The sequence below is a fragment of the Dama dama genome, chromosome 9 (assembly GCF_033118175.1).
Source record: "Dama dama isolate Ldn47 chromosome 9, ASM3311817v1, whole genome shotgun sequence".
NCBI classification, from domain to species: Eukaryota; Metazoa; Chordata; class Mammalia; order Artiodactyla; family Cervidae; genus Dama; species Dama dama.
Genome location: NC_083689.1, coordinates 45,783,693 through 45,851,823, shown reverse-complemented (window position 1 = coordinate 45,851,823; position 68,131 = coordinate 45,783,693). Strand labels below are relative to the sequence as shown.

The window sequence follows — 68,131 nt, the reverse complement described above, 5'->3', positions numbered from 1 at the left end:
GATGATCCAGGATAATCTCCCCACCTCAAAACAGCTGATTAGAAGTCTCCTTCCATCTGCCCCTCCCCCACCTCCACCCCTTGGTGGAGCAACGTGACATATTCACAGGCTCTGGGGATTCCGACAGAGACATTTTGGAGGCTGTGATTCTGCTGGCCACAGAACATTTCCTTGCTCCTAAGGGGGGGGGGGGGGGTTGTGTGTGTGGCAGGAAAGTGGTCCCTTTCTGCCTGTGGCCACTGCAGCTTTATGATGAGATGTCTGGAGCAGCTGCAGCCCTGCTGACCATCTGAGGAGGAATAAATGTGAAAGGAGGCAGAGTCAAGGAAAAAGCAGAGCCAGGAGGCTCTGAGGAGGAGTCCTGCTGGGAGGAGTGCAGGAGCCTCTTTTTGGAGGAGAGAGCTTCCAAGCCTCATTGCTTCAGCTCACCTTGGTGTGCCAGTTGTGGCCATGTGACTAAGTTCCAATACTGAGATGTGTGTGGAGGGCAGGGAGGGGAGTAGAAAAGAGGGAGGAGATGGAGAGGGCTCAAGGGGGTCCTGTGAGCTGGGTGTAGTCTGCTGTGAAAGTTCTTTGTGCTCCACACTTAGGAGAGATGATCTTCAATCCTTCTAAAAAGTAGAAAAGTACCAAGGGGGCGGGGCATAGACACAGCTCGAGCTGGGCATGGACTGCTCGTTCCCAGATGTCTGTGGGAAGAAGCAGGCTGCTATTTTAATAACCCAGCACCTTCTGGGTCTTGGCTGCTCCTGGGAACCAGACTCCACATGCTGTCTGCTGAGGCCTGACTTTCTCTCTGCTCACACCAGTGCCCTTTCCAGTCGGGCAGAAAGCATGCATGTCACCCATTACCAGCGGGTGTGCAGGGGGCCTGCTGTGATCTCTCCACCACACTCCCACCAGGGTTTTTCACTGTGGGAAGAAGTCAGACGCTCCTTCTCAGGGCCAAGAAGTCAAGCCAAGAGCAGCGTCCTTTTCAGGAAGGACTAAGTTTCTTGAGCACGAGTGGAGGATGTTTGCTATTTGAGGCACGAGCACATAGCAGGATCCTGCCATGTGGACACCCCTCACTGGACCTCACTGTCATCAGTCATTTCCTCTTGGGGACGGTCCTGCCTCAGGCGATGCAGGGTCATGTTTGGGGACATCTATGGTTGTCACAACTGGGAGCTTCTGGCATTGGAGGAGGTGGGGCCAGGGATATGTTCAAGAACCACAGAGCCAGGACAGCCCCACAGAGGGTGACCCAATGTCCACAGTGCCCAGGAGACCTTGCTATGCACAAATGAAACACACAGCAGATGCAAGGCCCCACACCACCTCCTCAGGCTTTTCTCAGATATTGGTCACCATCTGCCCCCCCCGCCCCCCCCCCCCCCCCAGCCTCACAGACGATGACTGCAGCCATGAAATTAAAAGACGCTTGCTCCTCGGAAGAAAAGCTATGACAAACCTAGACAGCGTATAAAAAGTAGAGACATTACTTTGTTGACAAGGGTCCATATAGTCAAAGCTATGGTTTTTCCAGTAGTCATGTATGGTTGTGAGATTTGGACCATAAAGAAGACTAAATGCTGAAGAATTGATGCTTTTGAACTGTGGTGCTGGAGAAAACTCTTGAGAGTCCCTTGTACAGCAAGGAGATCAAACCAGTCCATCCTAAAGGAAATCAACCCTGAATATTCATTGGAAGGACTGATGCTGAAGCTGAAGCTCCAATACTTTGGCCACCTGATGAGAAGAGCTGACTCATTGGAAAAGATCCTGATGCTGGGAAAGATTGAAGGCAGGAGGAGAAGGGGACGACAGAAGATGAGATGGTTGTATGGCATCACCCACTCAATGAACACGAGATTGAGCAAACTCTGGGAGATAGTGAAGGACAGGGAAGCCGGCTGTGCTGCAGTCCATGGGGTCGCAGAGTCGGACATGACTAAGCAACTGAACAATAACAACAGACCCCTAGCCTTACCGGGTCCCCGCCCCCATCATCTTCCCCACACAAGTGCAGGTAGGTGGACTGGACTGCCTTTCCCAGGACCCCCAGGGTGGACTCTCACTAGACTTGTTGACCCTCTAACTCAGGAGAAACTAATTTAGTCTTGGTGGTAGGGGGTGGAGTTCAGGGAGCTTTGCTGGTCATAGGTTTCCTTTCCTGCATCTCTGTAGGAACCGGACTGCACTTTGAAATCCTGACATGGAGGGCTTGGGACCCTGAAACCTCAGTTCTGCCTCCTCTGGGACACCCCTTTCCTGAGAAGATGGACACTGCACAGTCCAGCCCCCCAGAGGCAGGAAGGGCAGTGGGTCCCTTGGCTTCTGTCACTAAACTGCGCGAGGCAAGCCATCTGCCTCCCTGGGGTGCTGCTGCCTTCAGAACAGACACCCGCAACTCAGTGACCATTGACTGGCCTGGCCTGGCTGGCTGCCTGCCTGCCCATGGTCCACGTCTCATCCTCCAGACACGTTTCCATGGCGATGGCGAAGGAAACACACTGCCCCTTCCACCTGACCCTGTCAGAGCTCATCCAGAGGGGAGAGCTGTATTTTGCTTTAGGGAGAGAGCCCCAGGGTCCCATGACAGAGGGGATGGGTGCAGAGGAGGGTGAGCACTGGGCCTTTGTGCAGGCCATGTTCTGCGGGCATAAAGCTTTGTAAAAAATGCTGCGGGGCAGGACAAATTTAATTATTACAGCAAAATGCAATCGTGCCACAGGCAAAAACGTTGAGGATTTTTATTGTAGCTCAGATTTTCCCTCAAGGTCTCCGTCTCCCTTTCTCCTTGCTTTAGACAGCATCACTCCTGTGGTTGCAGCTCCTGGGAGTGGCCGGCCAAGGTCCTAGGTCCCATCAGGTGGCCTCTGTTCCCACCCTTCCAACACCACCCCTGGTGGTCCTATCTCCTGGATGCAGCTAAACTCTGCGTCTTCTCCTCACCTCATTTTGTTTCTCAGATCTGTGGGAACAGGTCCCCCTGCAGTCTCCTGGGGGAAGCTGTGCCGCCATACTTTGTCTTTAGCTCAGTGAGACCCAGTTGGACTTCTGACCCCAGACCTGTAAAAACAATGAACGTGTCTGCTTTGAAGCCACTACATTTGGGGCGATTTCTTACAGCAACTGCAGGAGATGCATGCAATGTCACCAGGTGCCGGGTTCCATGGTGACCCGTCACCCTTTCTTGCAGTACAGAACTGCCCCAGGGATGCCCGCAGTCTGGGAGTGATGTGGCCACAGAGCAGGAGGAGCCTTGGGAGGGAGCACACAGTCTTTGAATTCTGAATCCCTGTTTTGGCTGCATTCACCTGTATTCTCACGGCCTGATGCATTGCCTTTGAATTCTGACTTCCTGTCATGATTTTGGCCGTGTCCACTTGTGTACCTATGGCCTGTTATACGTCCTCCAATCTTTCACCTAAATAAATATGTGCAAAAAGAAGTGTATTGTCTACATAAATGGAAAACCAGTACCACTTGCCATAAAGAAATAGAAGATATTTTTAAAGAGGAGAAGAAAAGAAGGTGTCAAAACTAGTGGATGAAACTTGATGAGGGGAAACAGAGTGCCTGCTATTAAAGTGGCTCTGTAAGGATGGTATTAATTTTAAGGGGAAGCACTTACTTGACTGTGGAGGAGCCCGGGATGACCACCTAACTCAGAGGATGTTGGACTTCTAATTCAGTTAGAGGTCTAACTCAGTTAGACCACCTAACTCAGACCACCTAACTCAGTCATCCCTCCAGCGAGGGGACCTGGTGTTCTGGACACCACCTTCCCAGGAGGGCACACCACCTCTCACTGATCACGAGATGACAGGAAAGAAGCCCGGGTAGAAGGATCTCCTCTAAAATAAATGATCAGGGAGCCTTCCCTGGTGGTCCAGTGGCTAAGACTCCACTCTTCAAATGCAGGGGGCCCAGGTTCAATCCCTGGTCAGAGAACTAGATACCATAGGTTACAGCTAAAGATGCTGCATGCTGCAAGGAGACAGAAACATCCTGTCACACCAGGCCTGGCTCTAGGGCCAGGACAAAAAAAAGAAATAGCTATAAAGGATGTTACTGGGACAACCTGTAAAATCCGAACAAGAACATATGAGTGCTACTTTCTTCTGATTTTGGTCATCATGCTGAGGTGACAGCAGTCACCACCTGCAGTGATTTTGGAGTCCAAGAAAATTAAGTCTGTCACTATTTCCATTATTTCCCCATCTATTTGCCATGAAGTGATGGGACCTGATGCCATTATCTTAGTTTTTTGAATGTTGAGTTTTAAGTCAGCTTTTTCACTCTCCTCTTTCACCTTTATCAAGAGGCTCTTTAGTTCCTCTTTGCTTTCTGCCATAAAGGTGGTTTCATCTGCATATCTGAGGTTATTGATATTTCTCCTGGCAATCTTGATTTTAGCTTTTGCTTCCTCCATCCCAGCATTTCCCATGATGTACTCTGCATATAAGTTAAATAAGCAGGGTAACAATATACAGCCTTGATGTACTCCTTTCCCAATTTTGAACCAGTCCATTGTTACATGTCCGGTTCTAACTGTTGCTTCTTGACCTACATACAGGTTTCACAGGAGGCAGATAAGGTGGTCTGGTATTCCCATCTGTTGAAGAAGGAGGGGGACTCTATCCCACTCAGTGGCACTTTGAAGACACCAAGCCCCCTGTCCTTGCTTCGGGAAACATTCTTGTAGAAGGTGGGAGCCAGGGCAGGTTGCTGGGTGAGGGAAGAGTGTGGCTGGTCTCCAGGGAGATTAATTTAGCCTCAGAAAGGCCCATGCATCTTTGATCTTTGGTCAAGGGCATGCCGCATCACCGCTGAAGTTTGCAAATGCGGCCCCAGCTGGAGGCACCACCGGAAGTAGCTTAGCTCTGAATGCTGGGGGTTCAAGTCCCTCAGCCGTCTTAGGTAATGACTTTGCCTCTCTGATCCTGTTTCCCCCTGGGTGAAAGCGAAATGGGGATGATGACGATAAAGCGTACCTTGCAAGGACTGTGTGCATGTGTGTATGGGAGGCGGTGGGGGAGGCGGGGCATGGCTGGTGGGCCTTCAAGTAGATGCTACTGGGAAGCCGGTGAAGTTGGTTGTTAACGCCCGGGTGGAGGGACCAACGTGCCCTTGAGAGCAGCGACATCTTGTGTCCGTCACATGATACTGCAGCCTCTTCCCTGCGCTCGCGGAGCCCTGTTTCTCCTGTGGGGAGTCCAGGCACCACCTGGCTCCAGTGGAAGCTCCATCCTAATGGGCTAACAAGACGACAGTTGTGTTTAAAATGCAATATGTGAGGTCATGATAAATGCCGTTCAACAACAGCAACAAAATCCCTGTAGATTTAGGTAGGAAAACAAGGAAGCTGTACTTCAGATGGTGATCAGGGAAGGCTTGGAGGAGGTGATATCTAAGGTGCCTATTGGGGAAAACATTCACATGAAAACCAAGGGAAGGGTGAGTGCACAGATTGGTGGAATAGGGGAGAAACTTCATATTCTACTACAAGCTAATCACTACAGATGTTGCCTCTAAACTTAAATTACACACAGTGGTCCATCGTGGGAGCCCAGCATCCCAGGTAATGAGAATTAAGCCAAAATACCTTCGTTTAGCTCACAGAAAACTGCCTGACCGGGCCCAGCTATGAACAGCTGCAAGAGGAAGAAGTCCGGAGGCTGCCAGGAACCAGGAAATACTTGATGTTACTCCCTCCCCTTTAGTGGAAAAGAAGCTTGGATCCTAACTCAGGTAAGATGGTTCTTGGGGCACAGTCCACTGCCTTCTCTGTCTGCTGGCTTTCCAAATACTGTCGCTACTCCTTGCTGCAACCCTTTGGATTTTCCTGTTGTGCTGCAAGTAGTAGGAGCTTGGCCTTGGGCTGCAAGAAGTTGGATGAGGGGCAGGGAGGGGGCCCCTGCAGGGTGATGGGGGCAGGGTGGTGGGTGGCAGGGACCCCGCAGACCTTCCTGCGCCACTTTGGCAAATTCCCTCAGGACCCAGGACTGGATGGGGAGGGTGGGCTTCAGTGATGCTTTGTTGGGTGCAGACAGCCCCAAGTTGCCACCTGAAATCACAGTCTGTTACTTCCTGTGTGTCTGGCCCCTGGGCCGGTCTCAGTGGGACCGCTGTCTGTCTGGACACACCATATCTGCTGGGGCTGCAGTGTTGGGTGTGGCTTTTCCCCTCACTGTTGGGCTCCGAGCTGGGAGGAGGGAGTCTCACTGGGCACCGATCCAGACCTTCCGGATCCAGACCTCAGGGTGCTGCTTGGGCTTCCCCCCAGCGTGCTGGATGCAGGGCAGTCAGCCTTCCTCCCTGGTGACCCTTGCAGTGGGCAGAGGCAGGAGTCAGGCCCAGGGCCTCACTTCGGCTCCATCCTGCTGGTCAAAGCACCCCCACTCGGATTGGGAGTGGGGGCGGGGAGCTGCCAGATGGCCACGTGTCGGGCAGCATCCCTTGGTTCTGGCTCATATTCTGCCTCTGGTCCATATTCTGCCTCCCAACGCCTGGCTTCCCTGTTTTGAAATGAGTGATATATTCAGTGCTCCCCAAATCAGGGGTGCCTTTCTCTATGTGTGCTGTGCCAAATCACTTCAGTTGTGTCGGACTCTTTGTGACCCTATGGGCCCCTATGGACCCCTATGGACCCTATGGGACCCGGAGGAGCCCATGCCAGGCTCCTCTGTCCGTGGGATTCTCTGGGGAAAGAGTACTTAAACGGGTTGCCATGCCATTCTCCAGGGGCCCTTTTTCTGTGGTTCTTGCTTAATGTGGAGTGGTTTTAAAATAAACTGGGTGGAGGGAATTTGAGAGACAGGAGAGTGGTCACCCACTGCTTGCCTCTCTCCTCTTCTCTCCTTCTCCCTCCCCTTATGTGACCCTCAGTTGTTTTCTGTTTTTTTTTTTTTTTATTGAGAGGGATTTCAAGCAATTGCTGGTTTTTAAAATGTTATTTTATTAAAGTATAGTTGATTTATAATGTTGTGTTAATTTCTGCTGTACAACAAAGTGACTCAGCTATTCATGTATATTCTTTCACATTCTTTTCCGTTACACTTTTTCACAGAATATGGAATATAGTTCCCTGTGCTATATAGTAAGGCCTTGTTGTCTATCCATCACGTGTATAACAGTTTGCATCTTCTAATCCCAAACTCCCAATCCATCCCTCCCCCACCCCTGCTTGGCAACCACATGTCTGTGAGTCCGTTTCTGTTTCATAGACAAGTTCATTTGTGTACATGTGACCCTCTCTTATCTGTTCACCCATCCATCCCACCACCCGCTCATTCATACTGTAAAGAACACCCACGAATGAGAACATCACCAGTAATGTCCCAGTCTACAATCCCCACCCTGAATCCTTCACACCATCACTGTCCTCTCCCTCTTTTTTTTCTTATAATGAAAAGAATTTTTATGTTTTTTAAGAAATGTACTTCCAAGGAGGAATACAAGCTCTTAAAAAAAATTGTTACTGTGCAGGGTCTTCATTGCTGCATTTTCTCTAGTTGTGGCGAGCGGGGGTTCCTCTTGGTTTCAGTGCTTGGGCTTCTCATTGCAGTGACTTCTCTTGTTGTGTCCTGTGGGCTCTAGGGTGTGCTGGCTTTGGTAGTTGAGGCATGTGGGCTCAGTAGTTGCAGCTCCTGGGCTCTAGAGCATAGGCCCTATAATTATGGCACACGGGCTTAGTTGCTCTGTGGCACGTGGGATCCTCCCTGACCAGGAATCAACTCCCCTGTCTCCTGAGAAGGCAGGCAGATTTCCAACCACTGGACCGCCAAGAAAGTCCCCCCAAGTTCCCAAGAGGAACTTGGAAATTGTGTCAAGTAACGGGAAGCCCAGACAGAGGGCTCCAGGGTTGCCAGGTTTGAAGGTGCAACAACAACCTTTCAGGCTCAAATCCTGCTGGTCTCAGGGTCACAGTGTGACAGGGAAGAACAAATCTCACTCCACATTACATGTGCTCCTTTGTTTAACCCCGTGCTCTGTGGCCTGTGCTTACCCCTGCTGGCTCTGCACCTCTCCTAACTAAAAGGATGCTGCTGGCAGCCTGTTCTCAGGGCTCTGACCTCCAAGAGCCCACTCATATGAAGATGAAAAGTTGCAGAGCAGAGAATAACATGTGTCTTCTTAGAGGTTTACAGGAGCGTGGTGACCTGACCTACATGGACGGCTGCAGGAACAGAGAATTCCCGTACCAGCAAGTCTGCAACAACACCCCTCCCTCACCTGGCCTTAAAAAGGTTTTACTGAATCCCTCTGGGGAGTTCAGGGCGTTGGGGTGGAAGCCACCCGTCTCCTTGTATGGCCTGTGATAAACATTTCTCTGCTTCAGACTCTAATGTTATGGTTTGTTTGGCCTCACCGTGCATCGGGCACATGGACTTGTGACCGGGAACAAGACGGCTGCCTGAGCTCCAGACATCACACATAGTCCCAGAAACAACCAAGAAGAGAGTCTCTTCCTCCTGTCCCCTTTCAAGACAGAGGATGCCATCCCTCAAAGCCCCTGCAGACACCCTCTCTGGTCCCCTTTCTGAGCCTGTCCCAGGGAGGGTGTGGGACCCCTGATGAACTGTCACCACCAGCGGCAACTCCCCCATCTGAGCACAAATGACTAAGAGGACGTGTAGGGTGTGCTGGGTGTGTTCCAGCAGGAGCCCTTCCCCGAGAGTCACCGCCAGGCCCCAGTGAATGGGGTGCTCTCAGCCCCTGGCCTGGGAAGGCAACTTTCTACGAGGCAGACATAGACACTGAAGAAGAAAGGAATAAGTGAGCAGCATCATCTCAGGCCATGCCAAACACACAGAAAAGTCATGCCAGGTGCCGAGATGCAGAGAGACCTGGGGATTGGTCTGCCTTCCGAGGAGGCGCCCCCCAGGATGAGTGTGGGCAGAGGACTGGCAGGTGCAAAGGTCTGGAGATGGGCACATGTTTAGGTGACAGGACGGCAGAGCAGCAAGGAGGGACCAGCAGGTGAGGCTGGAGGGGTGGGTGGCCCCGGGAGCCTTGGTGCTGTCTGGGTGGGGGGGCACCTGCAGACAGACGTGCTGGGGGTGGAATGTGGGCTGAGAATGTGGGCAGGCCATTCTCTGGTTGCTGGGTGACCACAGACACATTTGGGTGTTGCGGGAGCAAGGCTGGGGAGGGCCTGGCACATGGGGGACCACCAGCAAAACTCGTTCTATAACCACCACACGTCGGAGGCCGAGGACCAGCCAGAGAGGGGGCAGGATGATGTCTTGCTGGGCCTCCAGGGCACGGTATATGAGAATGTAGAGTCTAAGGACCCCAAGTTCCAGGATCTGGATGATGGGGACCTGAAACTGGAAGACCAAGAAGAGGAGATTCCTCCCGAGGAGGTGGCTGAGGAAGAATCTGTAGATGCCCAGAACCCAGAAGAGGCCCTCTTGGAGCTCGAGAGGGTTCTGGAGAAAGACTTGGAGGAGGGCGTGCCTGAGATGAGGTGGGCTGGGGAGCGGGTGCCCAGGCTGGGGTGTGGCAGGAGTGGCCCTGGGGGTTGCTGCACTGGCCTGGGGGCTCTGGGCCCTTGCCCTCACTCTTAAGGGTGAAGGGGTCAGCTCCCTGCTGCCCCGAGGTGGATGTCAGCAAACCGCCCCTGTCTACGTGGCAGGAGACTTGGAGTGGGCAGAGGTCAGATGGCAGAGTTGAGAGGTTGTGAGCAGCCATCCACAGACAGAAAAAGAAGCTCTAAAGCTGAAACCCTTCCAAGTACCACAAATCACCAGAAATGTTTTTGGGTGAGAGGAGGACACCGGGAAATGAGCGGGTGCTCCCTCCTACCTATGGGACCCTGTGCCCTGGGATATGTCTGGGTCCCTTGGCCCCTACTCCTGGGTCAGCGCGCGTCCCCTTGGACACAGACAGGGGCCTTTGCCCTCTGGGGACATTGATTTCCAGCTCCCACGGAGCTGGCGTGACAAGTACACAGATGGTGTGTGATGTGGCTGGCCAGGCAGGGGAACGGGGGCATGGGTGGGGCTTGGGGAGGATGTCTGAGCCAGGAGGGGAGATGGGATGTCTGGGGCTCTCAGGGGCTTCCTGGGGGCACTCGCCCTGGCTCAGCGTCCCCTCTGGGGCCCGGCAGGGGGGAATTGAGGGACTGGCTGGTGAAGAGCTATGATTTCAGACCAGGTCTTGGTGGTGCTGGGTTCACCTCTAGAGGATGGGGCGGGAGCAGAAGGGTGGGGCCGCCTGCTGGGTGAGCAAGGGCTCGACCTCACCATCCACCTCCCCCCAGGCGGCTCTCCATTTCCCAGAGGACCCCTCGCACCTCCGTGAGCCCAGAGAGGACGAAGAGGAGGCGGCTGTTTGAGCTGGCGAAGCCCAAGACCAACTGGCAAGTCTTGAAAGACAGGTGAGGCAGCGGGCGGGCGGGCGGCTGGCCTGGTGGGTGTGGTGGTGGTGGGGGGCGGTCTGAGAGGGGATGCGCAGCAGCCCCAGACCGACCTGGTCCAGGGGGGCCCAGTGCGGAGGCTGGCGGGCCTGTCTCCTCTAGGATGGGGTGCTGCTGCAGGGGCCATGCCTGGGTGTCCCCACGCATGCGGAGCCTGCAGTTCTGTATCTACTGGTGAGTCTGGGGGCCCCCTCCTCTCCTGGGCCAGGGAGGGGAGAGGGCTCTGCACTGGGCCCCACCCCAGGATTCTCAGTCCCACCCGGAGCTCTGGACCCCAGCCCCTGTCTGAGGTGGGCCTGTACCAGCACCGCCTGGGCTCCCTTCTCAGTTAGGCCTGTTTTTTTTTTTTTTCCAGCTCCCTCCTTCTCTGAACACCAGCCTTGCTAAATAATCTACACTCTCCCGTGCCCCTCAGGCCTCCCTGTCTTGTTCCTCTCTGACCTGCCCCTGCTGCCATCTACTTGCTCTCTCCCTTTCTCCCTCTCCAGCTGCACTCCTCCCACTGTTTGTGTTCATGGGGTGCCCTGAGCTCTGCTTCTGAGTGGGGTACACCCGCCGGGGCTGGCTCCCCTCATGAGCCCTGCTGGCTATGTTCCAGGCCATCCGTGTACTGGACAGAGAGATTTCTCGAGGACACCACCCTCACCATCACTGTGCCCGGTAGGTCCACCTGCCCACTGCCTGCGCTTCTTTGTGGGGGTGCTGGAGTGGAGACTGGGGATGGCCTGGTGCCCATGGCCCGGTTGCCCCTATCTCACCCTGGCCTGTGCCTGGCTCTGATAGGGGAGACTTTGGGGCCTCCCAGGCCCAAGCCTCTCAGGGCTTCTGTGGGGCTGCCCCTCTGCTGTCTTCCAGGAGTGTCCCCCCAGCCTTCCAGGGAGGGTGTCTCCTCTCCTAGCTGGAGGTTGGTCCTGGGGGAGGAGTGGGAGCAAACTCTCCAGGGGAAATCGCAGTTTGCATCTCAGCCAAAGTGGGGTCAGTATGAACTTCACAAAAGACCCCTTTCCTTTCCAGAGCTTGTTTCTGGAGCGACACTCAGTCTCAGGGCAAGTTCTCACTCAGGTTTAGAATTTCCGCCACCCCCAGTTAGCACGGAGGCCCCCTCAAGCCCAGGCCCATCCTGACTTCAGGCCCAAATCCACAGCAGGGCCAAGGAGCAGAGGGGCCTGAGCAACCCCTCTCATGTGTCCTGTGGTCCCCAGTGGGGGTGTCTGGTATGAGCTGCCACCTGGTGTCAAGCCAGGTCAGGAGGAAGAGAGCCCTGGGTGGAAGGGGACGGCAGCTTTCCAGGGCAGCTGCTTCTCCTTTTGTGCAGAGGTGTCCCGCCGGGTGGAGGAGCTGGCCCGACCCAAGAGGTTCTACTCGGAGTATTACAACAACAACAGGTAGGGGGTTCCGGGAAGAGACCTCTCTCCGTCAGGGTGTCGTAGCGGGGAAGGGCCCGGCCAGGTGACCATCCACGCGGCCCGGGCCTTGGGCACCAAGCCTTTGAGGCCCAGTGGCCCAGACAGGATGGGATGCTGGTGGGTCTCAAGGCAGGTGCTTGAGTCCCCTAGGCAGCGGGTGGCTGTGAGATTTAGTTTTAGGTGCCTGCCTCCTGGTGTGACTCTGTCTTAGCACATGGGGCTTCCACGATGGCCAATGTGGGGTCTGAAGTTATTCCACACAGACTCTGCTTTCATCTCTCACTCATACATGGAAGGATAAGTGACTGAGGGGAGTCCCACTTACCAGGGTTAACCGGTTCCAGCCACTGGCTCTGTGCCGGTCTTGTGACAATAGCTTTTCCCCTTAATGCTGGTCAGAGAATAATCTGGAGTTACCTCTGAGGGACCAGTCATCTGGGGTGACCTCTGTGGGACCTGTGATCTGGAGTGACCTCTGTACAAACAGTTCTGTCATGCTTGCCCTGAAGAGGAGGGCCCCAGGCCTTCTGGCCAGGCTGACAGTATTTATCTGCTTCATTCCAGCCTCACCCCAGATTACAGGTCACACAGAGGTCACCACAGATTACAGAACTGCATGCCAGGCTCACAGAGGTGAAAATAAGAGAGGAATTGGCCTCGGATCAATGAAATAAGGCTGTTTCTGGGGCAGAGGCAGAGCTGAAACATGAGTTTGGGGGGCAGGCAGGGCTCACTTCATCCCTTTGGTCCACCTCCTGACTCCATCCTGATGGCGGGGGCGGTGGGGGCAGCAGGGAGGGTACAACCCAGGAGAGCATTGCTCCATCCTTGAGAGGAAGTTGGGGCTCTGCTAGGGGTTCTTTTAAGGACCCATCTTGGAGGGATTAGAAAACCCTCTTCTGCACCAGGCTCTCCTGAACCCTAGAATCAGAGAGGAGTTGCACATGCGTGCACAGACACATCTTTCTGCGGGGCCAGGGTCTCAGACACACACAGACATGGCCCCCGGGTGGGCTGGGGTCTCAGACTTAGGCTCTCCCTTAGGACCACTTCTATCTGGCCCATTCCGCGGTCCACCTTGGAGTATCGAGCGTCCAACCGCCTACGGGAACTGGCCACCCCAAAGGTCCGAAACAACATCTGGAGCATAAACATGTCCGAGGTGGGTGCCCTTCTGTCCCTGGAGCTCCCCGGCTCCCTCCGGGGGGCCTGCCTGGCCCCCACCCCTACCCAGGGGCTCAGAGGACACACAAGGACAAGAGGGAACAGGCGTGTGGCTGCTTCTCTTAGCCATCCGGAGTCCCAGTGTGGGTTCAAGAAGCCCGCCCCCTTCACTTTCCCCGCCCCCCCACTTCCCCCAACCCCCCTTACTCCCCCCCCTTACTTTCCTCTGCTCCCTTGAAGGCGGACAGGGATCACGCTCCTCTGCTGGTCAGGTCAGCGTGGAGGGGAGCCCCAAGCCATCTGCTCGAATGAGTGCATGACAACCGGTTCAGAGGTGACACCAGAGTTCAGTCCATCCTAAATCCGGCCCTTATCTCTCCCCATGGCATGTAGGACCTTAGTTCCCTGACTAGGGATGGAACCTGGGCCTCTTGCATTGGAAAAGTGAAAGTGAAAGTTTTAGTTGCTCAGTTGTGTCCGACCATTTGTGACCCCCATGAATTGTAGCCTACTTGGCTCCTTTGTCCTTAGAATTCTCCAGGCAAGAATACTGGAGTTGGTTGCCATTTCCTTTTGCAGGGGATCTTCCTGACCCAAGGATCGAAGTCGGGTCTCCTGCATTGTAGGCAGATTCTTTTACTATCTGAGCCACCTGCATTAGAAGGGGGAGTCTTAACCCCTGGACCACCTGGGAAGTCCTGGACCATGTGGTTTAACATGCGTGGAAGAGCTTGTCCCTGGGTGTTTTTGTGTGGTTGTTTGACAGACCAACCCTCCCCGCCCACTCCTGACTTGAAGACTTTTACAACTGAATTCAGACATTACATGGTTTGGATGGTTTAAAACCATACCAACAACGGGGAGCAGTTTTTCAGACCTATCCCTCGGACTGCAGTCCTCATTTTTCCCCAAATAAAACTTTAACTCGCAACTCTCAAAAAGATGAAAAAATAAAAATAAAGTAATAAACATACCAACAATGATCCAACTAGAAGAATTTAACAATAATACCTTAGTGTTCAAACCCCCAATCCATGTTCCATTTCCCCAGTTGTCTCAAAGAAGGCTTCACAGTCAGTTGGTTTGGACAAGGATCCAGAGGAGAATCTGGCCTCAGCTTTTCCCCAGAGGTGTACCTACTGTTTTCCCGGCCCCTGCCCTACCTCTGCCAGTTCAGCCTTTAAGCCTTTTTGTGCTCCAGCATCCTCTGTGGCTCCCTAGTGCCCAAGGAAGCTGGCAGGATGGGGCCTTCTCCACCCTTACTCTCCCTTGTGCCTCCCTGGGAATAAATACAGGTCCCTCAACAAGTCTCCGGCCCTGGCAGGCACAGGGCATGGAGTGGTCATCAATATTATTTGAATGTGTGGATGAATGAATTTTCCCTGCCCGTCACCGCTCCAGGCTGGCGGTCCCTTGTGGGTAGGACTGCAGGCTGATTCATCCACCTCAGCTGGTGACTGGAGCTGTGCGGACTGTTGATGGGGGGGAGAGGGAGGGGAGGAAAGGAGGGGGGATGGAATGGGTGGTTGAGAGGGACATTAAATTGTAAACACCAGGATGTCTTTGGTATGAGTAGTATATGTGATTTCTAAGCAGCACAATTTCAGGAGGAAAGAGACATAGATTTTAATGACGGCCCTAAGGATCATTTCAGCCAATCCTCTGCCTCTGGGCAGTATCCTACCCAGCAGAGTACACTCAGTGGAGAGCTTCTGTAAAACATTAAATGTTACATACAAACAAAGTGCTTGTGCAATTTACCCTCCTACCAGCTATGCATCGGGTTCTCTGTCCTCCCACCTTCCTGCCAGGGTTTGATAATGCCAGACTTTGTCACTTTTGCCAAATTTGTTGGCATGGAGTGATATTTTGCTATTTTAATTTGCATTTCCCTGTTGCACAGAAAGGATTATTGATCCTTTGGGTTTACTTTCCTTCATGATTAGCTATTTCCTACTGATTTTTCATGTTATTGACTTAAAGAACCTCTTTATATATGATGGCTACTAATCCTTTGCTGAACACACTGCAGACTAACTTCCTAGCCAGTCTTTTGTCTTTCATCATTGCTTATGGGATCTTTTGACCCAGGGGTGTGTGAAACAGCACAGGCTGCTTTATTCTCTCCCTCTAACTGTGTTTCTAGGTGTCCCAAGTGTCCAGGGCAGCCCAGATGGCCATTCCCAGTTCGAGGATCATCCGACTGGCAAAGCCCAAGGCTCCAGCCACCCTGCTGGAAGAGTGGGACCCCATGCCAAAACCCAAGCCACACGTGTCAGACTATAACCGCCTTCTTCACCTGGCCAGTAAGTGGGTCCCGGCGGGTGCTCGATGTCTCACGAAGCACTCTTCCACACTGGCTGCAGTTGGGAGCAGCCAGTCCTCTTGGAGCTGGTTCTGCAAGATTTGTGTTCCCCTGGCTCCCACTAACCTGCAGACCCACTGTCTGAATCCCTGTGGGCAGTTCATACTGCATCTGCTCGAATTCCTTGGGGGCTGGCAGAGGGTATCACTCTTCCTGGGATGGGGGTTATGGGCCTGAGCTGAGTGCATCATCTGAGTGGGTCTTCCAGCACGGCACATAGGTGCAGAAGGGAAACCTGGGATGCAGGCCAGTGCCTGGAGAGCCAAGCTGGGACCTAAGGGTGCTGGCCAGAGTCTCTTCCTGTCCTTGAAAATAAAGGAAGACCTGGCTCCCCCACAACAGAAGTAATATGCAGTAATTGTAGAGAATCCGAAAAATGTAGCAAGACATGAAGAAAGGGATCTCACCACCCAAAGGCAGTCAGGGGCTTGGGAAACTCGAGTGTGCCCCGGCTCTTGGCGCAGGATCACCAGGGAGCTTGACTGGCCATTTTGGTTTACTCTGCTGTGTCTTTTTCTCAGTTTCCTATTTCCTGTTTTTGTTGGGGGGTTGGGGGAGGGAATTCATTTGCAGCAGCTCTTTACGTGAGATGATCACTAACCCTTTGTTGAGCACTTTGCAAAGTAACTTCTTCCCAGTCATTTTTCTTTCGAGCTTGCTTATAGTTTCTTTTGTTTGTTGATTCATTCATCTGTTTCCTTGGTGGTGGTTTAGTCGCTCAGTTGCGTCCATGACTCTTTGTGACCTCATGGACCGTAGCGAGGCTCCTCTGTCCATAGGATTCTCCAGGCAAGAGCACTGGAGTGGGTTGCCATTTCCTCCTCCAGGGGTTCTTCCCAACCCCAGGATTGAACCTGGATCTCCCGCATTACAGGCAGATTCTTTACCACTGAGCCAGCAGGGAAGCCCCTTAATATTTGTTAAAGTATTCGTTGAATTTGTTGAAGATTGGTTAAATGAACAGAGACACAAGCACACATGCACTTCTGCCTCTCTCTCACACACACACACGCACGGACACACACACATCTGGAACATAAGCACATATACATTTGTACATACACATGTGTGTGTATTCATCCAAGCTTCACAGGAGCATGTTATCAACACATATCCCTCTGTGTGTGTATGTATGGATAAGATTGGCATAGGGCTGTGTATTTCCAACTGCAGACTCCCACCCACTGATGGTTCTGACCAGCATTTAAAAAGTGAAGAGAGGGAACACGCCGTGCAGGGTCCCTGGGCAACACTGGTCTATGCAATATGGGTGCTGTGTGGCTGTGGATAGGTCACACTGTCAGCTTGTGACCGATAGATTTTCAGAGCCCAGATGTTACAACAGGGGGAGCCCCCGAGTCTCCCTTAGGAATCCAGGAAGGTGGGTTCTGGCAGGTCCTCGCAAGGCCCCCCAGTACCCCCTTTGGGGGCCCCAGCACAGGCCCCCCTTCTTTTCACTGAGGGCCTCTCCCCAGAGCTGCAGCTCCTCTGCTGAGTGGAGACAGCCTTTTGCATTTGCAGAGTCGTGGGGCAAAGAGGGGTTTGGAAAGGAAACCCTCAAAAATGAAGGGCCTAGAGATTGGAGTGGTCACCAGTAGTCACCAGTGGTCACTCTCTCCTGGTCCCCATGTGGACCAAGCCCCGAGGCTCCCACTGTGGGGGAAGGGGTGGTGAAGAGGTAGGGGGTCCAAGCAGGAGCAGGGCCAGGGCTCCCAGCCAGTGAGCAGTGGGCCCAGCTGAGCCTTAGGTCTGCTCTGAGACCCGTCTGTCCATGACTGAAATGGACTGAATGTCAATCAACCTATTGATTTAATTCAATTAATGGATTTTATTAAAATTAAATAGGATAAAATCCCGGTCCATAAGGGGTGCTGGTCACATGTGGCTGGTGGACCCTATGGGGAGGACCCAGCTGGGGCCACAGGTGCATGGACAGTGGGGGCTGATGGAGCCCCTGCCTCACCCCCAGCCACCAGGGCACCTGTGTCTGCTCCTCCAGTCCCTGTCTGGGCCCGTGACCATTTGAAACATTGTTCTTCATGACTCACCCTTCAAAATGCACAGTTCAGTACTTCCCAGTACACTCACAGAGAGCTGTGGGCACATTACTGCAATCCATTTTATTTATTAAAAAAACTATATATTATTTTACTTATTTAAAAAAAATTTTATTGAAGTGTAGTTGAATTACAAAATTGTGTTAATTTCTGCCGAACAGCAAAGTGACTCAGTTATACACATTCTTTTTCATTTTTTTTTCCATGATCTTTTATCACAGGAATTTTTAACTCCTAATTTTGTATTGGGATATAACCAATTAACAATGCTGTGATAGTTTCAGGCGAACAGTGAAGGGACTCAGGCATACACATGCATGTATCTGTTCTCCCCCAAACTCCCTCCCATCCTGGCTGCCATGTAACATTGAGTTATATAACACACCAGCAGAGTTCCAAGTATCACCGGATATTGAATATAGTTCCCTGCGCTCTACAGTAGGACCTTGTTGTCTGTCCATCCTGTGTATAATATAGTTTGCATCTGCTAACCCCAAACTCCCAATCCCTCCCTTCCTTCCCACCTCCCCCACTGGCATCCACCAGTCTGTTCTCTGTGTCCCACACAATCAATTCCAGAACATTCCACCACTCCAAAGTGAAGCTCCATCAGCTGTCCCCCTCAGCCGCTCCCCAGCCCCTGACCACCAGGAACCCACTCACTTTGTGGTCAGCCTGTTCTGGACGTTTCCTATCAGTGGAATCACACCCTGTGTGTCCTTCTGTGCCTGCTTCTCTCACTGAGCATCGTGTTCTCAGGGTCCATCCACGTAGTAATGAGTGTCAGGTCTTCTCTTCATGGCTGAGTGATGCTCGCGTGTGTGGAGGGACGTGTGTGTTTATCCATCATCTGCTGAGGGACAGGACATTGAATTTGGGAGCTCTGACTCAGAAGACCGCTCTCCGTGGGGACGGGGCGCTCCGGCTGCTGACACTGCGCCCCGCCTCCCGCCCCCTCCAGTGCCCAAGGCCCAGTCGGACAAGTGTGTTCCTGACCGCGACCCGCGCTGGGAGGTGCTGGAGGTCACCAAGAAGGCAGTGGCTAGTCCCCGCATCCTGTCTCTGGCAAAACCCCGAGTGCGGAAGGACCTGAATGAGGGCTATGACCCCTCCCATGTGTCCCCTGCCGCCCTGGTGGCGCAGGCGTCCCCTCGCCTGTACGAGCTCGCTACCCCCAAGACCATCACCAAGAAAGCATGAACCTCAGGCCTGGCCCCTGAGCCCGTTCCCAGTAAACACCCAAGTGCAACCTGACCCTGTGTGTGGCTCTGAGTGCCTTGGCCTGGAGGCGGGAGGACAGTGGCTGAAAGAGGAGACAATAATAATAATCATGTTTATGTTTGCATCCAGCCTGCAATCCTGCAGCCTTTTTTCCCACTCATGTTCCCCTGCCGTCGCCAGCCCCTCAGACAGCATACCTCCCCCTCCGCATGTCAGAAATTTCCCTCTGAGTCCTGTCCTGACTTGCTGATCTATAGTGTCCACAGCACCTTGAGCTCTGTGAGGAACCAGCTAATGCCTGCTGCACAATTTACTGATCTTTGCAGGGGGAGCCTGTTGGGGACCATCAGTGTCTGAGGTCCCCATGTGGGGACCACTGTGCTGAGGTGGAGACTGAGGGTCATAGAGTTTGTGAAAGACCCACAGGCCCCATCCCCACGTGAGTTTCCTATAGCAGCTGGAACAAGTCAGCTCAAACAGGGGGCTAGAAACCACACAGATTCATTCTCTGATAGTCCTGAAGTCAGGAGTCCAGCTCAGGCCTCACAGGGATGAATCCAGGCTTGGGCAGGGCTGGTCCCTCTGGAGGCTCCTGGGGAGCACAGGCTCCCCACTTTTCCAGCTTCTAGAGGCACCATATCCTTGGCTTGTGGCCCCGCCCTCCATACTCATAGCCAACAGCACAGCATCTCCTGTCTCTCTGCTTCTGACACCCACTCCCTCTCATAAGGATCCTGTGATGATATTGGGACCCCCGGGGAATCCAAGGTAGTCCCCATCTCAGGGGTCTTAGCTTAATCCCACCTGCAAAGTCTCTTCGGCCTCGTGACATGTTTACAGGCCCAGGGACCAGGAGCAGGGTGTCTCTGTGGCTGTTGTTCTGCTGAGCACAGTGGGAGAATCTCTTGTCTGCATCTGCAGTCCTAGACAGTCTTGTTTGCCTCTGGCTCCTGCTCATTCACTTGGGGACCAATTGCTGGGTCCTGAAGGGGTGACGTCCTGACTGCTCTCAAGTCTTCTCTCAAGCCCACCACGCGTCAGGTCCCAAGCCATGATTCCCAGACACTTTGAGGACACTAGTTCACTCAGTAATGTGAAGGACATTTGTTGAGTGTTAATAGGTGCAGACCTGGATGGAGGTTCAGAAGAAAAAGGTTAAAAAGAAACCCACCCTCATCTTCTCTGAATGACCTGGCAGCACAGATGGATGGATGCACAGATGCCTCGCTGAGCCTGTGGGTGCCGCCGAGTGCAGGTTTCTTGTGGGTGGGCAGGGCGATGGCCACGCACACTCGTCTGGTGATGACATGACCCCTGCTCTCTCCCTGTTGCTCTGGTGGGTACCACTGTCGTGATGAAGACCAGAAGCATATCCACACAGACTCACACCCCCGGTGAGTCAGGAGTCCCGCCTGGAACCAGGGTGGCCTGCATCCAGCACGGTGGACTATGGGGTCAGCTGATTACCGCCCCAACGATGTCCGGGTCCCAAGCCCTGAGCCTGGGAACATGGCATGCTGGACGGCAGAGGGGCTCTGCAGACGGGGCCCAGGGAGGTTATTGTGGGTTCCCTGGGTGGGTCTAATACCATGGCATGTCCTAAGAGAGAAGCTGAGGAAACGCAGTGACACTAAAGCCAGCCTCGTGCCCTGGCCTGAGGCAGGAGGGATGCAGCCCTGAGAGGACCCACGGTCTCCCCTCGGGCCTCGGGAGGGAGGGAGGAGGCCCTGCGGACACTCCTGACCCCCAGGGGATTAAGGTCTGTTGTTTCAGCTACTGATGTGTGGTGAGTAGGAAACCAGTGCAGGTTAGAAATCTTAGGCCCTTGGTACCTGCTGTGTTGGCAAAGAGTGCAGCTCCACCAACAGGGGTGGTCAACCTTAGGGACCTTGTAACACAACACAAAACAAGGCTTTAAACCAGCCGAGTGTCCAAAACGGCGCACTCATCCTCGTGTCAAAGACCCCTAGTGTTTTAGCGTCCCTCGTCAAGCTGAGAAAAAAGCTAACTTCACACTGACATGTCCTGAAGAAATAAAATGTGACCTTAACTGCCCACACGTCAACCATTATATCGTGATTTAGTGAGCAGATAAAGAGGCATGTATACTTCGTGAGTCCAGTGTGATCTGTGCTCTGCTTTGTTGAAAACAGAAAGGAAAATCTATCTGTCTGGGTTTTACCATCACTGATGCAGGTGAGCGTAGCCACCCCTGCAGTCAACTTCCACAAGTTTAAGCCCCGCCTAAAGCTGCTCTGAGTCCAGGCTGTTCTCCTGGACCGGCAGCTGCTCGCTGACCCTGTAGGCTGAAGTGTCCAGGACTCAGTGAACTGGGAAGTGTTTGGGCGGAGGAGACTCTGTGTGACCCTCACTCTCAGGATTGATGCTGGCTCACTGCAAAACAGCCATCAGTTCTTGCCCTCTACTCTTCCCCAGTAGCATATTGGACACCTTCTGTGCTATGGGCTCATCTTCTGGCATCATATTTTTTTGCCTTTTCATACTGTCCATGGGATTTTCCAGGCAGGAATACTGGAGGGGGCTGCCATTTCCTTCTCCAGTGGGTCATGTTTTGTCAGAAGTCTTCACTCTGAGCCGTCTGTCTCAAGTGGCTTTGAACAGCACAGCTCAGAGCTTCATTGAGTTACAATATTTTGGCCACCTCATGTGAAGAGCTGACTCATTGGAAAAGACCCTGATGCTGGGAAAGATTTGAGGGTCAAAGGAGAAGGGAGTGGCAGAGGATGAGATGGTTAGATAGCATCACTGACTCAATGGACATGAATTTGAGCAAACTCTGGGAGATAGTGAAGGACAGAGGGGCCTGGCGTGCTGCAGTCCATGGGGTCACAAACAGTCGAACATGACTGAGTGAACAACAACAGCATGTCTGCTCAGGGCCGGGACCTGCCCTGTGATTCATCTGGATAGTGCAGAAATGGGCTTGTTCACGCTTCCCGACAGGACCGGCATTAGGCTCAGTTCTTCCCCTTTATCTTACCACTTTCAACTTGTGTTACTTCTCTTATGTTTTTTTAAATGTTTCAAAATATGACTCAAGCTCTGTGTCAGGGGCTATAGGTCCCCAGGAACCAGACCATGAGACAGAGTCTGAGATGGGAAAGCGTCGAGGGTCGGCCCTCGTGGTCACCATTGGTAGGACTCAGCAGAGGTGACAGAGTCCCCACAGGTCTGGTGGGAGCTCTGGAGCCTCATGCTGTCCCCATTGGCCTGTGGGCATTCCCAGCAGTGGGGAAACTTCTTTTGTGTGTGATGTGGGGGTGGGGTGGGGTATGGGTGTGTGTGTTGGGGCGACAGACCTACCCGCAGTACCCACCTCCCCGGAGCTGCTCAGCTCAGGGTAATGTCTGCTGGAAATGGTTCCTCCAGGGCCTCTTTTTCTGGAGGTGGGGGGAACTTGCAACAGAAAGATTAGGGGGGCTTCCCTGGTGGCTCAATGGTCAAGAATCTGCCTGTCAATGCAGGAGACACGAGTTCAATCCCTGGTCCGGGAATATCCCACATGCTGCAGATGAACTAAGCCCGTGTACCACAACTACTGAGCCTGTGCTCTAGAGCCTGGCCCCCTAGAGCCTGTGCTCAGCAACAAGAGAAGTCACCCCAGTGGGAAGCCCACACACCACAACTAGAGAGTAGCCCCTGCTCGCTGCAACTAGAGAAAAGCCCACACAGCAATGAAGACCAACACAGTAAAAAATGAATAAATAACACTAAAAAATAAGAAAGGTTAGTGGATGAACCGCTGCCCCCGAGCTGCGAGCACCCAGCACCCCTCCCTTCTGTCAGCCCTCCTTCTGCTGGGCTTAGCTGTGTGGGTAGCCCAGACCTTAGCCCACTGCTCAACTGTCAGGCCAGACACAGCAGTGCCAGGAGAAGGGACTTGGGGAGGCTCTGCCCATCGCCCTGCTGGACGGTGCATCCTTTGTGCTGCTCCCAAGGCCGGGAACACCCTCTGCAGCTCTCTCTTTCCTCCCTGACATCTCTGCCGAAGACACTGCTTTTTATTTTCCTAGTTTCCTTTCCTGTCCTCTTTATTTGAAAATCATTCAGGTTTACAGAATAATTGCAAGAAAAAGTATAGTAAGAAAACCCCTGCAAACCTTGCCCCCAGACTCAGCCATGCAGTTTGCCTACCTGCTCTGTCATTTGCTCTCCCTTCCATGTCTGTGTTTTGTAGACAGAAAACACGTCTTTCTGAAGACATTGAGAGTGAGCTGCATATGTCGTGGCCCTTGACCCCTGTCATCATCCACTGGGGTGACTCTAACAAAAAGGCCATGGACCAGGGGCTTATGAATAACAGCGATTGTGTTTCTCATGGGTTTGCAGACTGGAGTCCAGGATCGGGGTGCCAGCAGATGTGGGGGTCTGGTGAGGATTTGCTTCCTGGTTCAAAGGTCATCTTCTGGCTGTGTCCTCATAGGGCAGAAGGGCTGAGGGAGCGTTCTGGGGTCTCTCTCATCAGGGCAGTAATCCCTTCATAGGGGCTCTGCTTTCTGATATAATCACATGCCAAGGGCCCACCTCCTAACACCAGCACACTGGGGATTGTGTTTTAATATACCAGTTTTTAGGACACACAGATATTTTGCCTACAACTGTCCCTAAAGGCTTCAGTGTGAATTTTCTAAGAAGTACATTCTCTTATAGAACCGCAGAGCAGCTACTGATTCCAGGAAGCTTAACACTGATACAGTGCATTATTCCATCTATATCTGAGTTTCAGCTTTGTCAGTTGACCTAGTGATTTCCCTCCAACCTACTGGATCCAGCCCAGCATCAGGCAATGTGTTTAGTTCTCACATCTGGAACATTTCCACAGATCAGTCTTTTATGGTGTTGATATTTTTGAAGAATACTGTCCTTTCCCCCCCTTGTTTATGTTGTTGTTCAGTTGCTAACTTGTGTCCGACTCTTTGTGACCTGTGGACTGCAGCACATCAGGCTCCTCTGTCCTTCACTATCTCCTGAGTTTGCTCAAATTTATGTCCATTGAATCAGTGAGGCCCTTTAACCATCTCATTCTCTGTTGCCTTCTTCTCCTTTTGCCTTCAACCTTTCCCAGCATCAGGGTCTTTTCCAATGAGTGAGCTCTTCACATCAGGTGGCCAAAGTATTGGATTGATTTCCTTAAGGATTGACTGGTTTGATCTCCTTGCAGTCCAAGGGACTCTCAAGAGTCTTCTCCAGCACCACAATTCAGAAGCATCAGTTCTTCGGCATTTAGCCTTCTTTATGGTCCAACTCCCTATCTGTATGTGATTACTAGAAAAACCATAGCTTTGACTATACTGACCTTTGTTGGCAAAGTGATGACTGCTTTTTAATATGCTATCTAGGTTTGTCATAGGTTTTCTTTCTAGGAGCAAGTGTCTTAATTTCATGGCTGCAGTCACTGTCTGCAGTGACTCTGGAGCCCACGAAAATAAAATCTGCCACTGCCCCCACTTTTTCCCCTTCTATTTGCTGTGAAGTGATGGGTCTGGATGCCACAATCTTAGTTTTTTTGAATGTTGAGCTTTAAGCCAGCTTTTCTACTCTCCTCTTTCACTTTCATCAAAAGGCTCTTTAGTTCCTCTTCACTTTCTGCCATTGGAATGGCATGTATGTGTGTGCTTAGTCACTCAGTTGTGTCCAGTTCATTGCGACCCTTTGGACTGTAGCCTGCCTTGCTCTTCTGTCCATGGGATTTCCCAGGCTAGAATACTGGGGTGGGTTGCCATTTCCTCCTCCAGAGGATCTTCTGGACCCAGGGATTGGAACTGTGTCTCCTGTGTCTCCTGCACTGCAGGCATATTTACTTGCTGAGCCACCAGGGAAGCCCATATTGAAGTGGTATCATCTGCGTATCTGAGGTTGTTGATATTTCTCCTGGCAATCCTGATTCCAACTTGTGATTCATCCAGTCTGGCATTTCGCATGATGCACTCTGCATATAAGTGAAATAAGCAGGGTGATAATACACAGCCTTGTCCTACCCCTTTCCCAATGTTGAACCAGTCAGTTGTTCCATGTCTGGTTCTAACTGTTGTTAATAGAATGTTCCTTATTTGAGGTTTGTGTGAAGTCCCTCAAGTATAGACACAGGTTATGTATTCCTGGGCACAAGTGATGGTCTTTCTCAGGGCACACTTCCTTCCCTCACTTGTGGGGTAAATCTTTCTCACCTGGTGGGATGATTGCCTCATTTCTCCACTCTAACTACTAATAATCTGTGGGAAGGGACTTTCACATTTTTATTTTATTGAGGTATTGTTGATTTACAATGTTGTGTTTAATTTCTGCTATACAGCAAAGTGATTCAGTTATGCATATATATACATTCTTTTCATACTTTTCCATTATGGCTTACCACAAGATATTGAATATAGTTCTCTGTGCTCTACAGAAGGACCTTGTTGTTTACCCATCCTATATAGAATAGTTTACGTCTGCTAACCCCAGATTCCCAGTACAGCCCTCCCTCACCCCCTCCCCCTTGGCCATCAGAAGTCTGTTCTCTAACTTTGTGAGTCTGTTTCTGTTTTGTAGATGCTCATTTGTGTCATATTCTAGAGTCCACATATAAGTGATATCACATGGTATTTGTCTTTGTCTGGCTTACTTCTTTCTCTGTCTGACTTTCATATTTAGTATGAAAATCTTTAGGTCCATCCTGGTTGCTGCAAATGGCATCATTTCTTTTTTTATGGCCAAATAATATTCCATTGTATATATGTATCAAGTCTTCTATAGCCATTCATCTGCTGATGGACATTTAGGTCTTTTCCGTGTCTTGGCTATTGTGTATAGTGCTGCTATGAACATTGGGGTGCATGTGTCTTTTTGAATTATAGTTTTGTTTGGACATATGAACAGGATTGGGATTGCTGGATCATATAGAAACTCTATTTTACATTTTCTGAGGAAACCCCATATTGTTTTCTATAGTGGCTGCACCAATTTACAGTCCCACCAACAGTGTAGGAGGGTTCCATTTTCTCCACACCCTCTCCAGCATTTGTAATTTGTAAATGTTTTAATGATGGCTTTAATGATTGGTGTGAGGTGGTACCTCATTGTAGTTTTGATTTGCATTTCTCCATTAATTAGTGATGCTGAGCATCTTTTCATGTACTTATTGACCATCTGTCTGTCTTCTTTGGAGAAAAATGTCTAGTTAGGTCTTCTGCACATTTTTTGATTGAGTTGTTTTTTGTTATTGGTTGTTGTTGTGTTGTATGAGCTGTTCATATATTTTGGAAATCAAGCCCTTGCTTAATTTGTTTAATCATTTGCAAATATTTTTCTCCCAGTCTGTAGGTTGATGGTTTTCTTTACTCTAGAAAAGCTTGTGAGTTTGGTTAGTTTCCATTTGTTGGTTGTTGTTCAGTCCCTAGGTGGTGTCTGACTCTTTGTGACCCCATGGACTGCAGCACGCCAGGCTTCCCTGTCCTTCACTATCTCAGAGTTTGCTCAAACTCATGTCGAGTCCATGATGCCATTCAACCATCTCATCCTCTGTCGCCCCCTTCTCCTCCTGCCTTCAATCTTTTCCAGCATCAAGGTCTTTTCCAATGAGTTGGCTCTTCAAATCAGGAGGCCAAAGTATTGGAGCTTCAGCTTCAGTCCTTCCAGTGAATATTTAAGGCTGGTTTCCTTTACCACTGACTTCTTTGATCTCTGCAGTCCAAGGGACTCTCAAGAGTCTTCTCCAGTACCACAATTCGAAAGTGTCAATTCTTTGGCGCTCAGCCTTCTTTATGGTCCAACTCTCACATCCATACATGACTGCTGGAAAAACTATAGCTTTGACTATACAAACCTTTGCCGGCAAAATGATGTTTCTGCTTTTTAATACACTGTCTAGATTTGTCATAACTTTTCTTTCAAGGAGCGAGTGTCTTTCAATTTCATGGCTGCAATCACCATCCACAATGATTTTGAAGCCCAAGAAAATGAAATCTGCCACTGTTTCCATTTTTTTCTTATCTATTTGCCATGAAGTGATGGAACCGAATGCCATGATCTTAGTTTTTGAATGTTGAGCTTTAAGCCAGCCTTTTCACTCTCTTCTTTCACCTTCATCAAGAGACTCTGGTTCCTCTTCACTTTTTTTTGCTTTTATTTCTGTTGCTTTGGGAGACTGACCTAAGAAAACATTGGTGAGATTTATGTCAGAGAATGTTTTGCCTATGTTCTCTTTCAGGAGTATTTTGGTGTCATGTCTTATATTTAAGCCAACCTGAGTTTATTTTTGTGCATGTGTATGGGAGTGTGCTAACTTCATTGATTTACACATGGCTGTTCAGTTTTCCCAATGCCACTTGCTGAAGAGACTTTCTTCCATTGCATATTCTTGCTTCCTCTAAGATTAACTGACCATAGGTGGGGGTGTAATTCTGGGCTCTCTATTCTGTTCCATTGATTCATGCCTGTTTTGAACTGATACCATGCTGCTTTGATGACTGCAGCTTATACTACAGGTGAAGAACCTTTCAGACCTGGAACACATCCCTCTCTCCATCTATCCATCTGCTGCTGTTCAGTTGCCAAGTCATGTCAGACTCTATGACCCCAAGAACTGCAGCACACCAGGCTTCCCTGTCCCTCATTTTTGATGATTCTTGTTAAAGCTCCCTCTGAGGAGTCTCCTCTGGTCCCCTAGGCTTACTCAAGCCCTTTTCCTCTGTTGCTGCCACGTGTGATTATACAGGGCCCCACTGTCACTGTGTCTTGGTTCACGTTCCTACTTCACTGGACCTCAGTACCCAGTTGAGGGCTGCAGGGGACACTGAGTGACTGATTGACCAAGCTGATCCCTCATGTGAGGACCCTCCGTCCAAGGGCCTGAACCCTCAATCTGTATGATGTACACCAATGTGAGTGGGGAGCTCATGACTCATGCAACTTGTGACTCACGCAGAGGAGAGCAGGGCAGGCCTTCTAAGACCAGTTCTCTCCTGGCTGGTAGGTTCCCCCAGGGCTAGGCTAGCGCTTTTACATCAAGCATCCAGCATCCGGATGACACTGATATCAAAGGCAGCTTAAAAAGGACCGGGGCTGAGTCCTAGGTCTCCCCTGCATCCATTCTTCCTGGTTTGTGTGAGCCTGAAACCTGTGTGCCACCTCTCTGCTCTGCCCATATTCCCCAGCACTCCACCTCTGCTCTAGCCACCATCCTAGTCTCTGCTCTGCCCTCTCTGTCTACACCTTCCACCCTGATGCTCTCAACACATCTCTGAGATGCAAGTATGGGGAATTCTTGTCTGGACCCTCTTGTTCATGCACTTCGCCGCCAGCACAGGCCCATCACATTTCATCGATTAGACACAACTCAAGACAGCAACAGGTCCAGAGCCAGAGGACGGGCTGGGCTCCACCTGCCCTGCTGACACTGGGCACTCAGTTTCCAAGCCCCCAGTGAGATACGTCGTCACTGGTGCAAACGTGTGGAAAGTTCTAGAACCACGCTGCCCAGCCTTCCGTCCTTTTAAGGGCGGGAGTCTCTCCGGGGCTCGGGGTCCTCAGCTGTAACACTTGGGGGGACACCATGGCTTGGAAGGAGGACTGGGGACCCGCGCTTAAGCTCTGCTAATCAGGAATCGGCACTTCCATCCAGGGTGCCCCCACCTTCCAAGCCTAGGCCAAGGTCCGCCGAAACCCGCGCATCCCAGACCGCGCACCTACTACGCGCCGGCTCGCGCCCCGCCCCGGCCCCGCCCCCGGCCCCGCCCAGGCGCCCCCCGCCCGCCCCGGCGCTTCAGCCAATGAGCGCGCGGCCCCGCATCCGGGGATCCCGGCGCGGCCGCCGCCTCCCGCGCACACACGGCCATGGCGGAGGTGAGTGAGCGGGCCGGGGTAGCCGGCCCCCGCCCCGGCCCGCGCCCACGTCGCCTGGCCGGGCCGCGTGGGGGCCCTGGGCGCCGAGGCCCCAGGCCGGGGCTCGGAGCCGGGCCGCAGTACGGCTCCCATTGGAGCCCGAGGGGCGCGGGGCTCCAACGGCCGTCGCCCCCGGCCCCGGCCCCGGCCCCCCCCCTTCCCGGGTGCCACATCGCGGGCGGCAGTGCGCATGTGCGGCGCGGGGGTCGGGGGCGCGGGGTGGAGCGGGGGCGGCGGGGGCGGAGAGGGGGCGCGCGTCCGCAGTTTCCCGCCCCCCCCTCCCCCGGCGCCCGCCCAGCGTCTGCTAACTTCGCTGAGCGCGCTTTCCCACCGGACCCTGGCTCACCGGACCCCCGCCCACTGACCCCACCAGCGGCGCTGACGCCCCTCCCCGCGGCGCTCTCCCTGCAGAGTCGTGCCCCATCCGGCCCTCAGCCCCCTGACCCTACCCACCCCTGATCCCGCGGCTCTCGCCCTGCAGAGTCGTGCCCCCTCCGGCCCCCAGCCCCCCTCACCCTACCCAGCCCCCACCCTCCGGCGCTGACCTCGCGGAATCTTGCTCTTCTGACCCTACCCACTCCCCACCCCCAGGCGCTGGTCCCGCGGAGTCGCGCTCCCGCCGGATCCCGGGACCCTGGGCGGGACTCGAGCTCCCACCTGGGGCCAGCCCGGCGCGGAGGGCTGCTTTTTCCCGCGGCTTGAAGTTGCTTCGCGGAGCCTCCTCTTTCTGTTCGCAAAGCGGGCCCAAGACCCCGAATCCTTGGGGCCGGACCGATGTTGGAGTTCAGAGTGTTTCGGATTTGAGGATCTCTGGGGTTCTGGGCTGTGATGCTTGAGCAAACTCAGCTGGGATCGTCGACACCCAGACACCCGGTAGTTTCGTGGCGGGTCGAACCAGGGATGAAAAACTTTCACTTTGAGGGCTTTTTGGAATGTTGGATAAAGCAGTGCGAACCTTCTTTCACCTTTTAGGGCTGTAGAGAGGATGAAATGAAGAACGCATCTGCTAGGGACTCAGCAGACGTGACTCTTAGTGCAGACGATCAGTGTGGGGACTCCAGGCAGGTCCCTGGACTCAGCAAGTTATTTCTCACGCAGTGGGTGAGGCTGCCCAGGCCCAGAGAGGAGCAGACACCCCCCGGGTCCTGGGATGCTCGGCCTGGTCAGGGAGCCACGCTGGACTGTGTGTCTTGGCGCTGCGTGGGTGGGTTTTCTGGAGGGTGGAACTGGCCATTCTGTCCCACCAGTGACTTTCGCAGGGTCAACAACAGGCCCTGCGTTTGTGCCAAAGAGGGTGTGGGCATACCAGTGCAAGCCCAGACCTCCCTAGCCCATTCCTGTCTTATATGCGGGTGGCTGAACCCAAAGGGCTCTTCCAGAGTAGTTCTCTTTGCTTAGAGGACATTTGGGGAAACAAGTCTCCTGGGCAGTGGCTGTACTTGTGGGATGGAGGTAGAAGCCAGGTCTCCTGACAGCCCAGCAGGAGCTTGGCTGTCCGTGGGTGTTTCTGCCTCAGGGGCCAGCAGAACAGGTGGGTGGGACAGACTCCCCAGTCAACCTGCCCTGAGTGGTCCATGGTTTGGCTGTTGGCTCTGCCCTGTCAGGGCTCCCAGGTGTCCAGTTGGGGTGAATTGGTGCTGGTTTCTTAAAAAGAAAACCAACTCAGTGGGAGGCCCTGAGGGCCTGGCAGTGGGGGACAACAGGTATGCAAATACCAGTGGTGGAGGGCATGGCTGGCTTTTGCCTGGGAGGCTGCCCCTATCTCTGGAGCCTTTCACTCTGCGCCGCCTTGGGCCAGTCTCTGAGCTGAGGTCCCACAAGATCTTGGCTCCGTGCTTGCACAGAGGCTGAGCCTTGTGCAGTTCCTGTTTTGAACCAATACAAATGGTGATTCCTGACCAAGCAGTGAGTGCTGATTTTTCTCATCATCAAGGTAGCCATCAGCACCCTGAGAAAAGGTGGGGTGCTTCTTACTGTTTTGCTTGCGGATCCCAACTTAATCTTTAAAAAGCTGAGTCCACTGTCTGTATCTTGTGCTTAAGACACGGTTTTTTGTTGTCTTTAGGGTAAAGTGCATCTTTGCCTTGTAATCCTCAGCCCAATGGCCTTGTTCTACAAGGATCCCCTGCACCTTCTCCACCCCTGGGCTCCTGTCTCCCTGTGACATCTGCACCCATGGGGGCCTCGCTGTGTGGTGGCGTCCGCTGCCCTACTGGCCTTTGTGTGGAGACAGCCATACAGGCCCTCCTTCATCCCTGGTGCAGGGCCCCCACCCTGTTTTCTCTCCTCAACACCCTGCACATCTGCTGTTGGTCAGTGTCCCCAACTAGGTGGGTGACTTGCCGAGACTGGCAGGCAGAACCTGTTTGCTGATTGCTGTGCCCCTGGGGCCTTCTGCGTCCTGGCGCAGAGCAGGTGCTGCATGGGCTGTCAGTCAGCAGTGGGACCACCCACCTGCTGGGGGGCGGGCGGGGTTCCGGTTAACTGCTGCTGTGTGATGAGCCACCTCTGCAGCCAGTTTCTCGAAGCGGCCAGTGCTTCTTAACTACCTATCCCAGCCTGGAGGTCTGGCTGGTCCCGCCTGTGGTTGTGGCTGGTTGGTGGCTGGGCTGAGCTGCCCACGTGTGCCTGCAGCGCTAGCGTGGCCTGCCCTTGTGGCTTGTGCTTCCTCACAGCGTGGCGGCTGGTGGAGATGACACTGCCTTTCACAGCCTAGACTTGGGGGTCACGTGGATCCCTCCCACCAGAGTCCCAGGCCCAGCCATTGCACAGGAAGGGGGTGTAGGACCCCCCTCTGGAAGGAAGGCACGGGGTGTCCCATACTTGGAGGAGGAGCCTGTGGGTGGGGTGCCTGGTTCGCAAAGTGGAGGACAGACCCCGATGTCTCTGTGGGTGAGTTGGACCCAGACACTGCTCTGACCCGTCCAGCTGTGCCTCCGTCCTGTTTGAGCCCCTGCTCTGTCTGAGCCCCCACTGAAGACAGGGCAGGGCCCCTCCTTCCTCCTGAGTGAGCCCTCTCCCTCCCATCTGGGCCCCAGGCCAAGGCAGCTCCCCGCCCTGGGCTTATTCTTCCTCCCCACAGTGGCCTTGGGGACCAAGTCCCCACAATGCTGCCTTTCCTTCTTTCTAACCCTGATTCTCCCCCCTTTTTTCTTCTTTATAAAAAATTTTAACTTGGAATGCTCTTAACCAGCTCCTCATCTGTTTCCTTCTCCCACCTTGGCAAAACAGGGGCCTTGGGCTCCAGAGTGCTCTGAATGGGGTGGGGGGAGGGTAAGGTGGACTGGACGCTAGGACCCACTGCTGCGCATGGCCCTGGCTTGAAAGTCGGTGTTGGGGCAACCGTGGTGCTCTCAGAGCTGCCTGAGGTGAGTTTTGGGATCTGAGGCCTGTGGGGAGGCTGAGCAGACCCGGCCTTCCCACTGTTCTCTGGCCACTGTTCCCCCTGCTGCTGTCCGGGCTCCCCTGCCGGCATCCCAGGGCAGACCCCCAAGGTGGAGGGGGCGCTGGGCTGAGCCCTTCTCCGACTGCCTGCTGCTGTCCTCATGCTCGGGCCTTACCCAGAAGGAACATCTCTGGGCTGGCCCCTGCAGGTGGCCTGTGGCCTGCAGGCTGCTGGCCCCTTCCTGGGGGTGCCGAGGGTGCCACTCCGGGGCCGGGTCCAGGCTGCTCCCTCGCTCCCAGTGTTGTTACCTCCTGCCCCAGGTTGAGGGGCTAATCTTCTTACAGCGGCCTGTGTGTGGGGACTCCCTCTCAGAACTTGGGGTGCTTCAGGCAGAGCACTTGGGGGTGCCCCTGGGCACCTCTTCCCTCTTAGAACTTGGGGTGCTCCCACTGAACACTTGGGGTGCCCCGTATACTTCCTCATGGAACTTGGTATGCTCCTGAGAGAGCCCTTGGGGTATTCCCCCTGTACACGTCCTCTTAGAACTTGGGGTGCTCCCGGCCAAGCTCTTGGGGGCTCCCCTACACTTCCTTCCCAAGAACTGGGCTGGTCTCCTGGCAAGCTTCAGACTTCTTACCTTGGTGTTTCCAGGGCCCTGGCTTGCTCTGCCGACCGGCTCTCTGTGGCTTTACTGACCATTTGTGTACTTTGGTTCATGCTCCCAAGAAGAGTGACAGTTCTGTTAAGCGTTTCTGAGTTCCAGAGCGGAGTTTGCACTTGTAGTTGTACCATTTACATGCTCTGTGAGCTTTACTGAGTGACTTGATCTTTCAGAGTTTTAAGTCCTGTATTTCTCTAATGAAGAAAATGATTATGCAACCTCTTGACTCAGTGAGGAAATCAGTATGGAAATTCTTACTAAATACTTAATAAATACTTATTTTTTTCTAAAATTTTAAAGTTTAGTTTATTAACTATTCTAATCTTTTTTTTTGTAAACAGCTTTACTGAGGTATATGTAATTCATTTACTTTACAGTTCTTTCATTTTAATGTGTCCAATTCAGTGGTTCTTTGTATATTCAGAGTTGTATAGGCCTCACCAGTCAATTTTAGAATATTTTCACCAGCCCAGAAGAAACTGTGTCCTCCTTAGCCATCTTTGTCCTCTCCCCCAGCCCCTGACAACCAGGAACCCACTCCCTATGTCTGTGGATTGGCCTGTCTGGACGTTTCCCATCAGTGGAATCACACCCTGTGTGTCTTTCTGTGTCTGCTTCTCTCACTGAGTTTCGTGTTCTCAGGGTCCATCCATGTAGTAATGAGTTCTCTCCTTTTCGGGGCTGAGTGGTATTCCACCCAGTGTCTCTTTGGGTTCGTTCCTCCTTTGACTATTGTGAGTCAGACTGCTGAGAACACTCATAAACAGTTCTCAGTGTGGATGAAGATTTCTGCTTCTCTTGGGTGTTGTCAGGGAGGAGAGGCTTGACTTTTCCCTCTGCCTGTCTGGGTCCTGTCTGGGGCCCCATGGTTCAGGCTGACAAGGGCAGGTTCACAAGAGAGAAACAAGCAGCTTGTTAGGCAGGTGGTGTGTGTCACGTGGGAGAACCCTGTGAGGAGTCCCCTGGAGGGTGTGAACAGCAGGGTGGTCAGTGCAGAGGGAAAGCCTTGACCCTTGGAGGCGGTGCCTCATGGGTAGAGGGGTGAAGGGCTGGTCAGTAGGCTGTGTGTACTCCGCCCCTGCACACAGGTGGTTGGTCTACTTTCTCACTGGCTTCCATGCTTGACACTGTGCCAGGGTGGTGTGTTGGGGGTACCCCTGACCCCCAGGTGTGCTCCTTGTACCGTCCACTGTAGGTCCCCTCCCACGGGTCCACGTCCCCACACTTGGTGTCGCATATCCTCCTGATATCAGTGTGCTCACTTGCCCTCCTGACATCGAGCCTTGTTTCCATGTACTGATTGGCTGTGTGTGTAGCTCTTTGGAGGCTTTGCCTGTTTAAAAATCTGGTTTCCTTTTTCTTGATGATCTGTAAGAATTCTTTACGTATTCTAGATACAAGTCCAGTTTTAGAGCTGCGTGATCTGCACATACCTTTTACTGGTCTTTGGGTTACCTTTGTACTTTCATGATGCTGCCCTTTGAAGGACAGAGAGTTTTAATTTTGATGAGATGCAGTTTATTGTTCTTTCTTTTGTTGTTTATGTTTTTTTGTGTCTCACCTAAGAAACCGTTGCCTGGTGAGAAAGACTCATTGCCTTGGTTTCTTCTAAGAGTTTGATAGTGTTAGCTCTTATATTCGAGGTCTTTGATCTATTTTGAGTGAATTTTTGTGTGGTGTGGGAGAGGAGTTGAACTTTATTATTCTGTGTGTGGATAGCCAGGCATTCCAGCACAATTTGTTGAAAAGACTGTTTTAATACATGTTGAATTTTTCTGTCACCCTTTAAAAAATTTGTTTGCCTGTAAATTCAGAGATTTACTTCTGAATCCTCAGTTTTGTTAGTTTGATCTGACTATCTCGCCTTATGTCAACACCACACTGTTTTGATTACTGTAGCTTTGCAGTACTTTTGAGGTTGGGAAACGTTCTTTGCCCTCAAGATTGTTCTGGCTGTTCAGCGTCCCTGAGTTTTCTTGTGATTTTTGGGACAGTTTCTGTGTGGAAGCCAGTTGGGTTTCTGATGGGCCTGTCATTGAACCTCTAGATGAGTTGAGGAACATTGACATCTTGGCAGTTGTAAGTCTTGAGCTAGGAATATAGTCTTTTTCCATTTTATGTAGATATTTAGTTTCTTTCAACATTCTTGGCACTTTTCAGAGTATTAGTTTTGAACTTCTTTTGCTTCTTTTATCCCTAAGTATTTTGTTCTTTCTGATGCTGTTGTAAATGGAACTGTGTTCCTTGTTTTCTTTTTAGATTGTTTGTTGGTACTGCATAGGAGTAAAGTTTCTGTGGCTTGTCTTGTGTCCTGCAGCCTTGCTGAACTCACTTACTGGTTCTAGTTTTTTCAGTATCTTTAGTATCTTCTGTGTCCCAGGTCATGACGTGTTTTTCCAACTTGATTCCCTTCATTTTACTTTCCTGCCTACTGGAACCTCCAGGACGGCATTGTGTAGACAGTGCCCTGGTCTCCCGGAGGCAGCAGTGGCTGGGGTTGGGTGGAAGTTCGCCTGCAGGCCTCATGTAGTCAGTGTTTCCATCCTGAGAGGTGTTGGGCTCGGGCAGGTGCTGTGTCTGTGCGTCTGCTGAGAGGACGCCGTGGGTGTGCATCTGGTCTGTGCTGTGGTCGGCTGTCGCGCTGGGTGTCACCTGTGTGTTGCGTCCCTGTGCTGAGCCACTCCTTGTCTCCGTGTGGTTTTCTCTGCATGTCGCTGAATTCAATTTGCTCGTGTTTTGTTGGGGAATACTGTGGTTCTGTTTATAAAAGTTATTGGTCTAGTTTTCTTGTTCTTACTAAACTTTTGAACATCGTGATAATGGTAGCTGTTGTACTGTTTTTTTTTTATGTAGTTCTAAAAATTTGAGGTATAATTTATGTCCTTCATAATATCTCCACCTAAAGTGTTGAATTTGGTGGTTTTTAGTATGTTCACAAAGCTTTGAAACCTTCACCCTTACCTGGAACATTCCATCATCCCAATAGAAGCTCACCCCCGTCAACAGTTACCCCCTCCCCAGCCCCTGACCACCAGGAACCCACTCTGTGTCTGTGGATCAGCCTGTTCTGGACGTTTGCCATCAGTGGAATCACACCCTGTGTGTCTTCCTGTGTGTCCTTTTCTCCCTGAGCATCTTGTTCTCAGGATCTGTCCATGTGGCAGCAAGTGTCAGGGTTTCTCTCCTTTTCACGTCCGAGTAATATTTCATCCTGAGGGTGGACTGTGTCTTTATTCTTTCACCTGTTGATGGGCATTAGGGTGTTTACACCTTTGGGCTGTTGTGAGTCACGCTTCTGTGAGCACGTGTACACCTTCTAGTATGGACATAGGTTTTTGGTTCTTTGGGTGTGTACCTAGGAGTAGAGTTAATTGCTGGGTCATTTGGTAACTGTTTATGTTTGGAGGAATTTCTGTATTTCTCCATGGTGGCTCTTGCATTTTGAACATGACGTTTTGGAGGCTGGGTCCTTTTGTGTGGCTGTGGTGTCAGCACCTGGCTGCAGGTGTTGGCTGGGCTGTGTGTGAGCCTGGCTCACCTGACACTGTGTCCTGGCCATGATCAGCTGCTGGTGGCTGGCTGATCCAGGCTCCTCATGGTGCCCACAGGTGCTATTCCCACCTGGAGGAGGATCCGAACTCGCTGGTGGCAGCCCTGTGGCCCTGAGCATCTTTGCCTGGGCAGTTGGACTCCAACTGTGACTGAAAGTCTGGCCCACTGTGCCCCCGCCCCCAGCCAGTGGAGGTCGCTCCTGTGGCCCTGATGTACCCTGGGGGCCAGCTCTAACCATGGCCAGGCCATGTGGCTGCCTGCGGGCCATAACCCTGCTCCTCTCCTCCACAGGCCTCCTCACTGGAGAGGCAGAGCCCTGGTGCGGCCTCCTGCCTGCCTCACAGTCTGTGCCCCGGGGAGCCCAGCTTGCAGACCACAGCAGGTATCTTACCTGTCACCCCTCTCTGGGTCGCCAGGGCCTCAGTGGGGGCGAGGGCAAGCCAGCTGGTGGTCAGGACCTCCCTCTTGGCCAGGTCCACCCCCAAGTTGGGGGCGGGGGCTGCAGGAGGGAGGGTGCTGGGTGGCCACTGTCTGGGGGCCCTGTGCCTCCCCAAACGGGCCACCAGCTCCTCCTGTCCGGCTTCTGGAGGCTCCAGCCCCTCCTGTTGCTCTTGGGACCCACATGCAGACCTTCACTATTTCCTGCTGGGGTTGAGTGAGACCTGGCTGTGTCCTTTCTTGTTTCTTTACAAGTCACTGTACTGAGGAGCAGCATGGAGATATAGCAGTGAGCACATCCTGGGTCTTTGGGGAAGGCTCCAGATCTGGTCATGTCCGCCAGCTACTGGGCTGGGACCAGAGGAGGGTGGGGCATTTGTTGGGTGGCTGTGTGGACATACACATATGTGCATACACCACACAGCCCCAGGGCCCCCAGGCTTCCTCTGCCCCATGGTCTCAGCTGTAGCGCGAGGTTTGGGATGGGTGCAGAGCTCACCAGGCTGCTGTCCCCCACAGTGGTGTCCATGGGCTCTGCAGACCATCAGTTCCACCTGGCGGAGATCCTGTCACAGAACTACGGCGTCCGGGAGGAGCACGAGGGTGCAGCGCGGGGCCCAGAGAAGCCGGAGGAGGAGCTGGAGAAGGACTTCGTCTCCCAGGTACCCAGCAGTGTGGGCAGGGCATCAGCAGCCTCGCAGCTGCTCCATGTGTCCACTCGGTCTCTGAGCCCACCTGGCTCTGTCAGCAGAGGCGCGGCCGCACCAGCCGGTCCTGCCTTTGTGGCGCGCTGGGCTCCAGACCAGCTGGCCTGGAGAGTGAGCCAGTGTTCTCCAGCTTTTTGACTCCAGACCCCCCTTTTGTGTTCTTAACAATTATTGGTGATCTCAAGGAGCTTTGTTTATGTAGGTGATGCAGCAAACCCATTGTAAGTAGAAAAAAACACATTTTTGTGAAAATATAACTGTTTTCCAAACAAAAAAAATATAAGGGAAAAGAGTGAAATAGTTTTACATTTCTGTAAATCTCTGTGAAATGCTGACTTAAGGCAGATGTCAGTCTGTTGTGGTCTGTCTCTTTGCCTCCTACAGATCTGTTCATGGAAAAGGCAGGATTATTTACCAGTCTGTTGACATAGTTGTGGATGCTCTCTGATGCTGCAGCAGAGTGCAGGAGGTGGCAGCCTCATGGACTGGACCCCGTAGCCGCATCCGATGAGCTCTGTCCTTGTGTTAGGGTCCACTGGTCTTGACCTTGGAGTGGTTCTGACCCCAGGGTGGCCCTGACCCCAGAGTGGTCCTGACCCATGTGTGATCTCGTCACCTTCTGTGTGGATGAGATGCTGGCTGGGTGCTGGTGCCACGATGTGTAAGTCCTGTGCATGTGCACAGAGTCCGCCGTGTAAAATCTAGAGAGCACATGTGTGCCAGTCCCACAGAATGGGATGTTATAAGCAGCAGGTTTATTTTTGTGCTGTTTGGGGCCTGGAAGCCCCAGACCAAGGCTGGCCTGGCCTGGCATGTCTGCAGGGAGATGCTCAGCTGCAGGTGCGGCTTCCTGTGCAGCCTCTGAGACGGCGACCCTCACAGTCAGGGTGACAGCAAGCTCTCTGGTCTCTTCTTGTGAGAACACTGGCCTCCTGGGTCAGGGCCCTGTCCTGTAGCCTTAATTAATTAATTAATTAATTTTTGGCTGTGTTGGGTCTTTGTGGTTGTGCACGGGCTTTCTCTAGTTGCAACAAGCGGGGGCTACTCTCTAGTTGAGATGCGTGGACTTCTCCAGTCACAGTGGGGCTTCATCATGTTAGCTTGGAGGTGGGGCACACAGACGTCAGTTTGTTAAATGTCAACACTGACCTTACCAAATGTCTTTCAAGTACTGGGACCAAAAGAGTAGTCACTGGACATTTATTTAGCTTGGTGTGTCACTTAGTACTGATTTGGTCTTAAAACCAAAACATGTCTTCTGTTCAAAAAGGAGAAAACAGTCTTAAAGAGTTCAACTTGAATTCAAAACTTCTCAAAAGTAACCGAAAAAAAAGTCAGCTATTCTTTAGCTGAATACCTTATCTATTTTCCTTCAGGGGAGCTCCCTGGTGGTCAGGTGGTCAGGACTCTGTGTTCTCACTGGAGGGCTGGGCAGTCAGGACTCCGTGTTCTCACTGGAACACAGGGTTCAGTCCCTGATTGGGGAAGTGAGATTTGTAAGGCACATGGTGTAGCCAAAAACATCTTTTTCTTGAGATACAATTTTTATTCGCTGATTAAGGAAAAGAAAGAACGTGTAATAACATCCAAAGCAAAAGCGGATACACCTGCCTTTTATATTGCCTTTCCAGCCTTGCAGTGGGCATTGGGGTTTATTACTTTTCATGCTGTCAGATCCAAGTTTTCCAAAATTGGGATATTCTGCTCAAAAGCATTTATGCCAAGGTTTACTCTGGTGACAAGCAGTCAGTGGTTTTTCTTGAAGGAGCTGCTCCCTTGGTCCAAGACTGGGATGCCCTCTGGGGAGCTGAAAGGAGTCAGTAGACGAGGGCTGGACTTGGGGTCTGGTTAGTGTGAACCACTGGGACTGGTCGTGGGGCTGATGGGCTCAAGGGCAGGGGGCCAGAGCCCCCAGCGCAGTGCCCCTGACATAGCCCTGCCCCCACAGAGCAGCGACATGCCCCTTGACGAGCTGCTGGCCTTGTATGGCTATGAGACCTCGGACCCCATCTCGGAGCATGAGAGTGAGGGCAGTGATGCTGCAGCCCACCTGCCCGACATGACCCTAGACAAGGTGAGGGGAGGCTTCGGGGCTGGGCAAGAGGGCCCTGGACAGGTAGGGGTGTGGTCAGGAAGTGTGGGCTGCCCACCCAGGATCTGTGTGGCAAAGGGGACGGCCCTGGGAGGGAGAGACACTGGGTCCCGAGCAGGTCTTGGCGGGGTCAGAGGGGAGGGGTTCTGACTGTCCTAGGTCTCAGGCAGAGGCACATCCCCTCCCTGGCTGGCAGCCCCCGGGGACTGGGGAGAGCAATCCCTCGGGGGTCCCGGGTGCTCCTACAGGGAGGCTCATCCACATTGGCACCATCATGCTATCATCATTAGTGTTATTTGAGATCATAAAAATAAAGTACAAAATTGTTCTTTACTTTCTTGTTAAAAGGACCAAATAGCGAAGGATTTGCTTTCAGGGGAAGAAGAGGAAGAAACACAGTCCTCAGCCGATGACCTCACCCCATCTGTGACCTCCCACGAGGCCTCCGACCTTTTCCCTAGTCAGAGTGGATGTAGGTGACCCCCGCTTTTGCCCCCGAGCTGCTGGGGGCTCAGACCTTGGGGCCCCTGGGGTGCCTGCTCTTGCTGGAGCCCCTCTGGGCACCATCCCTGTGCAGAGGCTGGTGACCTGGGTTTATGCCATGGGGGAGCGTGTTGGTTCTTGTACTGAATGTCTGTTAAGTCCAGGGGATCTTGGGCTGTGACCCGGCCGGCGGTGCACTGCAGCAGGAGATGTTGAGTTTCCGCCCCCCTTGGGTTTACGACTGCAGCAGAGGCCCTTGTGGACCCTGCTTCTGTGCCATCTCGCCCCATCCCCTGGCTGGGACCTGGGCCCACCACCTCTCAGGAGGGGCACACTTGGGGGTCAGGTGGCTGGAGAGCGGGGTGGGGACCTGGGGGCTGCCAGGGTCTGTTGGCAGAGGGCACGTGCTTCACTGTTCCTCTTTTTCCGAAGCCTGCTTCCTGGCTGATGCGGACAAGGAGCCTGGCTCCTCCAGCTCATCAGATGCTGAGGAGGACCCGCTTCCTGCCAACAAGTGTAAGAAGGTGAGCAGCTCTGACGCTGGATTGGACTCAAGCATGAGTGCTGTGGCCCTGGTCCTGTCCGGGGGCTCCCCCACTCCCTCCACCCCACCACAGGTCTGGCTATGCCAGACACACCGTTGCTCGCATACCTGCACATTCCTAGGCTTGGCCTCAGAGCAGACAGGAAGACTCAGCCAGTCCTGGCTCTGGGCAGCGGCCTGCAGCCCCCATCAGCACCGTTGTCTGCCCTGACCCTCCTGGGCCTTTGCCTTTGCAGGAAATCATGGTTGGGCCTCAGTTCCAAGCTGACCTCAGCAACTTGCACTCGAACCGGCATGGTGAGAAGAGTAAGTGGGCCTGGGAGCTGGGGGGCAGGGAGCAGGAGAAATGCCACCCAGTCCTCCAGGAAAGATTTTGGTGTCCAGCCAGAGCCGGTTCCCAGGTCCTCTGAGTGAGCCTGAGAGTCCCAGCCCAGCTCAGGTGCCACCTAGGGCAGCTGACCTGCAGGGCGCTCTGGGAGGTAGCTGTCCCTCCCTGCTGGCTGGCTGTGGGCCCTGAAGTTACCCTGAGCCCCAGCCCAGGGCTGCTGTGCTTGTTCTCCTGGGTGTGCGGGCTCTCTGCATGTCGCCCACAGGTCAGTCCCTCATCTCATCCGGGGCTTTTCCTGAGCAGTGTTTTTCTGCTCTGCCCTGTTCCTGAGGGCACTCGCCATCTGACTTGATGTGTGTCTGTGTGTCGATCTCACTGGAATTTAGAGCTGGGCCTCCGTTCTTTGAGGAAGAAGGCATCCCTTCTGTGTGCAGGTGTTGAGGTCAGGACGTGAAGGCAGGTGCCTGTCAACTAGGATCTGTTTTTCTTTGCCCCAAGGCTCCTGCATACCCTCGGCCAGCACTCTGAGCTCAGAGGCTTTTCTGAGACGATTCGGCAGCTGGGATTGGGGGATGGGATAGACGAGGGAGCCGGGAACCCTTGGTGAAGAGGGGAATGCCTCCCAGGGCCCCAATTTGGATGTGGGCTGGTGGGATGTGCTTGCTCCTCATAGGCAGTTCGGGCGAAGGATGGGAAACAGGAGGCCGCGGCTGAGCCACGTGCCAGGATGTGCTGGCGCACGGGATCTCCCCAGAGGAAGCCGCGAGCTGAGTCTGTGCTCTCCCGCAGGTCTGCCCTTGGTCTCTGGGCTGGGAGCTGGCCTCTCCCTGCAGGGACCCCCCACACTGTGTGTGCGCTGTGGGTGCTGCGGCATCAGGTCCCCTGTGTGCACGCCTGTGTTGACTCCTCCTCTAGCTGGTTGCTGTTTTGGTGGTTTGTGGTGTGGCCGTCTTGGTGGACACTCATGCTCATTCCTGGGGCATCATCCAGCTGTGCGGGAGTTCCAGTTGCTCCGCGTTCTCCTCAGCCCTGGGTGGTCTGTCTTGTTGGTGGGTGTGGAGTGGTTTTAAGTGCCTTTTCCTCCCAGTCGATGTCTCCTGCAGATGCCTGCCCAGGCCTTTCCCCTTTGAATGGAGTGCCTTCCTCTCCTGCCTTGCAGTGTCCTGGGTGTGTCTGTGGCTGGCTGTGTGCACTGCAGGTGTGTTCTCCCATCAGTGGGGTCTGATTTCGGTGAAGTCTAGCTTGTCTTTATTTTAGCCACAATTCGCTTGTGTGCTAAGGTGTCTGCAGACCCCCTTCTATGTTGGCGTCTATGATCTAATTTAATTTTAATGTGTGGGTTGGAGGTGTGGGTCAGGGTTGACTGCCCCCGCCCCCCCCCCCGCAAGTCCTCCACATGGACATGTCCGTCGTTCCCCCATTGAATTACAGGGGTGCCTCTATCAGAGATCAATGTCGGCAAGGTCCCTCTGCTTTGGGGGTTTCTCTTGTTTTCTCTTGTCTGACCCAGGATCCTGACCACTCTGTCTTAATTGTTGCAGCTCTTAAGTAAGTCTGAGATGCTCTGAAACCTCCAACTTTGTAACTTTTGTTTGTGCATGCACAGAAGTTTTCAGATTAGCTTGTCCTTTGACCCAGAAGTGCCTGCTGGGATTGATTAGGGTTGCATTGGCTCTTAAAGTTAATTTGGGGAGGAGCAACACGTTAACAATACTGACACTTCTAGTTTCTGAGTGTGGCTGACCTCTCTGTTTAGGTCTTTAATTTCATTAGTTTCAGAGTTTTAAGGGTCTTGTGATTCTTGCTAGCAGAAATGCAGTTTGGATTCTTTTAGTTCAAACTTGTACACAGTGTCTTGACTAAATTCTCTTACTAATTTTAATGCCTTGTAGATTCTTTTGCATTTTTAAATGTAACCAATCATATCATTTGTGTATGATAACCTTATTTCTTTCTTTGTGATCTTTGTATGTTTTATTTCTTTTTCTTGCGTCATTTCACTGACTCCAGAAGTAAAAAGAAGTGGTGACTGAGGACATCTGTGTCTTGTTCCCAGACTCGGGGAGGTGTTCATTCCCCACTTGGTGTAACCATAGAATTACATATATTAGATGAGAAGGTTTCTTTCTGATTTTAGTAGCAGACAATTTTTGCTGTGAATTTTGTCAGATAAGTTTTTCTGCCTCTACATCTGTGGTCATTTTTTGTTTTGTTCTTTCGATGTACTGAATTGGTAGATTTTCAGACATTAACCCAGCCTTGGATTCTGGAGTAAACCATACCAAGTCACGAAATACTGTCTTTTACGATAATGATACAGGTGTGTACAGTTGATCCTTTTTATTTGCGGATTCTGTATTTGTGCATTTACCCTGTGGCTAAAATTAACGTGTGAACCCAGAATGAACACCTGTTCAGGGTCATTTTTGGGTATGCATGTGTGCAGAGGGTAGAAACATTGAGTTGTCCGGAGTACGTGTTCCCGGGAAGGTTGACCCAGGGAAGCTTCCTTCTCTGTTCAGCTCTCAGCTGTCAACACAAGCCTCACTCGCGTCCACTAAAGCCTGTGGTTTTCGTGTTTTGTGGTTTAAAGTGGCCCCAGGTGTGGTGCTGGGGGCCCTCTGGGATCTTGAGCACATGAGGGCTGAGGTGTGCCTGTCAGAGAAAACGCGTGTGAGGTGAGCTTTGTCTGGGCATGAGCTCTTGCTGTGAACTCAGTATTACTGAGCCCATGACATGTATGAAATGAGGTGTCTTTAAACAGAAGCTCATGTGAACAGCTTGAGCTGTGTGCGTGAGCTGAGCCCATGCTTTGACCAGAGGCGTGCCAGACCCTGACAACTGGGGGACCCTGACCTGTCCTCCCTGGAGCCTTGGTCTGTGCTCCCCACACTGCGCTGGCTACCGCCGAGCACTGCTGCCCCTGAGAAGGCCTGGTGCGTGTTGTCAGCCCCTTCCTTATACAGGGTTTTGCACGTGTGTCCGTGGAGACACTGGCTTGTCATTTTTGTTTATTTTGTCCTCGTGGGGCTCTGGTTTCAGGGTCACGCTTCCTCAGGAAATGGTTGAGAAGTGCCTTTTTCTAGTGCCTGGAGGAATCTGTGTAAGACAGTTACTGCTGCTGCTTTAGATGTTGGAAGGATTCTGTGGTGATGCTCTGTGGGCTCAGGGTTCAGATTGATTTTTTTTGCTGTATATTTTATTTTTTTAATATAAATTTATTTTAATTGGAGATTTTGTGTATGGAAGAGTATGAATGATTAATTCAGTTTATTTACTAAACATCAGTCTGTTTAGCATTTCTGTTCCTGTTGTGATAAGTTGTATTTCTGAGAAGTTTACCACTTTCACCTAAGTTGTTCACTTTTTGGCAGAAAGTCCATAATATTCTCTTATTCTTTTCTTAACGTGTGTAGGACCTATAATAATGTCTCTTTTTTGGGTTCTGATACTGGTAGTTTGCAGTTTTTGTTTTGTATTCTCTCGATCAGACTTTCGGGAGTTTATATTAATTTTATTGCCCTTCACAAGGGACAGCTAATTCTTGTTTTGTTGATGTGTCTCTGTCATTTGATTTCTGTGTAGTTGACTTTTATTTCCATCTTTACCTCCTTCCTTCTCTTCAGCTTCGTCCTGTGCTCTAGTTTCCCTTGTGGTACCTTCTCTGACCCTGGTTGTTGAGAAGCATGGGCGCTGAGGCTTCTCTGGCCCCCCTTCTGTGGCTCCTGTTGAGTTGGAGTTCTCTGAGGCCCAAGGCTGTGCGCTGTTCTCTGTCCTTTGAGGTCAGGGGGTGGGCTCTGTGGCCCGTGTTGTGAATGTTCCTGTGATGTCTGTCTGTCTGTCTGGTATTCGCACAGTACATTCCTTTCTGCCTCCTTATTCACAAAGTGTGGTTTTGTAAACGGAGTATATTGGGATCTGGTTTTTGTCAGTTTGCATTTTGAGTCCAGTCCTTACATCCTGCAACCCCTGCAAGTCGGGGGTCACGTCTGCCGTCGTGCTGTGTTTTCTGCCTCTTCCGTGTATTCTTTGTTCCTTTATTTTGTCCTGTCTTTGATTCATCAGGTAATTTATTCTGTTGTTTTGTCCTCTTTGGACTCTGGTCTTAATGTCTGCGTCACTTTCCCAGTGGTTACCCTGGTTTGCTCTGCATGCATGCGCCCCCGTTCCCCTTCACTTCAGGGGCCTCAGACAGTGTGACTCGTCCCACCTCTTCCCCAGCCTAGCTTGCACTAGCAGGTTGCAGCTGTGAGTGTCTCTGCCCATGGTGCCCTCAGGCTGCAATCCATCCCTCCAGCCTCCATGGCCAGGAGATGGAGAACTTTCTCTTCAGTGCTCCTTGTGCCGTTCTGCTGTGGATGAATTCTGAAAAGTATTAATTTCACTTTCATTTTTATTTTTTATTTTTTTTTTATTAGTTGGAGGCTAATTACTTCACAACATTTCAGTGGGTTTTGTCATACATTGATATGAATCAGCCATAGATTTACACGTATTCCCCATCCCGATCCCCCCTCCCACCTCCCTCTCCACCCGATTCCTCTGGGTCTTCCCAGTGCACCAGGCCCGAGCACTTGTCTCATGCATCCCACCTGGGCTGGTGATCTGTTTCACCATAGATAGTATACATGCTGTTCTTTTGAAATATCCCACCCTCACCTTCTCCCACAGAGTTCAAAAGTCTGTTCTGTATTTCTGTGTCTCTTTTTCTGTTTTGTGTATAGGGTTATCGTTACCATCTTTCTAAATTCCATATATATGTGTTGGTATGCTGTAATGTTCTTTATCTTTCTGGCTTACTTCACTCTGTATAAGGGTCTCCAGTTTCATCCATCTCATTAGGACTGATTCAAATGAATTCTTTTTAATGGCTGAGTAATATTCCATGGTGTATATGTACCACAGCTTCCTTCACTTTCATTTTTGAAGACTATTTTCATGGGTGCAGAAGTCTAGGTTTTCAGGCTTTATCCTTTCAACACTTGAACAACTTTAGTCCATTGTCTTTTTGTGTCTGTTTCCATTGAGATTGTTTACTTCCCTTCTGCCTTCTCCTCTGTTGCTCAGGGTTCAGACTGTGGCGTGCCCTGAGCTCCTAGCTCTGTGGGTCAGAGTTGCCAGTGGACTTCCCGCCCTCCTCTCTCTAGAGCTGGCCCAAGGCCTTGTCCTTGTTCTCTGTGACTCAGTCACACACGTCTCAGGTGCTTGTCCATCCCCCCTCGCTTCTCAAACTGTGTTCTCTTAAAGCTTCAGTTTGATATATTTGAACAAAATTCTTTGTGATGTCACTGATCATGTCATTTGCTGCTGTTGAAGCTACCTGATGGTTCATAACTCACACACTGTGTTTTCCAGTCCTCGGATGCTTGTGTGATTCTTTTGAATGGATTTCAGTTCTCTGCTGAAATTTCGCAGCTTTCTATTTGTTTTGTTCTTTTCTGCTGTCATCTTACCTCATGGATCATGGTTATTTTGAAATCCTGCGTGTCAGCTCTGATGTCTCACTGTCTGTGGACTTACCTGTGGTCACATGGTTCCTCTCACCCTGCTGTGATAGGTCAACACACAGCCATGGTGGCAGGTGTCACTTGTTCTCTGGAGCGGCCCGCTCTCCCCTCTGGCTGACCCCCCTGGTCCAGTCTGGGACTCAGGTTGACTTTGGAGGTGGAGAGAAGTGGCTGCAGGTCCCTGGGCATCAGCTCTGGAGTGGCTGGTCCCCCACAGGAGAGACTCCAGCCTGGAGTGGGTTCCGTCTTCAGTCCCTCCGCTGGGTGTTGGGCTTGTGTGTGTTTAGTTTTTGGTTCCAGTGGCTCTTCCCTGGATAACTGAGAGGTGCTGGCACTGGGGTCTCCCTCTGCCTCATCTCCACTATGTGCTTTGCCCACCTAGGGGCTGCCCGCTGGATGCAGACTGCAGCCTGAGGGGGGAGTCTGGCTGGTGTGTGGTGCTGACTTGAGGGCTGTGGTGGCTGGGGGGCTCTGGTTTGAGCAAGGCTCTCACCCAGGTCTCACCCGTACTTGAGTCTGGGCTCCATGTGTTGCTCCCTTGATCCCGCCTTTCCCCTCCCTGAGCTCTCTCTGCAGCTGCCTTCTCAAAGGCTAGGGTCAGAAGTCCCCCTTCCAGCCTCAGGTTAGTTGCTACCTCCTCCGGGAAACTGGCCCTGATTTCTGGCCACTCGGTCCCCACTGGCCTCTTCACACTCCCACCTTGGTGCCCAGAGCCGGCCCTGAGGGGCACAGAGGTGGAGGCCAGCCCAGGCCACCAGTCAGGCCCTTGTCCTCTGGAGGGGCAAAGTTGGCCTGCCCTGCTGGGCTTCCTGGGAAGTGGTCAGAGGAGATGACCTGCGTGCCCACACGTGACCTTGCCCCTTCTGCACAGTCTACGAGAACGAAGACCAGCTGCTCTGGGACCCCAACATCCTTCCCGAGAGGGAAGTGGAGGAGTTCCTGTACCGGGCGGTGAAGCGGAGGTGGCACGAGATGGCTGGGTCTCAGCTTCCGGAGGGAGAGGCTGTGAAGGACAGCGAGCAGGTGGGCTGCCCATGGGGTGGAGGGACTGCCAGGCCAGAGGGGCGGGAGCCAACGTGGTCCTATGCTTGTGACGAATTCATTTGGAAACCGCTAGTGACAGGAAATGGTGGAGTGGACGCCCCCACCGCATCCATCTCCCCGGCCCTGTGGCAATGTGGACCACCCCCCACCCCCCGAGGTGAGCAGGCAGAGGTCTCAGTGGCTGCCACCCCCCAACCCCCAGGCGCTGTACGAGCTGGTGAAGTGCAATTTCAATGCGGAGGAGGCCCTGCGGAGGCTGTGGTTCAACGTGAAGGTGATCCGAGGTGAGCGCTGGTCTACCTGGGGGCCCCCTAACTCCTGCTCCGCTGCTGACTGCCCCCCACCCCTGCAGACGGGTTGTGCGCCTGGAGTGAGGAGGAGCGCCGCAACTTCGAGCATGGCTTCCGCGTGCATGGCAAGAACTTCCACCTGATCCAGGCCAACAAGGTGAGTCCTGCCTGCTGCCCATGGCTCCACCCGCAGCAGGAGGTCAGGACGAACCCCCCCAGGCTCCTTGCGGCTCTGGGTTCCTCCCCGCTGCTCCCCTGGAAAGGCTCCACTCTGGGGACAGATCCGTGCTCACTGCCGATTCCCCAACTCCGACCCCACCTGCACTCCCTCCCAACTCCCTTGCCTAGGGACTAAGGGTTTCCATGTTCACTGTACCCAAGGAGGAGGTTCTCCTGCCATGGCACCCACGGGGTGTGGCCAGCGTGGCTGCCAGGTCCCAGGTCCACATGCCCTTCCCCACAACTGTGTCCTCCTCCTCCCCAAGCCCATGTCCTTCTCATCCAGACCTGCCGCTGCTGGTCTCCCCATGTCCTGCTCAGTGCTGCCTGCCTGTGGCTCCCTGACCTATGGCACAACCCCGGCCTTGCCCACACACAGCCCCGGACATCTGTCTGGCTGGGTGCCCGTGGCTTGTCTGGGAGCCTGACTCTCCCTCTTGTTTTCACGTGACTCCTCCAGCCCGTCATCCCTGACAGTTGTCTTGCTCCCCTAGGGCTGGCAGGCCTGGTCCTTCCACCCTCCGTGGGATGCTCACGGCTGGGGCTTCAGAGTCTTCCCCCACAGGGTTGGAGTAGTGTGGGGCCCATGTGGGCTGTTGTGGGCAGGGATGGATGGGCCCAAGACCAGGCCCAGCATGCCTGGGCCCACTGGTCTTCCCATGGGGGCTGCTTCTGCTCCTGAAGCAGTGTGGGCCCACCCCCACCCCACCCCACCTCCCCCAACCACTGCCCCCCAGCCCCCCTCCCTGAGCACCTGGCTTAGGGTTCATGGTCTTCTTCCCACACGAGTCTCTAGTCAGCCATGACGCTGGCCTCCAGGAAGCCAGTCAGTCTTGCTTCTGGGGGTGGGGGGTGTCCTGTACCTCTCGTCCCAGGCCCTCCCGAGCACGGGTGTCAGGTCCCGTGTTCTGGGTGCAGCAGTAGGTTCTCCCATCAGCAGCTGGGCCACCATCTGCGGCATCTGCTCTGGGGTCTGCTCTTCCCTGCTGTCCGGGCAGTGGGGGAGGTAGGGCCGGGCTGAGCTGACTGGCACTCCCCGCAGGTGCGCACGCGGTCAGTGGGCGAGTGTGTGGAGTACTATTACCTGTGGAAGAAGTCCGAGCGCTATGACTACTTCTCTCAGCAGACACGGCTAGGCCGCCGGAAGTACGGCCCATCAGGAAACACGTGCGTGCCAGGTGCCCACGGGTGCTGGGAGGGCACTGGGCCTGAGGCAGCCCCAGCCCTCACCCCCTCTCCCCGCAGGGATGCCGACCAGGACCTGGAGGGCAGTGACCCCGACGGCCCTGGCCGCCCCCGCTCCTCGCCACCCCTGCCCCTGCCTGCCGCTGCCCACGGCCCGGGTCCTGAGCATGACCGCTTGGCCCGGATGCACGCGGGTGAGTAGGGGGCAGGCCCTGTCCTCAGGGCCCCTCTTCCCTGGTCTCCAACCTGGGCCACTGGACACTGAAGAAGAAGAGCAGGGGTCTGGGGCCCCTGTCCTTCCACTCATGTGGTCTCATAGGGCATCTCGCACATGAGGCGCCCTTGGGGTCTGGCTTTCCCTGTGGGGGGAGCCCCGTGTGGTCTGTGGCCCTGGGCGGGAGCCCACGGGGTGTTGTGTCCCTCTGGCATCCAGGCCCAGGGCTGTGTGGGAGCAGGACGAGGCCCAGGTGGTTAGTGCGGTTGTGAAGGGACCACAGGGGACAAGGACCCTGGTCTCGGTCTGCAGGGCTTCCGTGGTCCTGGCTCCAGAGTGCGGTCGGGTCCCTGGTGTGCCCGGTGAGGCGTCTGCGTTCCCCTCACTTTCTCTGTGAACCTGCTGTGTCCTGGCCCACCCTGAGGAACAGAGTCATGTCCTTCCCACAAGTCAGGCCCCTCGTGTCCTCATGTGTCTTACACATTCGTGTGAGCGTTCTGTGAGGAGGGTCCTTGGCTTTGCTGGGCCCAGCAGGCTGGAGCCCACACAGGTTACAGCCTGAGGTGATCAGGACCTCTGGGCCTGCGGGCTGCGGCTGCGTTGCCCTTGACCTGATGGGGCTGGGTGTGGGCACCTTGGGGGCCTGGCCACAGCTGCGTTCTACCCCTGCAGAGCCCCTGAGCATGGGCAGCGGCATGTCCGGAAATCTTGGCGAGCCTGGGGAGGGCCTTGATGTACCCCCATCCTCGGAGCCAGGGCCTCGTTTGTTCCCGCCACTGGACGAGCCCTCAGCTTTGCCCTTGCCTCGGCGGCCCCCAGCCCTGGCTGAGCCGGCCTTCTTCTCGCCTGCCACGGCTGCTCCAGAGCCTGGTGCCAGCCCAAGGCTGGCCGTGGACTTGACCCTGCCTGAGGAGCTGCCACTCGTCTCCAGCCACGAGGACACTGATGGAGAGCCTGAGGAGGCCGTGGGCCCTCCGCAAGTGGCCTTGTCAGTGGCCGAGTTTGGACTCATCGGCATCGGGGACGTGAACCCCTTCCTGACCTCCCACCCGGCATGCCCGGCCCCCGGGCTGCACTCGGAGCCCCTGTCACAGTGAGTGTGGCCCCCCAGACCCCCCATCTGCTGTGCCCCCATCTCAGGCCACCCTGAGGCCGGTGGGAGGGGCTGCCCCAGGGCCCGAGGGAGGCGTGGCCCGCGAGCAGGCTGTTGGTTTCTTTAGCTTTATTCTCTACTTTAAATTTGGCTTATTTATCTTTCTGACTAGGTAATACATTCATACGGTTCAAAATCCAAAAAGGTACACACGGGGCCAGTGCCAGGCTGCTCCTGGCCCTGCGAGCCGCCAGCCCTCCCCGGGCGCCAGGCCTTGCTGCCTTGGGAGGGGCTGTCGGCAGTGGGGGTGGGTCTCTGGGAGGTAGGGTGGGCCCGGTGCTTGGGGGCTGCACTGATGTCTCCCGTCTCTCCCGCTCTCCCCTGCAGCTGTAACGTGATGACCTGTTGATCCCTGGCCACAGGCGGGCATGTAGCTGGACTGGACTTGGGGCCACTGTGAGGCCTGCCTGTCAGTCTTCCCGACCCCTCCCTTTTTTGCGGGCCTTGGGTGGCATCTCTTCTGCTCAGAACTCTTTGAGGACCAGGGTGAGCGGGGCCCTCCCATGCCACACACCACGTGACCCAGGCTCCACGCCCAGCCTGGGATCCATCAGGCGGCCGGGCATGGAGGGCCAGCCTGTCCAGCAGCAGAGGCCCTGCCAGGGACAGGGGAGACGGGCCGGACGCCGCCCCACCAGCAGCCTCTGCCGGGCACCCTCAGCACTCTGCTCACTCGTCTCTTGCTCCCGGCTGGACCACGGGCCGCCCCAGCCCAGGCTCGGGGCAGCTGCTACTCGGTGCCAAACCCCGTGGGGCGCAGAGCCATATACCTCGATGCTGGCCCTGCCCTGCTGTCCGCCCGCTCTCCACTTCAGGAAAAGCTGCACTTTACGCACCCCACCCCCACCCCCTGGGTCCTTGGCTGCCTCGGGTGTGGGTCTGAGGACACGGGACTCACACCTCTTGGCACTGAGGCCCTGTCCGAGCTGCACCGGGGGCCCGGCTCCAGCCCATTTCCCTGACCGAGGAGGTTGTGTTTTTGTTGAGGTCCCAGCAGGACCGCTGGGGTCCTGGGCTTTCTTCTCCCCAGCCGCCTTGTTTTATTTATGTTTCTGTTTACAAATGGGAGTGGGGTCCTCTGGGGGCAGGGCAGTGCTCCCACCCCGTGTCACCAGGGGGCTTTGGCGCGAGCCATCCACAGGGCTGGACTCGACCTTCCCTTGCCCCACCAAGGACCACACTGTGAAGTGACACTGCCTTGACCCCCTTGCTGTTTTATTTATTAAACTTGGTTTGAAGCCCCATAGGTGCCTTGTGGTGGATCGGGCAGGTGGGTGGCAGAAGGTGCCAGTCACTCGATGGACCCCATACTGGTCTGGCTCCAGGGACCTGGGGGCCTGGGGGTTGTGGGGAGCAAGCTCTGTGTCTTGATGATGGTGCAAGGGAGGTCGTCAGGTAAGTGGAAGCGATTCTGAGCTGGCACCTGATGGGGATGGACCTGCCTGTGGGAGCGGGTGAGGTGTGGGGGTGCTGGGCGGCAGACGGGCTGGGAGACTGCAGATGGATGGGCTGGGCAGGGAACCTGCACCGGTTCCTCTTGGCTTTTGATGGCTGAGAGTCCTCACCCCTCCTTTGTTTCTCAAGCACTTATTTTTTTAACATGGTATAAGAGTCGGAAACGACTTTGCGGCGGAGCAGCGGTAACGTTTCAGGTTGGCGTTTTCTTCTCGGTGTCCTTGGTGTCCCCTTTATTCCTGGCTTCTCTTGTTTGTCATTCTCACTTGTGTTCCCCAAACACGACATCTTTTTCTTTCTGACTGTGATTTTCTCTTTATGTTTGGATGTGATGTGGTATCTATCCTCTGTGGAGCTCCTGGGACCTGAGGGTCAGTGCATTTCATCACTGGTGGGGAGGTGGGGGGTGGGGATGGGGCTTCCCGGCTGGCTTGTCAGGTATTTCTGCTGCCCCTTCTGGGCTCTGCTCCTGGGTCCCCACTTGCCTGGCGGAGCCCAGGTTGTCCTCAGACTGTGCGTTTTCCTGTCTTCTCTGTGCTACTTGCCCCCTGGCCCTCCTTCCACTGCTCCTGGTCACCGCCTGGCCCATCTTTGACACACACATTGTGTATTTCTTATTGGTTAGTTTTTGGCTGTGCTGTGTCTTCATTGCTGCATGGGCTTTCTCTAGCACGTGGGCTTCAGTAGTGTCCCCTGCTTTGGCAGGCAGATTCTTTATCACTGAGCCACCAGGGAAGCCCCTGGTTTAGGCATCTTGATGGTGAGCTGGCCCTGCCTGCCTGTCTGCAGGTCCACTGGTGTCCATCCCAGACCTGCAGGCAAGAATCACCACCTGCACCCAGGTTTCCTGCTCTGTTCTGGTGCTAGAAGATGCCTGCACTGGCCTCTAGGATGGACTTCTCACAGACAGAAGTGCCACTGTACCTTTACTACTACTGTTTTCTAGTTCATCCAGTGTTTTCTCCTCATAGCTGGAGTGGAGCTCTTTTGTGACCTACTTTCTAACCACACAAGGGGAGGTGGGTGCTCAGTCTGGGGGAGCCTTTCCCATAGGACATGGCAGGAGGTGACCCTGGTTCCTGTCACTCTGTTGAAGGAGCCGGCCATCAGCTAGGCCATAGAGGCTGGACCCACAAGCAGCTCCCAGAGTGTGGGTGGGATGGAGGAGGTGGCTGCACGCAGACAGTTCTGGGCTAGGGCCTTGTCCTCCTTGGCCAAGGACCCTGGGCTCTGGAATAGGACTGGGCTGTCCCCACAGCTCATATTTTCCTGGTTTGTGGTTCTGAGATGACGTACAGGACTCCCACTTAGATTTAAATCAGGTAAACAAACCTTTAAGGGTAAGTATATCCCATACAGTGGGACATACTTATATTAAAAGTGACTTGTTCACCTGGGATTCAGATTCACCTGAGTCCTGTGCACGCACTTGTTAGACCCAGCAACCCTCATCCTGGGCTGCTGTGAGGACAGAAAGCCCACGTTCCTGGTACCGCAGATGCCCTGGTGTTATCCTGAGGTTGTGCTGGGCTGTCACTTTGCCTCAGCATCTGGCAGAGCCCACTCCTGTGCCACTAGCCAGGAGGCTCTGGAACCTGTGTCTCCCCTCCATCTTGGGGGGCCAGCGGGTGGGCTTACCGCCCCCCCCCCCCCCCCGGCACAGTAAAGTTGGGAGGGTGGGCGGTGGTGGCTAGAGTGTGAAGATGTCTGTGGGGGGTACTGCCTGTGCACGCTGCCCCCAGTCCCTCCTGTGGTGGTGGGCTTGGATCCAGGCTCAGGTCTCCTCCCATGGACGGTCCCCAGGGGGTGAGACCCAGGATGGCGGTGGGGTATTCGGAGAACGGAGGTTCTCGGCCTCCCTTGCTGCCTGTGCCACTTTTCCTCACCAGTCACCACCTGCCTGGAAGGACCAGGGTTGGTGACTTTGCAGTGCTTCCAGGTCTGCACTGTGTGCTGCTTGGTGGGGGGTGGGGGTGGAGGTCCTGGCTTTTTGGGCAGGGAAGGAGGGGCGCCATGGGAGGGTGCCCTGGGAGCATGCTCTTGTGCTTGGAGGCATGACCTGCCCCGCCTTCCCTCACTTCCTGAGGAGCAGGTGGAGACAGGTCTCTGGGTCTATGTTGTGTGCCTGTGATCCTGTGGAGCTCTCTCTCTGGCTGCTGGGCTGGTCATTGCTCATGGGCTTACCTGGGTTCTGAAGCAGCAGCGGAGTGTCTGGTTGGTCCGTTCAGCCTCCTAAAGCTCCAGGCTGGGAATCAGCAGATGCAGGCTGAGGGTACAGCAGGGGAGGGAGGGAGCCTGCATGAGGGGTGACATCACTAGGACCCGAGCTCCTGCATGTGGACTTGGAGCTGAACTGGAGGTCACCCTGTTCCTGACTGGACGGTCGTGCTGAGTCCTGGGAGCAACAGTGCTGCAATGCTAAGTTGCTTTAGTCATGTCTGCCTCTTTGCAACCCTATGGACTATATCCAGCCAGGCTTCACTCTCCATGGGGTTTTCCAGGCAAGAATACTGGAGTGGGTTGCCGTTTCCTTCTCCAGGGGATCTTCCTGACCCAGGGATTTAACCTGGGTCTCTTAAGTCTAAGCCCCAAGGGATGTGCAGAGAGGGGCAGGGCTGGAGGTGCACTGGGTGGGGGGGCACCTGCTGCGTGCTAGCCTCTTCGCTCACCCCCAGGCACCTCTTCCTGCATCTTCATGACACTGGAGCCAACCCCTAGTCCCTCAGGTGCAGCAAAGCAGCCCCGAAGGCCAGGCAAGAGGGGAGGTGCTGTCTCTGGGAGATGCCAGCCGGGACCCAGCTAGGGGCGCAGCTACGTCAGTGTCTCCCAGCTCGGGCTCTGTCCTCAGGGTGGGCCTCGTTGGCCCGAGGTGGATTTCCTAGCTAGCCCTAATTCCAGCCCTGACCCAAATCCGTGCTGCTCTCACCATGTTGTGATCCCATCCCTGCCCACGTCAGCAGGGAGGGGAGGGTGGCCCGCTGTCCAGCCACCTGGCCTCCTGCTCCTTCCCACTCTGGGGCCCAACCCCATAGCCCCACCCCCAGGCTGCCCCTTCCAGCACAGGGTAGGTGCTTATTTCATCCATGCCTGTACCGTGCCTGCACCTCCCTACCCTTGACTGAAAGTGTTAAGACCATAGGGAGGGGGGTGGCCAGGCTGATGTGGAAAGTGCCCAATAAAGATGCCGGATAACGTCCGTGTGACTCAGGCACCTGCAGAGGTATTTTGTCAGGTAATTCCACCGCTTCAATGAGTGAACTGACCAATGAATGAATGAATGACGGATGGACGGGGCCGCCCCTCCCTGTGTGAGTGTAGTTGGAGGAGCCAAAGGGCAGAGGCAGAGCCTTACCGGCAGGGCAGGAGCGCGTCAACTGGAGTCCAGGATTTCGAGAGCCCCGCCCCAACCTGAACTAGGTTCTGGCGACAGCCCCTCCCCCGCCCACACCGAGGGAAGCCCTGCGGGCGAGTAATCTGATTCTTCGGGACGCCTGGGAGGAAGTGGGGGTGAGGGAGGGAGCTGCGTTTTGAGGATGTGCCTTCCCCAGCTCCGGGGTGTGCGGTTGAAAGCGGGGGTGGCTGGGACGTGCCTCCCGCTGTCTGCCACACCGCAGACGGAAAATCCAGGTCTGGTTTCCGTGCGGAACCTGCTCATGTCCTGGGGGTGGGCCGAGTTATTCTGAGTGTGTGTAGGGGCGGGGTGGTGGTGGTACTGGAGTCTGCTGGACTGCTTAAGGAAAGTAGTTCCCGGGTTCGGGGGACTCGGTCCAGAGGCACCATGTCCACTCCACCGTCTGACCAGGGGTGGAGGAGCCACAGATGAACTGGGCATTGTCACACCGCCCGCCCCACCCCCCCGCCCCCCCCACACCTTGCCTCTCTGCCGACCCCTGCTCCCTCAGGAAGAGGGCACTGAGTCCACCTCTCAGCTGCTTGACCTTGGAGGATGCTCCTCTCTGGACCTGGCTCCCTTCATCTCTGAAAAAGAGTCCGGGAACATCTCCGTTTTTCAGATTGTTGGCGGGGGTGGGGCTAGGGCCAGGCTCGGGTTCAAACCCCAGCCCTGCCTCTTCTCACCATGTGACTTTGAGAGAGTGGCAGAAGCTCGCGTGTCCTCCCGTGTCCAGGGCTCTCCCGGAGGCGGTGACACTCCCCAACGCCTCTCATGGTTGCGGCCCAAAGAATCCAGTGCGGGTGTGTCGAACCCCGGCACGTCCCAGCTCAGTCCTTGGGACCTGGAGGGGACGTAGGGCACAGGCCCTAAGTTTACCGTTTGCAGTGTGTGAGCAAGTCCTCCGGGCACGACTTGCTCCCTGTAAATGGGAGTGGGAAGTGTGCCACATGGGAGCAGGGCCTGGCACAAACAGGGTGGGCGTTGAGGAAATGACTTTCAAATGCCGGGGATGTATAAAGGCCACCAGGATTTTAAGCACCAGGAGGAAAGAAAGAAACCTTGCAGTTAAGCCACGACGCCCCATCGATTTGTAGACACTTCCTGGTTCAGAAGTATTCAGACGCGCACACAGGGGCTCTAGTGCCCCAAAGAGGAAACCGAGGCGCACCGAGGGTCCCGCAGGGACGGTCCTGGGGTATCCGAGCTCCGTCCTCCACCCCCCGTCCTGCCGGCCGCCCCTCACACATTCCTTCGTTTGTTCGTTCTTTCTCCCGACCCCAGACTCAGCCGATCCAACCCGTGGGTGCCCGGGGTGTGCGGCCGGACGCGGACGCTGCGGGGTGACCCCGGACTGGCGGTCCCCCGGCCTCAGCCTCCCGTGGGGGGCGGGGGGAGTGCTGGGCGCCGACGACCCTGCCAGCTCCTAGACTCGCAACCCTTCCTCCAGTCGCGGGCCGGTACCGACCCGGTTACCCATGCCCCTCCCCCGCCGCGGGCCGCGGGCGGGGCGGGGGCAGAGTCCACCCCCTCCCCGGGCGGCCCCGCCCCGCCCGCCCCTCCTGGGCCCTGCCCCCCTCATTTCCACCCCCTCCACCCCCGGGCTGGGCCGGGCTCCGATGCCATGTGACCCTGCGGCCCAGCCGGGACGCGACGGGACGCGGTGGGACGGGCGCCGGGGGTCGCGGGCGCGGCCCGGGCGGGGGCGGCATGGAGCGGAGGTGGGTCTTCGTGCTGCTCGACGTGCTGTGCGTGCTGGTCGGTAAGAGTCTCAGGGGCCTGGGGGCGTGGGGGGACCCCTTTCCGGGCGGCCCGGTCCCCGATACCCCCGAACTTTTGTAGGACCGGTGGGGGCCGCGGCCCCCACCCCTCGGAGGCCTCCGGAGGTGGGCGGAGCCTCGGATCACCTCCTCGCCCCCTCCACCGGCCCCGACGTCTGCGCGCGCTCTCCGGGGCCTTGGTTTCCCCCGCGGGCCTCCGGTCGGAGGGGTCGGTGCCCCCCGCCCCTTCGCGGCAGCAGGAAGTCGCCTCTGGGGCCGCTCGCCACACCTACCCCCTCCACCGCCCGCCTTGCCTGGCCAGGCCGGGCTGGTGATTCACGCGGGCGGCGGCCGGGTGAGGCTGGCAGGGTGGGGGGCGCCCTTATGGCCCTCCACCGCGAGCCATGCTCGCGTTGGCTGGTTTTGGGAGGGCGGATCCCTGGCCGGGGGTGCCCGGGTGTTGGTGGGATTCGAACACTCGTCCTCCGGTCTCGGGCCCGGGAGAGAAACCGGGCCCCCGGCTGTTGTCAAACTGGGGGCCTCGGGGTGGCGCGGACCAAACCTGTCGGGCGGGTTTGCGGGCCAGGTTGGGGGAAGGGGCAGCCCCAGCCCCCTCTCCCCCACCCCCCCAGGTCTCGAAAACAAAGGCTGAGTGTTTGCTCCGGGGCTGTGTGGACAATGGCCCCGGAATTCTACCCCCGGCGCAGGGAGGGGCCCCTCCAGCCTCAACTGCCCTCCTCCCAGTCTGGTTCCTGCGCCTCCGCTGGGACTGGAGGGGTCTGCCCTGGCTGCAGGCCGAAGCAGTGCCTCTCTCCACGTCCCAGAAGAGACCCCTTTGGGGAAGGGCCGGTTGGCAGTTGGAAGTCCTGGGAGGGGGTTGTGTGTGTCCGCCCACCTTGGGCATCCTTCCCTGAGCACTTCTTTAATCGTTTTTGGGGCACTTACTGTATACCAGACACTATGACGCCTGTGATAATTAAACCTTTTCCTCCAGTCAGCCTGTGAGGGGGTGCTGCTGTGCCCCCCAGTTTCCACCCAGGGATGTTCGGCTTCCCTCTGGAGGTCACACAGCCGGGGGTGACTGAGCAGAGATTAGGTTGGGTGGGGTTGCCCGTGTGCCAGGGGACTGGGGCCCAGGCCGACGCAGCTCTCAGTCTAGAAGCTTCAGTACAGCAGTAATTCAGTTTTAGAAGGTGACAAGGGCCCTGAGGGAAACATGGGGGTCGACACCAGGTCAGGAAGGCTCTGGCGTCTCTGCCGTGGGGACACCTGAGCTGGAGCAGCTCAGGCAGAGGGAGGCAGTGGACTCCTGAATCCAAGGAGAGCCTGACCCCAGTTCTGACTGTGTGTGTCCTAATCTCCAGGGGAAAGGGCTGGGCCTGGGGGACAGGGGTTGGAGGTTGATTCACTGACCCCCTGCAACGGGAACGCCCGTGGGAGCCCCTGCTCTGCTCAGGTTCTGGGGGTGGGGCTCGACTTGGTTTCTCAGCCTCTTCTAGCCCCCCGCCTCACCCCTTCAGGGTCTCAGCCTGTCTGTCTCCAACCTGCCCCCTCTGCTCACCCCACCTAGCTCCCCCCAGCACCCGGCTCTCCAGACTCTCCAGCCTTTGTGCTGGCCGTCCCTCTGGGGGTGCTCTTTCCCAGATATCCTCTGAATTTCTAAGCCACCTTCCCCATGTGTCCTGCCCAACACGCCACTGACGGCCACAGCCACCTCCCAGTCATGCCATGCCTGTTACTTTTATTCCCGGCCCCTCAGCTCCATGAGCCAGACCTCTGTGTTCTCCACCAAGCCTTTCCTAGCATCACCCACCATCATGGGTGGTCCCCAAGGCCCAGAACATGACCTTTGGAAGGGGGTGTGGCCCTGCCCTCCCCCTGCCCTGGTCACACCCTTTTTCACGTGTCACCTGCCCTGCCAGGGCCAGAGGGCACCCTGCTTGGGTTTGTCTCTGTGCCCCCACCCTGGGGAGGCGGGGAGCCCTGTGCCCCAGCTGCCCTTGGCTCCTGGGGCCTCCGGACTCGGGCTGCGGCTGTGCCAGGCAGGGTCTGGTCATGACTAGTGACTCCTGAATGTACCTTTGGACTGAGCTCCCTGGCCTGGGCCGGGCCTGTCCGGTCCCTGTGTGGCTGGCTCAGGGACAGTGTGTGGATGCAGATGTCTCACCAGGTGTTCCTGGTCTCTGGCCAACCCTAGAACTACAAGCAGGGCGTCCTCCTTGTGTGTGTATGTGTGCTAAATCACTTAAGTAGTGTCCGATTCTTTGCGACCCTATGGACGGTAGCCCGCCAGATTCCTCTGTCCATGGGATTCTTCAGGCAAGAATACTGGAGTGGGTTGCCATGCCCTCCTCCAGGGGATCTTCCCAACCTAGGGATCGAACCCAAGTCTCTTACATCTCCTGCACTGGCAGGTGAGTTCTTTACCACTAGCACCACCTGGGAAGACACTTGTCTCTGCAAGGCCCCACCTGAGAAGGCTCCAGAGACTAGTCCTTGATGATGACAGGCCCCCCCAGGTGCTCACTGTGGGGGAGCGATGTCTGGGGAGTCATTCAGGTATCACAGGGTGATTGCAAATTACACAAGGTGAGGACCCTGGAGAAAGGCTGTGAGAGGGGCCCCAGGAGTGGGGCGGTCAGTGGGGACGACGGGAGTCAGTCAGAACTGTTCTGGGCAGCCAGTGGGGCTGTGAGCAGAGGCCTGGGTGGCTGCCTGCTGGATTTGGGCAGAGTGGAGGAGGCTGGAGGGAAGCAAGGGGTGGGAGAGGGTGGGCGGTGTGCAGGGGGTAGACACTTGGCCTGGGCAGGACCTGAGTATTGATCTGATGATGAAGGGGAATCACAAGGGGTTTTAAGCAGGGTGGCGACCTCTCATTTACCATGAGGAGAGCTTCTCCTGACTGTTGGGTGGGCAGGGAGGTGAGGAGACCCAGAGGGAGGCCGAGGCCGGGTCCAAGTGCCGGACGAAGGCACAGCTGAGTGTGGGGCTCAGCTGGGGAGCAGCTATGGGGAGCACCTCGTGCCTACCGGCTTCCTCTCCCCCCACCCCCCCAGCCGCTCTGCCCTGCGCCATCCTGACGTTCGTCAACACTCCATACAAGCGAGGTTTCTACTGTGGAGATGACTCCATCCGATACCCCTACCGTCCAGACACCATCACCCATGGGCTCATGGCCGGGGTCATCATCACAGCCACTGTCATCCTTGTAAGGCAGGAGGGTGTGCGGGGTGGTGGCTGGGGCGTTGGCAGGTCCAGTCCTGCCCGGGGTGGCGTTTGTGTGGAAGAGAGCCCTCTTGGGGTCCCCAGCTCCCCGGTGACCTCAGAGAGGCTGGGAACACTGAAGCCCCCGGCTGCTGCCCGCAGGTGTCAGCCGGGGAAGCCTACTTGGTGTACACGGACCGCCTCTACTCCCGCTCTGATTTCAACAACTACCTGGCCGCCCTCTACAAGGTGGTGGGGACATTCCTGTTTGGGGCGGCAGTGAGCCAGTCCCTGACAGACCTGGCCAAGTACATGACCGGCCGCCTGCGGCCCAACTTCCTGGCCGTGTGTGACCCTGACTGGAGCCGCGTCAACTGCTCGGCGTACGTGCAGGTGGAGGTGTGCAGGGGGAGCCCTGCTAACGTCACGGAGTCCAGGTGGGCAGTGCTTGGACCACAGATGCCCCACCTGAGGAGGAGGGTGGGGGTTGCAGAAGGGCCCTCAGGAGCTGGGTATTGCGGGGTGAACTGCCAGGTTGAGAAGGTGAGGAGAACGGGCAGGAGCAAGGCCTGGAGGTACCTGTGCCTGCATCATGCCAGCAGGGAGCTTAGGTGGGGCTGGGGTATCTCGCCCTGGGGCAGAGCAGGAGGTGTCAGGAGAGGTGACCCACCTCCCCAAAATGTCAGGCCCCCACCCTCACATTCTGCTCTGTCCTCTCACCATCTCTACTGGTGAACTTTTCATTTGATTGATGTCCTATTTTCCTTCTTTAAAATTTTAATAAAATTCCCAACACATAAAATCCACCAATTTAACCATCTTAATGTGCACAATTTGTTGATTTCTAGTGCGTTCCCAGTCCTGTGCATCCGTCCCCACTCTAATATTCTAGAATATTCTCATCACACACACACACAGCCCACACCCCTGAGCTGTCACCCCCACCCCAGCCCCTGACAACCAGGAACCCACTCTCTGTCTGTGGATCGACTTGTTTTGAACATTTCCTATCAGTGGAATCACACCCTCTGTCCTTTCAGGTCTGGATTCTGCAGTGTTTCCAAGTTTAGGTGCTTGTATCTTTGTTGTTATATCTCTGGATGGATTGATCCTTTTCTCACAGTGAATGTCCTTTGTCTTGTTATTTGTTTTCTATATATTGTATCTTTTTAAAAAATTTCTCCATTACTGCTTTTTTTCCCCATTACTGCTTTTTCTGTTCAGAGGTACTTACTGTGCAAAATGTTTGCAGCCATATATCTCCACCCCCTTATGAGGTTATTGTCACAGATTTCATCTTTATACATCATGTACTCATCAGCATAGATTTATAATAACTGTTTTACATGGTTTTTAAAAAATTAAGCTATATTTGCCATGCTAAGTCACCTCAGTTTTGTCTCTTTGCGATCCAATGGGCTGGTAGCCCACCAGGCTCCTCCGTTCATGGGATTTCCCAGGCAAGAATACTGGAGTGGGTTCCCATGTCCTTCTCCAGGGGATCTTCCCGACCAAGGGAAGGAGTCTCCATCATTGCAGGTAGATTCTTTTACCCACTGAGCCACCAGGGAAACCCTGTCCTCCAGGGGATCTACCCAACCTAGGGATTGAATGCGCATCTCTTATGTCTCCTGCATTGGCAGGTGGGTTCTTTACCACTAGTGCCACCTGGGAAACCCATAGTTGCCATGTTGTATTACTTTCAGATGTACAGCATAATGATGTGATATCTACTGTGGAATGATAGTTAGTCTAGTTTTTTTTTCTTTAGTCTAGCTGATTTTTTCTTTTCTAAATCATGTAGGGAAAAATAGGATCATACACCAGAATACATTCACACTGCTGTTTATGTTTTGTAATTACTTTTACTGGTGTGTTTTGTGTCTTTTTTGTAGATTTTAGTTACTGACTAGTATCCTTCATTCCTCCATGGAAGACTCCCTTTAGCATTTCTCATAGAGCTTATAGGCGTATCAGCTATGGATTTTATTGGTTCTTGTTTGTTTGGAAAAGTCTAAACTTCTTATTATTTTTATGGGATCATTTTGCCACATGTAGAATACATGATTCACAGGGTTTTCTCTTTCAGTACTTGGAATCCTTCTGGTCTCCATGGTTTCTGATGGGAAATTAGCTGTTCATTTTATTGAGGATTTCTTGTACACAATGAATGCCTTCCCTTGCAGCTCTCGAGATCTTCACCATGTTTTGGTAGCTTGACTGTGCTGTGCTGTCTTAGAGTTTATCCTGTTTGGAGTTCATTGAGCCTTTGGGGTGTGTGGATGGATGTTTGTCATCAAATATGGGAAGTTTTTAGGCATTTCCTCTTCAAATATTCTTTCTGCCCCTTTCTCTGGTCTCCTTTTGGGACTCCTGTTGTACATATGTTGGTACACTGGATGGTGTTCCACAAGACTGGAGTTCATTGACCTTTCTCCATTCTTTTCATTTTTTGTTCCTTAGACCAAAAGTCTTGATTGACCCATCTCCATGTTCACACACTCTTCTGCCTGCACAGGTCTGCTTTTGAGCCCCTCTGGTGATTTCATCTTCCACATACTATAGTTTTGAACTCCAGAATTTCTATTTGATTCCTTTTTACAACTTCTGTTTCTTTTTGGTACTCTCTTATTAGGTCAGACATCATTCTCACTTAGCTCTCTGAACATATTTTAAATGGCAGATTAAAAGTCTTTATCTACCAAACTAAAAAAAAAAAGGCTTTATCTAGTAAGTCTGATATCTGAGTTTCTTAGCGACTGCTTCTAGTAATAGACTTTTTTCCCCTGGGCATTTCCCACATTTTTTGTGCATCTATTATAAATACTTACTGTTGTTGAAAACTTGGCATTTTTCTTTTGTTTTACATAAATATATTTAAACTGTTTATTTATTTACTTATTTTGCTGCACCAGGTCTATCTTAGTTGTAGCATGTGGGATCTAGATCTCTGACCAAGGATGGAACTGGGCCCCCTGCATTGGGAGTGGGGAGGCTTAGCCACTGGATCACCAGGGAAGTCCCTGGGCAGTTTTCTTTAAATTAATTAATTAATTTTAATTGGAGGATATTTATAATATTGTGATGGTTTTTGCCATACATCAACATGAATTGGCTACAGGTATGTATGTGTCCCCTTTCCTAGAGCGTTTTTAATGTTGTAATGTAGCATACATATGCGTGATGTAGCATACATACATGTGATGTAGTGTACATACATATAATGTAGCATACATCTGGAAATCAGATTCTTCTGTTGTTTTTGCTGTTTGTTGTCCTTGGTTGTTTGCTAGGTAAGTGTTCTGAACTAATTTTGTAAAGTCTTTGTTCTTTGTCATGAGTGGCCGTGAAGTTGTGCTGTTAGCTGAGTGATAAGCTAGTGAGTGGACAGATATGTCCTTAAATACCTGGAACCACGGAAGAAAAGCTTTCATCTTACAGATGGGCTTTGTGTGCCGTGTGGGGTATGTGAACGTTGAGGTATGTGTGTGTTGGGGTACGTGTGCCATGCTGGGGTGTGTGAACCATGTTGGAGTCTGTGTACTGGGGTGTGTGTGTGTCGGAGTAGGTGTGCTGTGTGGGGTATGTGTGTGTTGGGGTGCGTTGCTGTGTTGGGGTATGTATGCCATGTGGGGTGTGTGTGTGTTGGGGTTTGTGTGCTGTGTGGGGTACGTGTGCCATGTGGGGTGTGTGTGTTGGGGTGTGTGTGCTGTGTGGGTATGTGTATATGTTGGGTACATGTGCCATGTGGACCGTGTCAACTGACACATCTGTGAGTTGGCCAGAGCAGAGAGAGGAGCACCTTGGCAGGTCTTTGCTGATGGGCCCAGCCTGGCCCCCAGATTCCCAGCCTTGTTCTGCGGAGCAGCTCACCCTGGCCTTTCCTCTTAGCTTCTTGGCTAGCCTTCTTATCCTGCTGTGTTTACTGCCCCAGGCAGTGGTGACTGTTGCATTTGCTGTCAGTGTTTATGGCCAGTGCTCCAGGGAGGCACCGGTCAGGACCGTACAGTCTCAGGCGCTGGAGGTAGGTCTCCTCCTTTCTCTGGTTCACATGCCACCACCAGTCTGGTTCTGGCTGTTGTCAGTTTTCCAGTTGCTTTCATGGGGTGGGGTCTCTCAATCTGCCATTTTCTTTCTTGTCCATTGATGTTCTTTGTTGCTGTTCGTTGCTCAGTTGTGTCTGACTCCTCATGACCCCATGGACTGCACCATACCAGGCTTCCCTGTCCCTCACCATCTCCTGGAGCTTGCTCAAACTCATGTCCATTGAGTCAGTGATGCCATCCAACCATCTCATTTTCTGTCGTCCCCTTCTCTTCCTGTCTTCAGTCTTTCCCAGAATCAGGATCTTTTCTAGTGAGTTGGCTCTTTGTATCAGGTGGCCAAAGAATTGCAGCTTCAGCTTCAGCATCAGTCCTTCCAGTGAATATTCAGGGTTGATTTCCTTTAGGATTGACTGGTTTGATCTCCTTGCAGTCCACGGGACTCTCAAGTGTCTTCTCTAGCACCACAGTTCAAAAGCATCAATTTTTCGGTGCTCAGCCTTCTTTATGGTCCAACTCACATCCATACTTGACTACTGGAGAAACCATAGCTTTTACTATGCAGACATTTGTTGGCATAGTAATGTCTCTGCTTTTTAATACATTGTCTAGGTTTGTCATAGCTTTTCTTCCAAAGGGCAAGTGTCTTTTAATTTTATGGCTGCAGTCACCATCCTCAGTGATTTTAGAGCCCAAGAAAATAAAGTCTGTCACTGTTTCCATTTTCCCCCCATCTATTTGTCATTAAGTGATGGGACTAGATGCCATGATCTTTGTTTTTTGAATGTTGAGTTTTAAGCCAGCTTTTTCACTCTCCTCTTTCACCTTCATCAAGAGGCTCTTTAGTTCCTCTTTACTTTCTGCCATAAGGGTGGTGTCATCTGCTTATCTTAGGTTATTGATATTTCTCCTGGCAGTCTTGATTCCAGCTTGAGCTTCTTCCAGCCTGTCATTTCGCATGCTGTACTCTGCATATAAGTTAAATAAGCAAGGAGACAATATACAGCCTTGACTTACTCCTTTGAGGTCCTTTGTTAAAACTTGACATTCTATAAAAAGAAAATGCAAACCTTATATCAGCACAGGTGGAAAATAATCTTGAGAAGAAACACAGTGAAAGTGGAGCTGCTGTCTGGACCCAGGTGTCGGCCCTGGGTTCTGCCTTCAGGGCCTGAAGCAGCTTTGTGGTGATGCCTTAAAGCCCGTGAGACTTGACCACATGGTCAGAAAATTGGAAAGGGAAGGACTGAGGGCATCCAGCGCTGGCCGTGTTTTTACATAAAGTCCTCCTGGACCCTGGGGAGCAAGGCGGGGGCTGGGTGTCTGGAGGCTGAGGACAGAGTAAACCCTCTGGCTGCCCTCCCCACACCGCCCCATGACCCCCACCACCCTCTCTCTCTCAGGTTGTCCTTCTACTCCGGACACTCCTCCTTTGGCATGTACTGCATGGTATTCTTGGCGGTGAGTCTGCTGTCTGTGACTGGCGTGTTGTGGCCATGGCCAGCCCTTCCCTGGGCCTTGGGAGAGCCAGGGCGGAGGTGGAGGTTCTGCTGTGTTGATAAAAACTGGGGGCCCTGTGTCTGGGGATTCTAGGCTTGTGGCCCCAGGGTCACCGTCCATGCGTCGGGCAGGGTGGGCCTGGCGGGTGCCCAACTGACTCTGCTCTCGGACCCCAGCTCTACGTGCAGGCCCGGCTCTGCTGGAAGTGGGCACGGCTGCTGCGGCCCACCGTTCAGTTCTTCCTGGTAGCCTTCGCCCTGTACGTGGGCTACACCCGCGTGTCTGACCACAAACACCACTGGAGTGACGTTCTCGTCGGCCTCCTGCAGGGGGCGCTGGTGGCCAGCCTCACTGTGAGCTCCCAGGCCCCGACCCGCTGCCCTGACCAGAGACCCCACTCTGGGACCCCTGCCCTCTCTGGGCCGCCTCTCCCAGGTCCTTGCCCTGTGCTCCCATCTTCCCCTAAGACTCCAACTCTGCTCTCATTGACCTGCCTAGACGCCCCTCAACTCCTGGGCTCCCCTGCCCCACTATACCCAACCTGCCTGGCCTGTCCTGTTCCCCCCAGGCAGCTCCTGCCTTCCTCTTCTCTGCCAGGTCCGGTACGTCTCCGACTTCTTCAAAGCTCGGCCCCCGCAGCACTGCCCGGAGGAGGAAGAGCTGGAACGGAAGCCCAGCCTGTCGCTGACGCTGGCCCTGGCCGAGACTGACCACAACCACTACGGGTACCCTGTGTCCTCCTCCTGAGGCAGGAGCTGCGTCCAGCTGGGGCTCCGGTGGGGGCAGTGTGTCCATGGTCTCGGCAGGCCCCTCACCTAGCACCGTGGTGAGGGCTCTGCACAGGCCCCAGGCTGGATCCTGGCAGGGGCTCCACTAACCCCACCTTCTGTGCACTGGACCAGGGGTCTGAGGATGCCTGGGGCAGCCCCAGCATTTGGAGGGGAACCCTTCCTCAGAGCCCCCATCTTTTGTTGGCTTAGGGAAGGGACTGAGAGATCCTGACGGATGCTGTTTTTGTAAAATGTAATGTATACTTGGATTTTTAGTAAAATAGGGCATTTGCTTGACAAATGTTATCAGTACCTGTTTCTTGTGGCCGTTCTGAGGACTCTGTTCCTACAGCAGGGGCGGTGGGGGGCTTGCTGGTCGGGGGCTCAGCTGAGCCCAGGTGTGGGCATAGCTGGGTGGGTCAGCCATGCCTGGGTTGCTACTCCGGTCTCATAGGCGGGAGGTAAGTGGAAGGAAAGCTGACTGCCAGACTGGCCCAGTCTTCTGCAGGCCCACGCTAAGGTTGGGGGTCACCCTACAGAGGGAAGGAGCCCTGAACAAAAGGCACCTGGTCTTGTTTGGCCCCCAAGGCCTGAGAGGCTAGGAGAGGCTTGAGTCCTGGTTGGGCAGAGAAGTGTCTCCACAGTAAGGAGGTGTCTGCTGAGGGACCCGGAGCCAGCCAGAGATTCGGATGTGGGTAGGAGCGTGGCTAGCACCCCAGAGACGACTGTGTGCAGGGCTGTGCCCAGGTCCAGTGAGGGGGCAGTTCCCCATTCTGCCAGGGTTGTTATGTGGAAGATGACATGTGCTGTTAGGGCCTGGAGCAGGCTCCTTGTCCCATTTCTGCTTAGGGATATATGCGACCACTTCCCACCCAGGCCTCAGAGTCGCTCCCCTTGAATGACCAGGACCCTGCTCCTCAATTGTCCCATCTCAGCAGTGCCCACCTGCAGCTGAGCCCCTGAAGCTCCCAGTCCCCCCACTCCCTCAGTCCCTGGAGGACTCGCTGAAGCTGACCCCTCCCCTCCCGCTGCATGGACCCTGTGTACGTAGCCCCTCCGTCCTCTGCCCTGGAATGGGAACCCCTCCCTTACCGGCCACATCAGTGAATGTTAGGGAAGCAGCACAGATGTGGCCACAAACACACCTCAAAAAGGGAAAATGGGTTTGAAACCTCAGTGTGGGGGAGACTTCGTAATTCGGAAAAATTTAGAGAACGGGCAGTGGAGGGAAGCGTGGGCCCGAGTGGGAGTCAGGAAGTGAAACAGACAGCGAGGGCTGGACTCCCTGCGCCAGGGAGGTGTCCAAGGTGACACGAGCTTCTTGGCCTGGCCACCGATGGGCCGGTGTCCCTGAAACTTTCTGAGCACACAGAACTCATCTGTGCAGTCACAGTGTAAGTAGGAAATTTAATCTTCATCAAAGATCTGAGCAAATTGGGTGGTTTCTTTATAAATGTCTGTTTACATTTTATCTGCACCTAGAACCCATCTTATTCTGAAGCCCTTGCAGGACTGAGCAGGATAATTTAATGCTTGGAGGCAAACATGGAGCCTAGCAGCCCTCCCTGGAGATGAAGAACTCCCTTGCCCCAATGACCTTGAGGAGCAGAAGAAGTGCAGGAGGAGGGAGATGAAAGTATGGTTCTTGGCCTTGACTCTGGGAGGGTCTCGGGTTCAACAAAGACCCCAAGGAGCCACAG

General features: G+C 54.0%; 3 protein-coding genes and 1 long non-coding RNA gene across 8 annotated transcripts; 3 read left to right on the top strand and 1 right to left on the bottom strand.

The window, feature by feature from the left end:
* Positions 1-9,152: 9,152 nt before the first annotated feature.
* SPMAP2 (sperm microtubule associated protein 2) lies at positions 9,153-20,934 on the top strand. Its single transcript, XM_061152240.1, has 10 exons — positions 9,153-9,460; positions 10,256-10,372; positions 10,514-10,585; positions 11,010-11,071; positions 11,727-11,796; positions 12,862-12,979; positions 15,128-15,287; positions 18,365-18,509; positions 18,544-18,634; positions 20,890-20,934. Exons 1-10 carry the CDS (start codon positions 9,153-9,155, stop codon positions 20,932-20,934), a joined length of 1,188 nt encoding a protein of 395 aa, XP_061008223.1.
* Positions 20,935-28,413: 7,479 nt separating this feature from the next.
* On the top strand, positions 28,414-51,552 carry MIER2 (MIER family member 2). Of its 2 annotated transcripts, XM_061151154.1 has the most exons (15): positions 28,414-28,467; positions 36,396-36,486; positions 37,062-37,204; positions 39,198-39,323; positions 39,690-39,813; positions 40,257-40,348; positions 40,605-40,674; positions 47,075-47,226; positions 47,450-47,531; positions 47,600-47,694; positions 48,799-48,923; positions 49,002-49,135; positions 49,828-50,248; positions 50,421-50,453; positions 50,636-51,552. In XM_061151154.1, exons 1-14 carry the CDS (start codon positions 28,459-28,461, stop codon positions 50,422-50,424), a joined length of 1,668 nt encoding a protein of 555 aa, XP_061007137.1. In that variant the 5' UTR covers positions 28,414-28,458; the 3' UTR covers positions 50,425-50,453; positions 50,636-51,552. The 2 variants fall into 2 exon arrangements, with proteins under 2 accessions (XP_061007137.1, XP_061007136.1); XM_061151153.1 differs by lacking the exon at positions 50,421-50,453.
* A 140-nt stretch (positions 51,553-51,692) lies between these two features.
* Positions 51,693-56,686, bottom strand: LOC133062310 (uncharacterized). Of its 3 annotated transcripts, none has more exons than XR_009694146.1 (4): positions 55,841-56,686; positions 55,635-55,741; positions 53,948-54,058; positions 51,693-52,128 (listed from the first exon to the last, which is right to left on the bottom strand). It is a non-coding gene; the product is annotated as an uncharacterized LOC133062310 (long non-coding RNA). The 3 variants fall into 3 exon arrangements; XR_009694145.1 differs by having other exon boundaries at positions 51,693-52,575; positions 53,948-54,029; XR_009694144.1 differs by having other exon boundaries at positions 53,948-54,029.
* A 100-nt stretch (positions 56,687-56,786) lies between these two features.
* On the top strand, positions 56,787-66,749 carry PLPP2 (phospholipid phosphatase 2). 2 transcript variants are annotated; one of them, XM_061151155.1, is made up of 6 exons: positions 56,787-56,916; positions 59,971-60,122; positions 60,281-60,555; positions 65,565-65,622; positions 65,838-66,014; positions 66,259-66,749. In XM_061151155.1, the coding sequence occupies exons 1-6, from the start codon at positions 56,865-56,867 to the stop codon at positions 66,406-66,408; spliced, it is 864 nt and encodes a 287-aa protein (XP_061007138.1). In that variant the 5' UTR covers positions 56,787-56,864; the 3' UTR covers positions 66,409-66,749. The 2 variants fall into 2 exon arrangements, with proteins under 2 accessions (XP_061007138.1, XP_061007139.1); XM_061151156.1 differs by having other exon boundaries at positions 56,806-56,875.
* The last annotated feature ends 1,382 nt before the right edge of the window (positions 66,750-68,131 follow it).

Coding starts and splice junctions, on each gene's coding strand:
- SPMAP2 (XM_061152240.1), top strand. CDS start 9,153: ATGGGGGACCACCAGCAAAACTCGTTCTATAACCACCACACGTCGGAG. Junction 9,461..10,255: donor GAGGGCGTGCCTGAGATGAG/GTGGGCTGGGGA, acceptor ACCTCCCCCCAG/GCGGCTCTCCATTTCCCAGA. Junction 10,586..11,009: donor CTGCAGTTCTGTATCTACTG/GTGAGTCTGGGG, acceptor GCTATGTTCCAG/GCCATCCGTGTACTGGACAG.
- MIER2 (XM_061151153.1), top strand. Junction 47,227..47,449: donor CTGTGAAGGACAGCGAGCAG/GTGGGCTGCCCA, acceptor CCCAACCCCCAG/GCGCTGTACGAGCTGGTGAA. Junction 49,136..49,827: donor CTTGGCCCGGATGCACGCGG/GTGAGTAGGGGG, acceptor CTACCCCTGCAG/AGCCCCTGAGCATGGGCAGC.
- PLPP2 (XM_061151155.1), top strand. CDS start 56,865: ATGGAGCGGAGGTGGGTCTTCGTGCTGCTCGACGTGCTGTGCGTGCTG. Junction 56,917..59,970: donor CGTGCTGTGCGTGCTGGTCG/GTAAGAGTCTCA, acceptor CCACCCCCCCAG/CCGCTCTGCCCTGCGCCATC. Junction 60,556..65,564: donor GCTAACGTCACGGAGTCCAG/GTGGGCAGTGCT, acceptor TCTCTCTCTCAG/GTTGTCCTTCTACTCCGGAC.